The following is a 72,089-nucleotide window of genomic DNA, read 5'->3' on the forward strand; positions in this document are numbered from 1 at the left end:
TAGTTCGGAATGAGGTTCACAAGTCCAACGCAGCGAGTTTGCTGGCTGGATCAGGTGAAGCAGATAGTCGGATAGTCGAACAGATGCCTGCAACGATTAGACCGAACAACCTGGACAACTCTTCTTCACTAAGCCATGTCACCAAGGTGTGCTCAATCTTAAGCAGGCCAACCAGAGAAAGAGAGATGCCAAGATTTCAATTACAAGGCATAACCTTCGCTATCCCGTAGCTCATTAATTGTCTTTTTGTTTTTCAACCTATGGATAGCCTTTTTGGGTTCATTGTGAGAGCTCATCTTGATGTTGATGGCATGCATGATGTTGTTTCGGTGACTAGCTGTTTTGTAGTAAAACTTATTTAATTATAATATAAACATTAAATCAGTTGGGTCTTGCATCTAAAGAAACTGTTTCGACATCCAACCAAGGGAAGGGTCTCTATATTTTACTTAGATACATTAAACACCCGCATATTGATGGCGTTACTATGCCACTTCTGTCGGTACGCTAATATAACCGAAGTGAATGGTCAACAGAGATCGTTCGAACGAGGTATAGGTCACGCTTGAATGAAGCGACAAACAGTCGATTGAACGGGGAATGTTATTTTCAGTCGAAGTTTTGGATGAAAATCGAGGAATTGCATACCACACGATGCGATAGAATCGATGATTCTATCGATGTGAATCAATTTCTAGCGCATAAAATGTACTTAATGCAATTACGCTGGATTCTCCCATTTGTATCGTGGATGGAAAGTGAAAATGAAATTGTGAAAGGCGAAAATGTGTCAAATTTCGTCCACCGAGTCAACAATAACCGGTTGGACGAGCGAAAAGTTCGAAATGTACCGGGTTCAGTATGAATTACTAATCATAAAGCATCATCGGACAACTTTTTGCTTGCTAGCGCTCAACCACAATGCTAAATATTGAAAAATATTCATTAAACATATTCAACTAATGAAATCTATCCAAGAAAGTATAGTTGTATGTAGTAATTTGTTGATCAAAAATTTTTGAAAACGTTTTCGTAAAATTTCTGTCTAATAGATCCTGTGTAACGGATAGAAAAAAAGCACTGCATTTCAGGCAATTATTTAAAGTTACTGGTGTTATACGTACAACTCCATATTAGACAGGTGATGCGTATCATGAGGTTTCAATGTCCACTGATAAAAAACATATCAATTTCTTCCAATTCCTTAGAGTAACTGGTCTTAGAGATACTAATCTATATTACACAGATGCATAGGTATCATGATTTTTTCAAGCACAGGTACCAGGGTTTGGTTTAACATGAAAATCAGATTCGTAACAGATTTATCATTCATGTTCTGTAAAAAGAAAATGTCAATTCACCATTTTTTTTCACCATAGATTTCAAACCTTCTGCCATAGCTAAACACCAATTGCGAGTCATTTTGAATATCCAAGAGTTGAAAGTGCTATTGGCAGTTGAGGTTCAAAAACCCCCTTGTTTGTTACAAAAGCAAGATAAGTTTTACAGAAATCTTCAACGCCTAGGAAGCCATAGCTACAACATCTTGATCTGTTCTTGATATCGAGTACATCTGTTTGCCGTCATATGATCGATTTCGCCTGCATTTATTGGTTCGTCAAACACAATACTTCAAACAATTCCGTTCGTACGATTCCACTTGATCTGTAACCTGGAGTTAAAGTGAAATCGAGTGAGTCGATTTTTTATAAGTCTCCGAGTTTGAATGATATTTAAATTCATTTAAATAATAACAAATTGGTCTTTCTGTGGATTGTAAACAAATAAGTTTTCAAAAAATCATTATTTTTGTTTCTTAGTTTGCATTTTGTTTGTCACGAAATATGGCAAAAATATGACTAGACGAAACTGATCCAACTAATTTAATGTTCAGCATTAGTTACTGTGACTATCCGGAAGACCTTAGTAAATACCAAATCACATAATCTAGGTGATGTCCTACTTGCAATCCATTTCTTCACTTCCATCTCTCATGAGTGCCGAATTTCGACTGATGCAGTTGAACTCGTGCGGGCGATCGTTTAATTTTCAATTTTAATAAGCCTAACCTCATTAAAAGGCAAAATATTTTAGCGTTGCGGTGCTTTCGGGTAGCACATCAAAAACAAAACCACACTATGGTCACACGTTGACGACACATTGGTTGACTACACATTTTTGGTCACACGTTGACTACACATTGGTAACCGATAAAGGAAATGATTATAACGGAACTATCGCCAACACTATAGGGAGAGTAATTTGTGAAGTTTTTGCACTTTGGTTTCGGGAGACCCGCTGCTTTCCTGCAGACGATCGTGACAAAATTGTCAATGCAATTCGTAACTTCACCCTCAGAGCATAGAGGATACGCTCAGAGTATAGGGACTATATGGAATACCATCAGCGATTTTGAAGAAATAAATCATATGCTTTTCACACTGGTTCGACTATTCCCAATCTTCTGCCAGACTTTGATCAAGATCTGTCATAAAAATGTGATCAAGATCTGCCAGAGCCGTTTAACTGAACGTTCGGCGTTCTCCAAAAAAGTACTCTTAGACTTATCTTTTTCTTGTGGTTCATGTTCATGAAAAAAACACTAAACACATATGCCAAAACTAATTAAATTTACAAAGGGCTTGTTCATCGAAAGGTGTAAACGCACTAAGATTTGTTTGTGTGTTTTAGAAATGTGTAGTATTTGGCCAGGGATGTTCATAATTTAATTTACATACAACCATTTTTTTTCGCACTAGTTAGATAGGACTTTTGTACGGAAATATAGTGTGTAATGCGTGAAAAATCTAGCGCAAATTTGGCAATTTTTTATTTTGTTGTAAGATGATTTTTATAGACTGATCTCATGTAGTATATTTCCATTTTGCGCTAATACACGCAAAAGTGTACCTTTTATTGTTGATGAGAAATGTGGCCACTCTAAACATTCTCACACGCAGCCTCAACTTAAATACTCACCAACCATCTTCTCGCATCCGATATCGCATACATAGACACAATATATGATGTAAATGGCAGTGTTAACACTATAAACCGACTAAACTTACTAAGGTTTAGATTTACAGACATAACTTAGCATGAAAACTCACACATTAGCTGTTCTATATTTCTAAAAAGTCTAATCCAAAAATACTTATGTATATATTTCTAAAAAGTCTTTTTAAATACTTAATCTGTCAGGATGAAAACATTCAGTTTTTTTTCACCACCTCATTTCAATATAAGAAATAGTCAAGATGCGTATTCCTACTATTCTATACAAACTTCAGCAAAATCGATTGAGGTATGGAAATATGAACATTGTTTTAAATTCCGGGAGGGTTGTATATGATTATCTGCATTCTCATACTTTCATCTGATACAATCTTAGACACAATATGATGGAACTATAAAAATCATATGTGCCAAATTTCAACCAAATCGCAGACGATACGTATTTTCCGTAATATGTCGTGGATTTTTAACGGATCAATAAAGAATACAGATATATAGCGTAGTTTCGAATATGAAATAAATTAATCAAATTATTTGTTCTGCCAATTTCTGAATGAATATTACGATATATTGGATTGTTTTTTAACGATTTAATAAAGGATACAGAGAAACAATATAGTATAAAAGTAACAGCAAAATTGCTAGAGATTTAAAAACAAATTAAAGTTCTAAAAGACCGTTCTATCGATTTCTGAGTGAATAATTCCAAATTTTCAACAAAAAAAATCATATATAACAACAAATATATTCTCCATGTACACATTTCTACTTACAAGTTGCTCATCTTTACAATACGCGGTCAGCGTTCGTTCATTTTGCAACAGTACACAATATAAAGATCGCCAGTGAACGTTTGACTTAATTTCCATGACACATTCCGACTCTGAAATTAGATAATTGGATAAATAAATAAATTTAAACAAGCTTTTCGATTTCTTTTATTTTTGCAGATTTTCAAGTCACTTTTGTGTAACAGTGCCCTAACTTTATGATCGTCATGTTAAAATAACCTTTTTCTCTTAGCTCTCATTTCATCTCATAAAATTCATCGACATATTTGAAAGATTTAATTTTAATCACGTTTTAAGTTTATTTGTTTTCGTTGACATATACATATATATATATATATATATATATATATATATATATATATATATATATATATATATATATATATATATATATATATATATATATATAAATGTATATATATATATATATATATATATATATATATATATATATATATATATATATATATATATATATATATATATATATATATATATATATATATATATATATATATATATATATATATATATATATATATATATATAAATAATTTTTCATGACATGCACATAATAACATCTATCAGTCCATCAACGTAGTATCTATTCAATGAATAAAATTAACAAACACTTCGCAATGTTGCAAGGGGTTGTTCAACTTCATATTTTAATTTTTGAGAATCATTACCAAACAATAGATATCAAAACTGCATAATACCCATGAGGCTTCAACGCGTATCATATTTATACGCTTGATGGAGATGAACAAGAATAATTTGTTCCCACCGAGCTCACGGGTACCACGAACAACCTAGATTAGTCCCATCCCCAGAACATCATTAGCATTTACAACGCACGATATAATTCAGATAGTTCTTTATATGCTTGAGTCTCTTTTCCACTAGCAACAAAAGCGTTGTGCTTTTACAAACAGTTGAAGTAGTCAAGCGTGAGAGTGAAAAAGAGACGTAAGTTGAGCTTCAAACCAAAAGATCTTGCGATGAATGTGAGACTACATCTCGCCAGTGTTTTCCAGCAAAACAAATTCAATGGCCTCTGGTGGAATTGCACACTACCACGGGCAGAGACCGCCAATCATAGTACAATTAACCTAGAAAATGTTTGGTGACGTGACGTGTTGGAGAAAAAAAAACAGATTCTGTTTATATTTTGAAATTCCCAAAAGACAATGCCAGCAGACAACCTCTGGCGTTAACGCTCAACGTTGGAACTCATAAAAAATATTCCATTATCAATAACTTTGGTACAATTTTTGTGCAAAAAGAAGAAACAAATGTTGCGTTATTTAAAAAAGCTTTCTTAAGTAACAATCTCGACTAGAAAATTAATATATATATAAAGGAAGCGACTGATTTAATCACATTTATTTACATCTATATAACGTACAACAGCACAATAAATACGAAAATAAACTTTCCGGATGTTATAAGCGGATTCCGGTTCACTTAAGGTAGTGGTTCATTTTTTCCAGTCCAATAAACCCACGGTGTAACTGGGTCGTATCTTGATACAATTTAAATTATCTTTTTACCGCTAGCCTGGATTAATATGACGTAGGTTAAACTGCACAGTAGGCGATACCAAAAGCCATCAAGTTTCATTGTTTTAAAATAATGCAAGCTTTTATGCAACGAGTATTTTATCATTTTTTTTATACTAATATAAATTATATTTTATATTTTTAGAATAAATCAACATGAGGATAAATCAGCATTTAGGATAAATCAACATCAAAATTTTAGAATAAATCTACATGATTAACATGAGAAAGTAATGCAATTGATTATATTTGATTTATAATGTTTATTTTAATGATTGTATAAAATATCACAACCGGTAGTAAATTAAAATAAAAAATGCTAAATAAAAAAAACCCTCCCAACCTGGAGCTCTAAGGCCATTGTCGTTTAATAATGTTAAGCTCTATATCAAACAGCTTAACAGCTCATTGATACGTAGCTTTAAACAGTATCTTAGAAATAAGAGCGCTGAATATGGAGAAATTTTTCGATAAAACAACGACAAAGAACGTAAAGATAAATTTAGATCATCTGGATATAAAGCAACGTTGTGTTTCCTTGCCCCATACTGCTTACCGTTAGCAACAGCATCAGATTTTATGTTGTAAAAACTAATTTACGAAAATAATTTAAAAAAAAATAATATCCCGCTGTATCATTTCAGTTAGTAACTTAAACACGAAAACCGAATGGAACATATCATCCAACACATTATTGCTTCGAAACAAGCACGAACGATCAGAATAAACTTACCAAATACGTCTAACCACCCTTCAAGTCTAGTTGGAACTCTGCTAGATAGGTTGCGATAATTAACTTTAGATGGTAAAAGCCGTACTGTTGCCATCTTGCTACGATGTCTGCCAAAATTCACATATTTCAAAGACTTTTCACTATTTACTAAGTACAATGTACTTCAACATTCTGTGTGGAATTCGAATCCTATACTTCGTCAAAATACACATGGTGCACACGATGTATAGCTGGCATTTTCCCGGCACAGTCAGATTCATTAATCAGTTTGAATCTACAGGGCTTTGTATTTTCACGTAATAGCTCTGTAACAATTACACTTCCGGAAAAAACTACACTTCATAAAAGAACCCAAGAGGTAACACCTAACAATCTGTACAAATCATATCGTATGCATTCACTTCCAAACCTCCTATACGATATTTTTAACAATGAACTCAATAAATCCTACACATTATTGGTAGTATTTTATTTTACACTTGTTTTCCTACGACGCGCCCAATCTTAACTTAACGTCTCCGCGAGTGTACTTTTTGTACGTACACGCTTAGCTCCGTTAACTAACACAAGCCCAAACACATCGAAAGATGTTCCTGTACTGTTTGACTTAACCTAGTGCGAAGTACACCCAAGTGATGTCCCCCTCTCCACGTCATCGACGGACTTGATTTTTGTAGCTGTTGGTACGTTCCGTGCGACGGTTTCTTTTCTCTACTCCGTTACTCACACTCGAGCACTCATTCGTCCGTTCCCGTCAGCTGCTTGAGGTGTTTTTTTTTCTTTCGTTTGTTTGTCGTACGTACACTTTCACAACAGAAATGCGCGTTTCAGTAGCGGACAGTCAACGTAAGATTTGGGGATAGGGCGGTAAAACACAAATAGAGAGAAGTCAAACTCGTCGTCTGTTATGTGACTTGCGTGCAATTTTCTAGTATCTCGATACCTTTGTAAATTTCTTCTCATGCGTTTCGTTCGCACCATGCTCTATTTTCATATGCCATCTTTGCTTCCACATGCATTTTTCTTACAATCGAGAACTCGCGAGGGGTTCTTATTACAACCATACTATCTGCAGTGATATTTTATGAGCTCTTGTACAGCGTACAGTGGAAGATAACGAGGATGGGCGGTGAAAGGATGGAAGCAGTTGGGGTAGTAGGTAAAACCTAAAAACGTAAATAGCTTGCGTGCAATATGATTGTACGATACTTAATAACTTGCGCACAATCGCAACTCAAATTTCAAACTCAATCTCATTTGAAAACGTTTGGTACACGTTGTATGATGGATTATTATTGTTTTTCTTTTTATTTTTATTTTTAACATCTTTATGTCCATTGAGTACGTTATGACGCTTACCTTATCCACTGAAGCCACTAATAGATATCTGAATTTGTTATACAATAAACTTTATCTTATTTGAACTTTAAAGCTGTATTGATCTATATACATACATATCGTTATAAATAATAATTGTATGAATTGCCTGAGTAGATGATGATATCTTGTATGTGCTTTTGAATGCAGATTGTATAATATAATATGCTTGCCTAACTTTGCACCGTTCAACGAATTCTTATCATTTTATCCATCTGTTTTCACCGATTGCTTTGATTCGCATCTGCAAACTATCTCAACTGTTATCCACTACTCTTCATGCGAACGGTCCCGACAGACGCAAGCGTGCGGAATAAATACACGACGATTTTAGGTTCAATTTTCACCTGCGTGAAAACTCCCCTCCCCTCATAGAATACAAAGGCGATTTGACTATCTGGCTATGTCCCGACTGACACAGCGTGTGGCATAAATACACGACGATTTCGGGTTTAATATTCACCTGAGTTCCACATTCTCCTTCTCATACAGGACACAGGATGGATTTCACTATCTGGCTACGTGAAATCTCAAGTCAAAGAAATCTTTAACAAGGTCTGATTTGATCCCTGAGCGACAATACTTGTTTGTTCCCCAGAAAAAGAGCAGAGAAGGTGGCAAAATGAGGAGGGCGAGGGTGGAGAAAGTTATATCATTTCTTTTATTGTAGGAAAATATTTGGGAAAACATTTGTGCATAATTCGGACACATCTGAAATCGATTCTAGTTGAAAACGATTTATGACGCGAGTGGCGAGGTGTACCATGCTATTTAAGGAGGATAAAAAATCGTAATTTATTAGGTATAATCGTAATGTTAGAAATTATGATTATACTCAGGAGGTTTTGTTACACACAAACCATCTAGATACTTCCCTGGAATTAAGGAAGACGCTCTTTGCAATAAAATGCATATGTAGAAAATTTCTGTAAAACTACTGTTTCTTCATTTTATTGACCGATTTTTAATATTTTTTAAGGATTTGTTTGAAGTGATCGCACACTTCGGTCTCCTCCCCCCAAAGTTGCTCTATCTCGCTTTTTAAAGAGTATGAAAAAGCTCTTTATGCCAATATTTATCCAAACTTCAATCTATCGCCCAGTGTTTCGCGAATGCATTCAATCATCAATCATTTCAATTGCGATTTCAATTCGATATCATTCATTTCAATTGCGTGAATGACTGATAATTCTACGTGTAAAACAAACAACAGCTCTAACGATAAGCTTATTTTCCAAAGAAACAAACCATAATATTTGGAACGCGTATTTCAATATATTTTTCCCGTATTTTTTATTAGATTATAATAGCTGATACAAACAATCGAACATATTCTTTCGAGCATGGCATTTATTACCTAAATCCTTTCGTTTTTTACTTTTACAAAAAGTGTTTGTAGCTGTACTGCAGTTTCTTTCATCACACAACGAAATAAATGAGATGAAATTATGTTTTTTGTGCTACTTCAAACGATCGTGGTTTATTCGCTTATTTAGAATAAGTCCTGTTGGTAGACAGGAAAACAGTGCAATTGAAATGAAAACGGAATCCTGTCATGTTGAAAACCTGGCTAGTTTTAAGTAGCGTCCTGTTTATCTTCGCATGTAACACTTTTATTTTATTAATTGTTCCCCTCTGCTATTATTATCATCATTGTATTCGTCGTTACACCAATGAGAGATGCATATAACGTTTAATTTATACCATACCATACGCAATTATACTTTACAAAGAATAATTAACACAGATTATACTGTTAATCCTACGTACATCATTAAACATAAGCAAACGACGCTTATCAGATGTACTGCTAATGCAGCTCATTCCATTCGTAGCATTCGTTACATTTTTGCTTATTCAAATTTGGCAAAAAAAAAACATGGAGTGCAAAATAACATACAACCATTATTCACCAATTTCAACCGCCAAAGCGATCTCTACGATTCGTTCATCATACGAATATCTGGATTATCGACATTACATACAGTTTATATGGCAGTTACAAAATACAGTTCTGCGTTATGATATTACTCAAATTTACTGCTATTATTTTGATAGAAAAACAAGCTTCAATTATGAGGACCGTGTGAGATTGTACCCCGAGATGCTATGGCTCAATGTTTTATATCATATTTACGGTAAAGCAGTGTTCACAAGTTACGCAGCACACAGTTTTCAACATATTACATATATTTGCGCTTCAAAAATATCCTCAAATGATATTCGGTGAACATGGCATAATTTAACTCGACCTGATATAGCAATATTTTGTTCGTATTATTGTGAAATTTATTTACTACAGGCATTGTAGCATCAGTGTCGTTACAGCATCTTGCTTTCCTTTTTTGCACCATTACTTATAACCACGAAATTTGTCTAACACCTTTTTATTCTTATACTTCCTTTTGCTCATTTTTTCTATATTTGTATGTCTGCCTTTTGAGATCGCCTTGCAATGATTTTTTCCGCACCTAGCACATGCATCGTTGCTTTATTTATAAACTATTATTACAGTCACATTGATAAAAACGTGGTGCACTAATTCGGCTTGCTACGTTTCGAATACACTTTTCACTTATACACTGGATATAGCAATGTTTCAAGTTATTTTTGCTCGTTGTAGTAGCATAATTTTATACAAACTTTCTTACAAATTTTCCTTATTTCATTCAAATGCATCAACTGAATAACCGTCAACTACAAATATAAACGACGATGAATTTTACAGGAAGAAATACCATTAAACGCATTGTTATAAATAACAGTACTAGTTGGTATGACAAAAAAATAAAATAAAAAATTACGATGGCGACTTGTTTTTCTGTAACATTTATTCATTTAATGACGATTTTCTTGAAATATGTAATTCTGATAGAATTATACCATCCTTGAAAATGTTTGGATCGAAATATAAAAAAATCAATAATTCAAAATCTGATTTAATATTTTAAAATGATACCATTCTATATAAACGCTTTGCATACCATGTGCAATGAAAAAATTGATTTATTATTACAACACAAAATTCAGAACATAAACCTGATTTGAGAACCGAATTATACTCTTCGTAGTCTTATAAACCGCTATATTTCATTTGCATCTTATGCCCACTACAAAAACAAAACCAAAGAGGTTATCATTTTCATACTGTGCATAATACCGACTGAAATATGGTTTTAATGCATTTATGGGGCTTTCCAAAAATTCCCCGAAATCAGTTTATAAAATTTAAAAGAAATGTAGCATGCATTATCATCAAAATTACATGTTTGCTGATAGACCAAATCCATTGTTTCATAATTTCATTGAGTTCACTGTAAACCCATCAGCTGTAGAACATTGTTCTTCACATTATCTACATTCAGTATTTTAAAATTTCTTGTGAAACTAGTTGATTCAATTTTCTTTATCAATGATGATATTACAATTTTTCTAATTATGCCCCGCACATTTATTACAACTACTGTAAGAAAATAAGTTGTTTGCATTCCTATGCCATATTCAATACAATTTATGCTATTATCGCAACCGTATGCACTCTCGGCGTTCTCTCACATAAAGTGCTAAGGACGTGCAGATGGTTATTCCATGTTCTAATATGTTTATTCTAATATGTTCAATGCATTCCTATCATTCAGAGCCCGTTAGAAAAATGGAACGTGTACAACTGCATATAGGACACGTTTAATTTTTTTCAGTTATCCACGAGCAAATTTTGCTGTCATTAGACCTGCTTGGTTGGTTGATCGATCCTGGATGATATTTTAATTGCTTGATAAACATGGCTGTTGTAATCTAACATTTTGAACAACAGCGAGAAACATGATCGCAGCCTATTTGTTTCGTAACTCTCGCTAATACCAGTCGCCCATCAACCAAGTTTTATTCTTCGATTCTTTAGCTCATCTTTCTATTATTTTATATTCATTTGCAATTTGTACACTACTAATGTAACTAAAGATGCCCAGGGAAAATTATACAACGATTTGGATTGGAAATCTTGTGTGTCTCTCGTTTTTACAATCTTTACAATCTGTTTTTACTTTCGACGGTTGCTCATCGTTTTTCGACTATCCTGTTTGCCTTTGGCATGAGCCAACAAAGTTACAAGCTTTTTATGCGAATCGCCCATTATCCAACCATGTTGTTGCAAATGTTCATTGTTGGTACTGCTTGAATCTTCGGTTACTGTTGCTGGCACATTTATGGTTACTGATTTTCCGTCTTCGGTCTGATGTAGTTGCTTTTTACTGCGTGTAATGCTAGATTTTTTTCTTATTGTTGCCTGGTTTACTTTACCTTTTTTTTCTACTGTCAGGAGACCTGAATCTTTCGGCGATTGTGCTCCTAAACTTGGAGGAAATGCTGATGAATCTTGGGGACTAGCTTGTTGTACTTCCTCAAAATTGATAACATCGTTATTGTTACGGACATTAGGTGCATCATGCAATTCTGCATTGTTGGACTGCTTCTTTTTACGCCCACGTTTTTTTCCTATCTGTGCACTAGTGCTTAGATATTTTGAACATGCAGCAGCAGCAACTGACGAATGATCTTCTCGTTCAAATTCCTCATCACTAGTCGAAGACCAGTAATATAGCATTTCACCTGCATTGCGCTTCCGACGAGATGTTGTTAGCAACATACTACCATCATCAGCGTTGAGTAACGTGGATTGAAGCTGCTCTATTTTCAAGTTAGCTTCAATGTCATGTTCTAGAAGTTTTCGTTTTACCTTTTTGCATTTAATGCTCTGTTCATAGTCGCTATCCGGATCATAGGCAACATTTTTCATCTTCTTTGGAGCTGGTTTGCGGTGTTTGCTAAGAGCTGTTGATGACATTTTTCCAGCGTTGTCCTCTTCTTCTCCTTTCAATTTCAATTTATGTTTAGTGAAATTACTAGCTTTTGAAGCTTTAGCTATTAGTTTGTTCCTATTGTCACTATTGTTATTGTTGTTGTTAGTGTTGTTGTCGTTGTTATTATTCATGAGAGTATGAGAACTGATATTTAACTGTGGTTCAATGGAGGAGAGCGAAGAAGCCTTGTCTTTAGGCTTTGTTTTACCATCGTCTTCATTATGGGTTTTCTCCGTATCATAGCGCATGGATGAGCTCAATTTTTGCTTAAATTTGCTTGTTATCGTTTTTGAGGATATAACGACGCTGGACTCCAACACATGTTCCTCCAACGATGTTACCTCTAAAGCATGTGATACATCCTCAGTCATTGTCGATAACAATCGGTTGTTCACGTTGTTACAGTTACTGGATGATTGTCTTATCGATTTGCAATTTAGTGCTGTTGTGGTAATCGCACTTGATACTGCATGTATTGATGTTTTACGCTTATGATTGTTGCTGCCTTTACCCATTGTCTCCAATATAACACTTTCCATTACCTTTCGAATAGTATCGTCCGTAACAACTTCCATTTTTGGTGGTTTCCTCTCGACAGCAGAAAGTGTAGTCTTTTTCAGTCCGACAAACTTTTCCATATTTTCTGCAATGTTGTGATGTTCGTTCATGTTATCGTTCGTACCGTAGGATGATGATTGGTCGATTACGTTATGCTCTTGGATTTTTTCCAATAGATCTTTGTTTGCTGATTCTTTTGATACCTTAGGTGTAGTGGAATTTGTCTTGATAGCATCATTCGCACCCTCAACATTTTCTGTTTCGTTGATCAACTTTATAATTCCATCGGCTTGAAAGTCTTCGTATTCGTCCGAATCCCATGTTTCTGTCATTTTTTTTGGGCAGACATTTGTTCGTCGTCGCAGTCGCCCGACACCGATAAACGATTTCTCTGCATCATTTAGATCAAAAAGATGTTGATGTTGTGTGAATTGATCGCGATACTCTAGCAATTTGCTCTCGATTCCGCTATCTATGGTCACAACAGCACCTTCTTCAGAAGAACCACAGCGTCGTTTATTTGATCCAGCCAATGTTTTCAACAACACTTCAGAATCATTGCTATTCTGTAGTTCATTAGTGGACGCTGCAGCATTTTTGAGCGTATCAAACAGCTTATCAAAGTCTTTCACAGCAGGTTTATTGGTTGTTGTCGATTTCGATGATGTAGTTGTTGTGCCCGATATGGTTGTCTGGACTACATTTGCGACTTCAGGAATAGCTGCTACCACCTTTCGAATTTCAGCGTCATTTGATTGTTTATCTTTTGTACCGCCTTTCTTAAATATACGTCCCATAATCAGACTTTTCTTCTGAACATCCGTATTATTCAGCTTTTTTGGTGTAACCTGTTCGCTACTATTACTACTATTTTTATCTTCCTCTTCTTCCTCCTCTTCGCTCATAGTGTTTGTACCGTAGATAAAGTCATCTCGATCGGAGAAACTTAAACTTGACATCTGACTATCTTCAGGCTCTTCTAAAGTAGACAGGTGTATAGAGGAGGATTTGTGTTTAGTTATTTGCGGTACAATTTCGTCGCCTCGTATTGCATTCTGAGTATTAGACGTGTTTTTCTTCGAACAATAAGTCGTTGGTAGAACACCATCATTTGGCGAATCTTGGAAAGCGTACACATCATCTCCTTCTTCGAGACATGGCAGATTACTTGGTGCAGATGCAATACTGCGTGCTGTGGCGGCAGATGATTGGTGGTGACCATTTTTCTCCATTTTTCTTCGATACGATGTTTTAGTCCATGGTTTTTTTTGTGGCGATTTTATAACTACTTGAGCACCGCTGTCAATGTTTTTTTTCGTTCCAGGCGAGACAGAACTCGCATCATCTCCGAAAATCTTGGGCGCAGTAAGATTATTTTTTAATTCATGTTTACCGCTTTTTCCATTGCATCGCATCACAGTTGTTGAGGAAACGAATGTTTTATCGTCTTTGATCAACTCTGCTCGATGCACTGGAAAACTATCCGCCTCTTCCGGAGATGAATTAGTGAACTCGATTCTTGTCACGGCGGAAATATTACTCTCATTGCACTGTTCCGCAATGCCAAACTCTTTTGGGATATCACCACATAGCGCTACATCAGCAAGAGTATCTAATCGAGATTCTTTGCCACTAGTAACACCTATGCTTGTAGTACTAGCAGACATAACCGTTAGCCCCGTCATTGGAATTGATATCTTGAAATTGTCATAGCCTTTAAGCGCACCTTTTGTTTTGATTTTCGCATTATTAATACTCACATTACTGATACAACTGATACTGGCAGAGGACGACTTAATCGCAGTTTGAGGTGCCATATTTTCTCCAACGTTAGATGGACCGTATCGATTAGCCAGGTAATTGTCACTCTCTTCCGTCAGCTCCTGACATGCTTCAAATTTTGGTGCTTCTATGTGTTTGTCTCTATCCAATTTTTCGTTTTCTGCTACTGAACTTTTCTCAGTATATTCTGCAGACTTCACACAAGAAGATGGCACGGCATTCAACAAATCCTCATCATCTTCAGGTACAACTAATCGCGGGGCAGACAAAATTGCGGCATTTAATGTTTCATTTGATTTCAGTGAAACGCTTAAATGATTCCTATCACTTTCATTTGAATGTGATTCCTTGAGCATTGAACAACACTCATAGAACAATTTCTCTTCTTGGCTGAGTTCTTTTATAGACTGTGCGCTTTGTTCATTACTTTTATCCACACCCGAAAATGCTACTTTAGCTGCAGATGTAACCATCTGTTGCGCGTGAGAAGGGCTCATTTCATTTTCTGGAGTTTTCTCTTTCCTTTGGTCGCTCGATTCTTTGTTTACGGTTTGCTTATCACTTTTTTGCAACATTCCGTCGACCATAGGCAATGATTTCTGCTCTTGTTGCTTTTGTTGCAAAATCAGATATTCTTGCTCCGACAGTTTCGCAATATGCGAGAGTGTCATGCGATGCTTGTTGTACGTATCTTGCTTTTTAAATACTTTTCGGCAAAGTTCGCAATTGAAGGTTTGCAGTGCTTTCATTTCATTATCTTGTGGTTTAGCTTTCTGCCGCTTCGGTTTACTACTGTGGCGCATCGTCCTACGGCGCTTTCGTTTGAAACGATTGCCTTCGATAGTAGTTGTCGATACAGGAATTTCAGTAGTAACACTCATTGAATCGTCGTCTAGAGCATCAGTATTGGTAGTACTTTCATCGTCTGCTATCACCGACATAGCGCGAGACGAATTGTACACTTCCGTTCCCAATGTAGGTTTTGTGAACAAGACTGCCGACGATTGTGTAACGTGGTTTTTTGTCCCATCTTTACGAGCCGCAAAACACGCTAGAGACATGTTATCATCGTCCGAATAGTCGGTAGATGAGTTTGAGGTATTGTCCGCTTCATTTATAATATTTTCCACCAATTTATTGATATCCTTTGGAGACTCATCTTCGTCATTCGAAAAAGAAAATGATTTCCTTGGCAATGAGCACACATCAAATAATTTTGCCTCGGGTAAGGGTTTGTCGACTATTGATGGTGGCACTTGCAAATTAGATGATACTAACGCTTCCAGCTTTTTTTCCGTACCGCATTCTTTTGTTTCAACATTCTCTGTAGGTATTTCCTGCAGTATATTTTCTGTTGTCAAGATAGCTGCAAGATTTGGTTTTCGTGGCTTCCGCCGAGTACTGTCTATTAGCATTATCTCTTCTTGTATATTAAATAATTTTGAAACCGTTTCTGCTATCTGGCTATTTTTTGTTGTTCTTCGTTTGGGAGCATTGGCATCTATATTAGGAGTATGTAATAATAAGGATTCTATCAAAGGTTCTGGTGTATCAGACAGTGGCAGCTGATTTCGCCGTTTTGCATCAAAAAGTCCAGGAGTTTTCGAACGTCGAGAAGATTTTTTATTCGAAGTTGCATCTGCTGTCTTTTCGGGAAGTAACTCTTTTGTTTTCTCATGTTCTTCATCTTTTGTTTTTAACTGTACAGAAACATCTTCTGCTTCTTTTCCGAATGACTTCTCGTTATCATTGCAGGTTTGCTCTGGTGAATGTACTGGCACTTGAAAAGTTGAAGCTCGTCGTTTATAAATGCGTTTTGTTTCGTTTCCAATTATTTGAAGATTTTCATCCTCTTTAGTTGATTGTGCCGTTTTTTTCGATGATTTTGCTGCTAATATTGGCGATGAACTACTTAACGATCGCGTACAAACCGATGCTCTTCTGGCGCTAATTCTTCGCAAAGGAGGAGTTTTTCGCATTTCACCTGCACTGAAGGTCTGCGTATTAGAATGTGAAATGAGAAATGACGAGGGTTCGTTATCTTTAAGTTGTACATCTCCGTCCTTTTTACTGTTTTTTGCAACTGGATCCAACGGTTTTATTGTGCTTTTATTGCATTCCCCAACCCTTTTATGGGTTGTTTCAACTGATTGTAGTTGATGCTCTTTTACCGAAGCAGCAATTTCTTCCTCGAGACGTTTTTGTACAACTCGTCTTCTAGGATCACGAGGCTTCATTGTTGCTTCCACGAAGCTTTCGACAAAGCTCAAATCAATCTTTCCTTGACTACGTGTGCCTCGGCGAGATGTGAAAATAAGATCATCTTGGAAAGATGCCTTCACAGATTGAGCCACCGATTTTGCCTCTTCTTGTTCAACATATTGCGCTAAGTCACGATCAACGAATACAGATTTACGACGAGACATTATTCTTTTTGGATAGTTTGTTGCGGTGGTCGCATTAGATGTAACTAATGAAATCTTGTGAGATCCGTCATCTTTTTGGGTTTCACAATCGCCCGACTTGTGAGTAGATTTCATTTCTTCTTCTGTTGCATTGGTTTGCTTTTCTTCTACATAAGCTTTTATTTGATTTCGTTTCGAACTCTCACGATTGGTGTCGTTATCATTCAGTATACCTGGCATCGACTGTTCATTGGCCTTGATTAGCTCTGGATCTTGGCTTGTCATTACCACATTTCTGCTTTCAACTGAACAATGTTTTTGGGAATTAATAGTTTCCTGACATTTATCCATAGATTTGTGCTGTACTTTTATATTACATTGGTGTTTCATGTTTTTTGTGGAATCTATTGATAGCTCTATATCCGTTGAACGATCATTTGTGTTTTCGATCAAATCAGAAATATGGTTGGTCACCATCGCATCTTTTTCATGAGTTATCGTCGTACTTGTATTTTTTTTATTGAGAGACATTTCATTAAGGTCGTCTAGGGATGACTTTTTCGATATTTTCTTACTATTATTGGATTTTTTCATTGGTGTATTTAGCGAACCCGCTGTTTTTGGCACATCTTGCATGGCCAATTCCGGTATTCGTGGATTAGGCTTTCGTTTTGCTAGCTGAGGAATTTGTTCTAGAGTGAACTTCACATCGGGTTTCTCGCATGTTAAATCATGCAATCGCTTTAAATCATTCAAACGAGATTTGTCAACCTCTTTGAAACTTTCCAAAAGTTGATCTGACAATATAGATGCTAGCTCATTTTTTCTCCGTTTGCGAACTATCTTTGAACAGTTCGTTTTTGGGGTATTGAGAGTTGATGTCATTACCTCTATTGAATCAGAAATATCTTCACCATTTTTTGGAGTGCAACTTTGCAGTTGTAGAGCTATGGTTCGTTCTTCTTTTTGGTGAATTAATGACGGCTCTTGTACAATGTCATGCTTGACCACGTTTTCTTTTTCTAGCTCTACCACAGGTATCGAATCCGAGGTTTGCTCTACAATTGGATCTCGTAATATTCTGAATTCTTCTTCTACTTCTTTTGCTTTAGCGTTCTCTAGTTCCTGAGCCACCACGTTTATTCCTTTCTGTTTTTCGAGTCGATCTTCAGCATGTTGTATTTTTTCCATCTCCACAGGCTGTACATCTCTTATAACTTTATGTGGTGGTTTTGTCGTCTTTGGTTCAATTTGTTTCGCCATCTTTTGCTGCAAAAATTGAACTTCAGAAGAGCATTTTTCAGTAATATGACCTTCTATCTTCTCATGATCAACTGAGGTCGGTTCTCGTGTAGTCAATGATTGATTGAAAATTACCTCTGATGGCCCTTGGGTATCAATGACTTTCAATTGGTCTGATTGTTGCACATTTTTGTGTCCGGGTGATATTTGTGTTTTCACTTCGCTCTGCGTTTCTGATGCTATTGTTATTATTCTAGCATCCTTTTCCATCATTTTTTCCAAGATGGATTGATTCCATATTTGCTCCATTAGAGCTTTTCTTTGATAATCAGCCACCGATGCTCGTCGTTTTACAATACGCCGTATTTCTTTATTCGCAGCATCTGCTGCATGTACTTTAAGATTCGCCAAATTGGAGCTCTGGCAGCTGTCGGCTCGTATTGTTGGTGTGGCGTTCGTTTTAGGTGTTTGGTTAAATGGTGCAACAAACGTGCCAACCTCGGATACCGGAGGTATCGTAGATTGTACCACGTTACATTCACTTGATGGAATGGAAGTTGTTTTTATGTTGCATTGGGTATTATGTCTCAATTCGTGTACTTCCGATAATACTTCGTCCCGCCTCGGTGTCTGATTCTTTTCCAATAAGGCAGTCGAAGTTAGTGTACCTGGTATTGTTAACGGCGGTATAGCAGGTGGCTTCAGGTGAGCCGGTAGCCTAACGGCAGCTAGTCGATGAAGATCGATGGGCCCCAACATTGGCGAACCTCCAACTGGCAGTAAACCTGGGGCAAGAAAAGATAATGACATAGATGCCAGCAGATTAGCACTGGCCAAACCAGCTCCAGCTGATAATTTGGGTGATACTGCAGTAGGTACAACTACTGGATTTTTAGGTTGGCTTTGTACAATAGGTTTTGTTACAGATCCATGATTTGCCTCCGATTTTGGTACTGGCAATGGCACAAACACGCTTTTTCGACGTGCACGTTTTGTTGCTGAGAACTGAGGCATAGGAACATGTGGAATAATCAATGTTGTCAATGAAGGTGATACTTTTTCCGGAGTTCGTATTATTTGCCTTGCTGCACCAAACGATCCTTTAGGCGGCGGAGTAGATGGTATCGAAGATAATATCGATGGCGGAGAAGCTACTGGATGTATGGGATTCATGTGCGATTTTGGTAATGCAGTACAGTACGAGGGAATTGTTCTATCAATTTGTGACGTTGGATTTAGAGTAACATTTCTAGGAAGATTGCGTAAATCTTGCAGATGTTCGGTAGGTGTCCTAGATTCGGTTATGGTAACAGAAATACGATTTTCTACGCATGGCCCAGATCTTGCTGACCCTGGAGGAATGTGCTTAGATATTGCATTAACCGTTGATTGATCGGCACAATGCGAAAGGTTGATTGTGTCTGAATTCGAGCTGTACCCTGAGATGTTTGCATGGGTTTCAGAGTGTTGTTTGAGCGCAGAAGTATAGTTTCGGAACGGTTTTACAAAGTGTTTAGATACGTTTGGTCCGTTCATTGAAGAGGAACAAGGTTCAATAGGTGAATCTGCTGCATAATTTTCATCAACACCACGATTCGGTACAGCTGGAGCTTGACGGTTGCGTGCAACAATTGTAACTGATGGAGCTTCTTTAGAAATCGTTGGCCGGTTTTGCTTGTACTCAACTCTTTCGATTATTAGCCCTGGGGGTAATTTTATTGATGATAGGTTCCCACTTCCTGCTTTTGGTAGTATTGTACTGGAACAATTAGATTCTGTCGTAAATGGAGAAGAGCTCATATACGTTGGTGAGCTTTTTAAAGTACTTTTTACTGATTGGTGTACCATTAGCTTTGCATGTTGAGCATGAGCATGATTCATATGTGAGAAATTGAAAGATTGGTTTGGCTGTACAGTGAATGGATCCTGTTGATTCATAGGGGGTAGGGTCTTCAATTTGAGACCATCAGTAGCTCCAACACCAGATAACAACAGTTCACGGCTTATATGACTGTTTTTAGACAAATTCAATGGTTCATCAGATCTCGGATCCATTTCTGTATGATTCTGAATTATTGGACGAAATTTTGTTGGTGACACCATATCTCCGATTGGCAAATTTGGTACATTGGACTGCAACTGTAACGGAGTCGATTGAGCATTGGACAGTGGCTTTGGCTCTGCCCAATGTTCCTGAGACCAAGTTGATACGGGAATCGAGTTGATTCTTGAATGTGAAGTGGAGGAAGGAGTTTCAAAGTTGACCATTGGTGCAATTGAACTCAACGGAGAAGATGTAGGAGAAGGACATTTGGACATAAGTTGAGGCTGCTCGTTTGAAGGTGGCACAATTTCTGACGAAACTACGCTGTTTGCAGTTGATGATTCTGCTTCTACAGGTAAATTAGTAGAACTCTCTGACATATCATCGTGAGACTTAGCTTTCTGATCCGATTCAATATTGAAGAAGTCCACACCTAATCGCTCTGAGAGCTTTCCAGTAAGCATCGCGATGCAGTCATTCAATTTTTTGGGCTTCCGTTTGCTTCCTATCCCATTCCCACTATAATTTGAAACGATCGTCCCATTACATGGAGTTGTGCTATTTGATGACAATGCTGGCGATAGTGCTTTAAAAGGCGTAGCATTAAATGCATCTTCTTGTGTCACGATAGATAAGGGATCACACTTCTTTGGAGCAGCAGGTGGTTTCCTCATGCATTGATTCTTAGTTGACTGATTTGGTGTCACTTGAACAGAACTGACAGTGCAATCTAATGATCCACTAGATTGATCACTTTTATGATCAGGCAGCATTTGAAAATTATGCGGATTAGGTTCACATTCTGTATTAATTTTCTTCACATTTTCCTTCAAGTCACATGTACTTGAAGTTTGTTTGCAAGACGACTGCTTTTCGCAATCTTCTTCAATTGGCAATATCGACATATCTGAGATCGTCGAGTCATTTGAACGATTGGAACTACATTGTTCACTTATATGCTTCCCACTTTTATCAAACGAATCTTCGTTTTCGTTTTTAGCTGTGTTTTTCGTTGACCCATCATTGTCTTTTGCCTTCATAGGCGGACTTATAGTAGTTGATGGAATCGTCGTAACAACACGACGTTTCACTTTACATTTACTATTCAAGGCATTGTCCCTACGAGTGGCACCATTCACTGTTTCTAACGACAAAGATGACTTACGCTCTGATGTTGAAATTGGTAAATTACACTGTCCACTGCTACGTAATATTCGACGGTGGCTATTACTTGAAGTTAGTCTTATATATTGATGCGTATTTTTCTTCCACTGTAGGATTTTTTTCTTGTTTCCTGTTCCTGTTGATGTAAGAGTTCGTTTTCCCTTTTTGTTTATACCTGATTCTCCCATTGCAGTGCGTGGTACTTTGGAAACTCTCTTGGAAGTTTTAATTTGAAAATTTCTCTTTAACTGTGTATATTTTTTGTTACACAATACTTTTCCTACCTTTTTTGATGATGTTCGCATATTATTAGACACAGAGATAGGACGCGACAAACCTGGTCTTGGTCTTAATGAAGCAGAATTTGAACGTGGTACTGTATCATTTGTAGAAGTTATCAACGAGGTTGCCTTATTCTTGTTATTATCAATGGTGCTCTCATTGCTATCATTTGCGACAGTTGATCGTGCTGGGACAGACTTCACATTATTATACGTAAGTAATGATGCACTTTTTCCAGCCACTTTTGCTTTCTCGATACCTCCCCGAATATTCATTGTACCGTTAACTGAAACAGAAGAAGAAGATCCAAACGATTTTCCACTTTTTATACTTGATCGTTTGTGAATTTGTTTTGATGATGGCAAACTTATTTGACGGGAGTTACGTTTTGCAGGAAGATTGGCCAAAAGTCGTTTTACTATGTCACCTAAAAAGAGAATGAATTAACATTTTACATATTAACAAGTTTAAAATGCTTCTTTATTTTTTCGCTTCAACATACAAAAGCGAACAATTCTTATTAAAAAAAAATATAAAAAGTTTTCATACACTTACTATCACTGTCCTTTGGTTTAGGTGATCTGGAATTCTTTTTATTTCGGCCAATACCATTGCTGCTGGTAGTAGGGCTGCTACTGGTGCTGCTAGAGCTATTGCTGCTGCTGCTACTGCTGCTACTGATTATACTACTACTGCTGCTGATGCTGCTGCTTGAACTACTGTTTTTTTGTTTTGTACAGGACGTAGTAACACTACTCATACAGCTACCATCTGCTCTTGAAGATGACGAGGAAGTAGTTGATGCTGTTTCCAATTTTTCAACCGCATTTTGCTGACGTTGTGATTTCTTGGTCACAGAAAGAAGCGCATTGCCACAGCCTCCACCGTTTCTATTTCCACCCCTTCTTCGTTTGGCCCGCCGATATTTCATGCGTTTTTTTGCTTGCAACCATACGTAGTCGTTGGAACAATGCAATATGTGTGCGTACAACACAACCAAGTTCTGACATTCTTTTTGACATTTGCTGCACATCACTGGACGAAGATTATCATCACCTTCTTCATCTTCGACCACAGAAACCAAACATCGAGTAAGTGCATTAACGGAATCTGGACTATTTTCTATCAGCGGTGTAACAATACTGTTCGAGGAATACCGAGAAGAGAATGATGAAGCACTAGTCGACGTAGAAAAGGAGGTATCTTCATTCGATGAAGAATCTTCATTTTTGATCTCGGTAGCGGTTTTAATAGTGCAGTTGTTCGCATGCACGAATCCAACGGGTTTAAATCTCTCTGCATCAGCCAATTTTAGGTAGTGAGAACGATGCACCGCCAACGCCATGAATGGAATGAAAAACTTTTTGTATAACTTTTTCTCGATGAGCTCGCGGCCTACTATTTCATAAAATGTAGAGTGAACATGAGGATGACGGAAAATTCGATGCTCTTCTACTTGCTTTAACGAGTTAAATTTTGCGCCGCAACCATAGCATATGTAGCATCTTGGACGTGCCCACTCCCCACTCAGAACAACTGCTGCTTTCTTACACTGACGCTTAGATTTGATCAGATGGAGACCAAGCAGAAACTCTGGACCCATGGTTTTGGCTAACGAGGAGTCATAAGTCGAGCATAGTGCCATGGATGATGTACTGCAACTTCCCGGCAAGCTTAGTATCGTGTTTACTTCATTGCATGCCCTAATTTGACTAGGTGCATCTTCCGACGATTGTTCTTCCAATGGTTCTATCTTTATAATACGCTGTTCGTTTTGTTCCATGTCGATCTGCGGCATTAATCTTGCATCTAATATCTGATCCAACTGCTCTACCATTGCACGCTTTTCATGACGTAAAGATGCACCAACTTCTGCCAACCGATCCAGCTCTGGAAAAGAGCCATTTTGTGAAGCGGAATATTGCAACTGATATTGAACCACCGATCGTGAATTCTGGAATAGTTCGTGCTTGGTGCGCATGGTCAACTGGGTCCACATGTCCAATTTCGAGATATCTCGCAAACCAAGTGTAGGTTGTTTAATTTTTTTCACGATTCTACCATTTTCGTTCACATATTTGTACTTCTTCACGAAATCCCACTTCCACTTCCAAGAGTTCTTCGTGATGGGTTTCTTAACTTTTGCTGTTGTAAGCGATGTTGAAGAAGCGGGCAATATGGTTGCTCCGGTTGCCGCAGCCGACGTATCTGTACCGTACTGCTCTACCGTTAACAGCGTAGGAAACATAACTGATACGGCAGGCAAATTGGTTGCTTCATGTATTTTGCTGTCTGTCGTTACAGGACTTTTCACCACAGTTGACCGTACCGCAGGAATAACTGCAACTGGACTCATCGGACTGGGAGCATTAGGCGTAGAAGCTTCCAGCTTTCCATCCAAGTGGCAGCTAAGATTTTTCTTTACATTTCCAGTCACATTATCGTAGAAATCATCGTCGAAAACTCCAGCACTATTAATCTGGTTAATATTAGTACCACCACACCCATTAATATTTAAATTACTGGTATTACTACAACCAACATTGCTGTTGATGCTTTGACAGTTACTATTTGAGCTGCGATTGTTCAACATATCATTGTGAACTGCAGAACTATCAATGATGGATGCAGTTGTAACAGCAGTTACATCGCCATTCATTGGCAGTCCAGAACCCCTGACAGACGCACTGCTCAAATCAATTGAATCGTTAAAAGCATTGGCTGCCATTGGAAGATTATTTAACGTTGAACGTATCGTTTTCAGCTTCGATATTTTGTTGTAACAATTGTTGAGTGGCTGCACATCATCCGTATTGTTCACACTAGGTGTCCTTTTCTTAGCACCAAATTTTCCAGACAGCAATGCCGTAGCAGACGTCGCGGAAGGAGTAGAAGGTGTATCGGAAGATGTAGCTGCTGAGTTTGCAGACGACGAAGCAGCAGCTAATAACCGTCGACTTTGACGTGGTAATCGGTTTTGGGCAATTCCCAAGCGAGACAAGAGCATAGGCTCAGCATTACGTCGTAACAATCTTTCAGATTTTTTGAATGCTTTCGTTTTAGATTGATTTTCTACCTCACCAATGACTTCTGCTTCATGTGCCGATCCACTGCGCAACGAAGATCGTAAGCGAATATTTTGCAGCACAGATTCGGTCTTTGAATTGTTCCTACTAGAGTCACCACTACGCTCCGTTTCTTCACCAAAATCAACTTGCACTGTTAGCGGATTCGTGGCTTCAGGTGTTGGCTCTTTTTTCTGATCAACACCATTGTTACTCCCATGACTGAAGGCTTTTAGGGCGGCTTTTGATTTCGGGCGCCCAGCGCTGGTGACCGAATGCAGCGTTTCCATATGACTTTCCATAGCTGCTTTGTTGGGAAAGCGCAATGTGCAACGTTCGCAGGCGTAGTATCGATCACCATGCTCGGTAAACAGGTGTTTGAACAATTGTGGTAGATCGTCCGGAGGAAGATTTAGTATCTTCCCTTTGTTGCAAAAGGAACAACACGACGTAATCTCTGTGCCGTTTGCTGCGACAGACAGGACGCGAGCACTGCTACGGCGTTCCTTGGCTATTCGGTGTATACGATCGGTGTGCTTGATCATTAATTTTTGACTGCTAAATGTTCGATCGCAGTACAAGCATAACACTTTATATGGAAGGTTGTGATCTGCTCGTCCATCCTGAGTTTTGTTCGATTCCGATGATTGCCGCAAAGACAGACAGCAGTTATTCTTATCATCTTTCTGTGTGATTTCCCGACTATTCGATTCACGAGCAAACGTTGAATTTGATCGTAATGTGGGAGTTGTCTTGTTTGGGCAATGCTTCATGATGTTCAACATTCCCATTATCGATTCCAAGCGATTCAGTGGCAAGCGACAAATAATGCTGTTGTTGCTCGATGGTGGCAGAAAGGTTTGTTTTGCACTATTCCCGATCGAATTTGTGACCATAGGGCTGCTGCTGGTTGGTGAAGACCTCGAAGACGACGATGCGGATGAAATGGAACCATCATTGCGGACTGATGTTAACAGACGGGATGATGTTCTTCGTTGAATTTGTAGATCGTGCTGCGCATATTCATGGGCATTTTGTTTATTACATGCATCTTGCATGTTGCTGAGAGTGGTTGATGTGCATTGCTGGAGATTAGACGTTGCATTATACAGATTTTCAGCTGCATGGATTTCACCGCTTTCGGTCGCATCTGGTTGTACTTGTTCCTGACTATCAGCTACGGACAGGCGTACCATTTTAGTCTGTGAAAAGAAGAGATTTCTTTAAACGGGTCAGTGCCACAAAGCAACAGTTCATGGTCAGTAATCCTACCATTGTGCTTTAATTTAAATTTCCCGAGTCCATTATAATCTGCTTCACCTGGCCAGATATCCATAAAACAAATTTCATTTACAATAATAGAAGATCAAACTTAGCAGAGTCAAAAAAAAAGGCATGAGTTGAGAAGAAATGTCCAGTATTTTGTGAAACAAATAATCTTAAGTGGGACCGACGATAAATTAAAAAAAAAAAGATAATACAATAACATCGACTGACACATTAAAATTTATTTTGTTTTAAAAACTGTTCAGTTTCATGTCAAACAAATACTCCCTGATGGAAACCATATGGTGAGTATTTTAACTGCATAAATCAAATGATATTGTTAGCTATTTTACAACAACTGATAAAATAATTAAAATTTCCCGCACTAGTAAAAAAACAATTGGCCATCATAATCGAAGGGATAGTAAATACTCAACCGAAACGCATTAGATAGGTGCACTTGTCACTGCGTTTTGTGTTTTGTAATTTATTCGAATTTTATATCGAGCGCCATCAAAACAAATGGGCAAACACAATTATCACTTGTTTTCGAAGTAAACTACGCATATTTTTTCTTTTATAACTTTTTTAGTATAGCTATTCTCAGATGCTGTTTTGTTTTACCTTCATCACACAGGCATGGGCCGAATCACACACACGTTCAAGCACTCACTTACAAACACAAATACTGCTTCTTTATTTTATATTTTTTTCTGGTGTAATATTAAAGGATTTCCTATTTCGAGCTTCATATCCTTTCAAATACAAACTCTTCAGACGTTTGCTTTACTTAAGGTTTTGATTTCTTTTAGAAACACTTTTCCTACTCATCAGTCCCGAAGAATTATATTTTCCATCTGCTATTGCACTTAGATAATGTTCATATTTTGACGGAGACAACAAAATAGGATCATTGTAACACACCGCCAGAATTGTCTAGCATCCTATTTCTTTGCTCTGCACATAGTCCCGTATTTCCTTATTTTGATCATAGAATCGTATCTGATGCTATTGAATAGACAAAAACACGATTTTCATTTCAACTCTTGGCTCTGCCTTGTTTAACTAATCCACGAGCAAAACGGTGGCCATCTTGCTTTTGATTGCATTTTTTTCTCTACTGTTCGTGCCAGGCGAAAATTAAGGCGAAGCAAAACATTTGACAATTGACACATTCGAACATGGAAAATATTAATAATAATCCAAATGCAAGTAAATTCAGACTCCGCGGATTGGGAATTGCGATAAGGAGAACGAGAACGATAAAACGATATTTTCTTTTCATCACAGTAGTGATACCAAATACGGCCAGGCTGTCCTTAAATAAATAACTTACTAACTAATCGCAGTATTGATAAAGTTGTTTCGAGTATTTAAATCGATCTGTTGCATTGCAATAAGTTAAGTACAAATAATTGAATTGAATGTGGTTTTAATTTTTCCATACTAGTTGTATTTGAATTTATTCATTTACAGTATATATAGATATAGAAATGCACAAGTATATGGCTATTTATATTTAGATAGATTTTTAATACCCGAAACCCACAAAGAATTAAAACGTCAGACTTGTTGTGCATGGTGTTAGTCGTGTATTGTTACCTTAGTCGCGTTTCGTCTAATTTTCTTGCGTCTTATGATAAGCTAGCCCTCTGATTATTCGTGTTTTCAGACGTATCAATGACGTTTCGCCTTAAACTCTACTTCAAAATGGCTGCCGATTGAAAAAAATTGATGGCGTCTATGTTCGCGAGTGCAATTGTTACCATGGTTAATCTTGAAAATTTCCATTAAAAGTATGCTAAACGATTAAAACCTAGATGAGTGTATGTTGTACATATGTGCAGTGGGAAATGTGATGTGTTGAGCAAGCCGAAATTGTCTATTTTATCGAAATTAGGAAGTAAAACCTGAATTCACTTGGTTGGTGTGAAGTGCTTATGAGTTGTTCGAAGAGGGGTGGGGAGTCTATGATAAAATGTGTTCAGAAACGTAGCTTCATGACTATCGTCTACTACGGGAAAAAATCTAACCGATAGTGCGCCGGAAGATAGACATGCACCGAATTTTCTGTATCAGAAACGTGTAAATCGTGAAGTGCCGGAAAATTTTATGCAGGGTGAATGAATGAGCATACAACAATAAATAAGAAGATTGAAGTTTTTCGTGGTGAACGCTCGCAAGCGTTTATTCGTAACAGAGCTCCTCTTTGGACATGGTAAACCATTTGCCTATGCCATTGGTAGAAATTATGATGAATCAAAGAAAAGAAGAGGTTATTAAGCAGGCTCTAATAGCTTGCGCTAGCGAGCAGTAAAAGAACGTACGTGCACAACAGATATGATTGTCTGAAATTCTACTGTCTATTGTGGTGAGGGCGGCTAACGTGTGTTTATTATTTAATTTTTAATTAACAAATTTTCCACTATGCGCGAGCTATAGATTTTAATTAATTTTTTTAGTACCGGCTTTATAACATCCATCAGCATCCTGCCAAACAATGCGATGAAGAATATATTTGTATCCATTTAGATTGTAAATGCTTAGCCGTTTTCCTGACCCATACCTGTTTTCCTTTCGTAGGAAAAACATTTTGTCCCTCTTATTCGTATCGCTTCTAATGCCGATGCGTATATGTTGCGTGCTTTTTCATTCCATGATCGCTTTCTCTTCTCGCTGGCTTCTTTTTTTATTTTAACTATATTTGCTCCCCAGTTCTATTGGTGAGCTGCTTATGAACTTTTATTATTTACGGTTCTTACATACTTGAGTACATCTCTGTTGATGTCGCATATCTATAGCAAAACAAACGGTGCCCATCCTATACTTCAAAGCGCATGTAGCGGGCTTTGCGTGATTGATCATAGACAAAAAATAATTCTTTTCATATTCTCATTAGCTTATTCTTTATGCAAATGATCCGATCGTTGTTGACATATTGAAGGCGTTGTATGGCTTCTTGTTGAATAACGGATTGATATTTCAACAAGTTATTAATTAATAATATCGGAACATAATTGTGTGCTCAAGAACGACTTTCAAAAATTTCATTTTTATGTGTTCTCATAGGAAGAATTCTAAACTCAAATGCTTGAGAATTACTGGAATATTTCTATATCTTGGAAGAATTTCGCGACGTTTTGATACGTTTTTTGAAATAGTTCGATGTTTGTTATGGTTTTTGCTTTGAAGGAACATGGCGAGTTATGTTTGACAAAAATTTGTTATTTACAGAAAGGCGTGATATTATTTGTTGCCTCTTGTTTGATAATCAAGTGTAAAATAAATATACTGCAAATGAGATACACTTGAACAGATTTCGTTACAAATCTACACATTGACTCTTACCAAGAAGCAATTATTTATTTTGATAAGATCATTATTGCTGCATCTTAAACCGATTATCTCACCGTATTAAAACAAAATGAAAATACACGCGGTAGGCGTATGATAAATAACAATAATAGCTTAAAAACAACTGTCAATAACAGCTAGCCGAAAATGCTTTTATATTATTAGATACGATCGCTTTTTTTAACATTTTTCTTTGCATTATATCTTTACAGATTCTAATTGATTCTTTGAATTTTACAATAAAATTAATTAACGTTTGCTCTGCGTGTAAATTGAGCCAGAATAAGAAAGTGGTGTTATTTAAAAATGATGCCGCGGCGCTTCAGACGTTGATGAAACAAATCAAAACGTGGCTTACGTGTTAGTAGTGCGTGTAGCATTTGACGTAGTGAAATCGTTCGAAAATAAACAAAAAACCCGTTTTAGACTGTTTTTAGTAAACACAGATTAGAATTATTTCGCAGATAAACACCTGCAGCTCTATGTACAATCTTTCGTGATATAAATAGTGTTTGATCGTTTGATTTAAAACATCGCTTCAAATGCATCAAACACAAAATCAAAGTTTCATGATTCAAATGTATTTTCAGAATTAAAATAACGTTTTTGGATGGTAGTGATAATCAGGCAGAGTGAAGTTAAAAAATAGAGAGCGAGAGAGCGAGGGAGTGAAAGAGAGAGAGAGAAAGGGTGAGAAAGACAGAATAAAAGGATAAAATATTGTACAACCTTTTGTGTGAGAGAATCTATGCAAAACGTATAGAAAAGGAGATCAACAAGGAAGCGTATTGTGTTGGAAGATATAAAACATACCGTGCGCCTGCGGGTGCGCACACCAAGACACTGACTTTCGCCGCTAATAATTCCGTGTTTGGAATATGATAGGTAAGAAAAAATAACATTGATTAATAAATTTTATTCAACGTTTAACGTTTTTAATAGAACTTGAAAATGGCAAAATTAATAGTTTCTTATTGCTTATTGCTATTTTCTGTATATAAGAAATTTATTGCTTAAATTAATTAATTAAAGAATAATTATGATGCTTTAGATAATCCTTGATTTTTTGTAATAACATAGAAAAATGACATAAGTCTTTAAATCATGAGTTATTATGTTATTGTGATAACTTATCGAGATTTTTTAAGAATTTGGGTAAATATTTTTGATGTGAAAATTAAAAAAAAAATATATATATATATATATATATATATATATATATATATATATATATATATATATATATATATATATATATATATATATATATACATACACATATTGTGTGTGTATTTTGTTTTTTATTTATATTTATTTTTATTAATTGTATTGATATCTCACGGAATTCTCCAGGTTTAAGTCGTCGTGGAGTTAATGCAGGACCGCCATTGAGTTTACCATCTACGCTGGAGGACTCTACTAATAACTGGAAAGGAACGCCTTCGGGTCCTGCCGACCCTTCGCAGCAAGGACCTGGAGGGTCAGGCGGTCCAGTAGGACCAGGAAGTGGTGGTAATGGTGGTCCTGGTGGCCCTGGTGGTCCAGGAGGCCAAGGTCCTGGAGTAAACAGCTTTGGAGGTCCTGGTGGAGCAAACAATTTTGGTGGTCCAGTGTTTCCTGCCGCCGGACAAGGTTCGCCAGCTGGTGGATCTGCATCCAATAGTTATCAGAATCTCCCACCGGGTACCGGTTCAAACACACCACAATATACAGCGTCTCCTGCGCCATCGGGATCATCGACTCCTGGACCTGGTCCTCCGCAAAATGTTGGCTCTGGATTTCCGCCACCAAATTCCGGTGGTCCCACAGGGCCAGGAGGGCCATACAACGGTCCCGGTGGAGGTGGTCCTGTAGCTGTGGGTCCTTTTAGCTCTCCATCTGCTAATGGTCCTCAATTCGGACGGCCAGGCAGCTCGGGATCTGCATTTGGAAGTGGTCCGCATTTTACATCTCCTAGCGGACCAGGTAATTTTGGTGGCCCACAATTCGGCATGCCGCCTGGTTCCCCATTCGGCCATGGTCCTAATGGATCAAATATGGGAGGACCGATGGGTCAGGGGCATATAATGGGCGGACCACAAGCCGTGGACCGCATGGATCAAAGGTATTGCAGGTTCAGTATCTCAAATACGATTCGTTATCAGTATAGTTAGCATACATTTTTATCATTATTGCAGTCAATTGAATGTTCCCAGAAGGCATGCATACTTTGGACAACCGGATTACAGAATCTATGAGCTAAACAAACGCTTACAACAAAGAACTGAGGTAATTGAGGATATGTTGCTTTAACTTATGGAGGATAAAACGTTGCTTGTTGGTTTTTAGGAAAGTGATAACTGTTGGTGGGATTCGTTTGCAAATGAGTTTTTCGAAGATGATGCTACACTAACTTTAACCTTTTGTTTGGAGGATGGACCAAAAAGATATAGTATGCAAGCAATAATTTAGAAAGTCTTATTTAGATGTAACAGCATATGAATTCGTTTTTTTTACAGCTATAGGACGTACATTAATTCCACGGTATTTTAGGAGTATCTTCGAAGGCGGAGTAACGGAGTTGTACTTTAATTTGCGACACTCCAAAGAATCTTTTCACAACACGTCGATCACACTTGACTGTGATCAGTGTACTATGGAAACTATTCACGGGAAACCAATGTACACAAAGGTTAGTTCAAGCATACTAAAATCTCTTTAATTGATTGATTAAATTGATTGATATGAATTCATATGTTCCATTTAAATTTGTGTTTAGCTTTTGTGCATTTATGATTATCAAGTTGGAATATTAAAATTTGTGATAATTAGTTATTGCAACTATTCAATGTAATTTATAGCGATAAAATATCAATAGATGCGATATTATTAAAATAATTGCATTATCGCTAAACTGTAATAAAAAACGTATTGATATATTATTTAGATATCCAATAGAAATTGAAACATATTGTGGTGAATTGTATTTTTGCGTTAAGATTACTGCTTTCTAAATTATTTTAACAAATGACACATTTGATTACTTATTTCTGCCGTAGGTACTCACTGAGGGTAGACTTATTTTGGAATTCACATTTGATGATTTGATGCGGATAAAATCGTGGCACATGGCGGTTCGAACACACAGAGAGTTAATACCACGATCAGTAATTGCACTCCACAGTCCTCAACCAGATCCCGCAATGCTAGAACAATTGTCGAAAAATATCACCAGACAAGGAATCACGAATTCAACATTAAACTATCTGCGCGTGAGTGGTGATGTTTTTATTAAAAACCCCTAAATTGTATCATCCCTCAAACACTAATCCCCAATTATATTGAGACTAACCGGTTTTACAAATCGACCAAACGATACTGTTCAACTGCATATTCTTTACATGGATCTATTTCTTCCTTTCAAATCTTCAGTGAATCTAGTTCAATAGAGTATATTTTATTTGATTATTTCATGGTTTACATTCTTCGTTTTTTGTTCTGTCTATTTTTCTCGAATCGGTTGGATACTCTTCACATCATGGCTTTCCCTCGTCCGTCAATTGTTATAAACTATAGCTGTGTGTTATACTGGAGCCGATGCAGGAATTGATGTCCAGGCATAAAGCTTACGCGCTGAGCCCGCGGGATTGTCTAAAAACGACATTGTTCCAAAAGTGGCAACGGATGGTTGCACCGCCGGGTAAGAAAGGAGGTACTTTTTTGTGCATAGTCTGTCTCCTGGTCATATAGTTGGTCTCCATGGTAATAGCTAAGAAGGCGCCGAATTTAAAAAAAAGTATAGTTCGATGTGCGGAATCAATATAGTTATATGGTTTCTTGCTTGCGTTTCTGTTGCGTATTGCTCGCTTTTCGCAAAAAAAAAATTGAAACACAAGATAATGTTACCCTTTCCATGAATGCTAATTATATACTATGTTTGTTTATCATTTTGTTGTTGCTGTATCTATGAGATTTAATTTGTGAATTTGTCGATTTTAGATGCACAAAGACCAGCAAATAAAAGGAGGAAACGTAAGGGTTCCAGTTCTGGAGCGGGAGCAGGTAACGCTGGTCCACAGGTTCCCAGCAAAAAGCGTTCTCCAGGTCCCAATTTTTCACTGGCGTCTCAGGTAGTGAGTTGATTGTTTCAATTTTTTTTAATTCTGATAAACACACTACATAACTATAGAAATTTTACATAAAACATGTACTAAAAATGCTACAGACAATTAGCTTAGCCATAGCACAGATAGTTCGAAAAGTAAAACGATAATTCTAATTCCTGTGACTTTCATTCTTTATCGTTTTCATGCGACTCTGTTTGCAAACGTGATCTCATCGCTCCGGTTTGTGCAAAGGACGTTATGGTGGTCGGAGAACCCTCGCTGATGGGCGGAGAATTTGGCGACGAAGATGAACGGTTGATCACCCGCCTCGAAAACACACAATACGATGCAGCTAACAACCTCGAGCATGATGGTCACAACGCATTTGGTGGCGGTGGAGGTGGCCATAACGATGGTGTTCCAATGAGCGGTGGCCCAACCTCCTGGCAAGTTGATCGAGGCGGTGGCGGTCCTCCAAACAACTCCGGAGCCGGCGGTCAAGATGGTGGCAAAAAGAGTCCTTCTGTGTCTCAGTGACAAATGTAAAATCCAATGCACTTACTTCCATACATATTCGGATAATCCGAGTTAAAGTAAATACGGTGCATTGGTCTATTGCTTCGGTAAATCATCATTATTACAATAGTAAGTCACAAACGCGTCATACATTCGCGGATGCCTGAGAAATGGTAAGCAGCTTAAATAACTAGGCTCAGTGAGAATGGGACAGACATTTGCTACACAAGAGTGAATCTTGAATGGAAGGAAGGAATAGAGAGCGAGAAAGAAAGAGAGAGAAATATAGATAGAGAGAGAGAGGTCTTAGTCGGTGGATATGAGAAATTAGGGCTGGTCGAAGTTTTCCATTTGGTTCGTCTCCATCCGTTAATTTTAGAGACTGTGCTGTACATCATTACAATTCCTCACTAAATCTGTACACTGATGAAAAGCAAAATGTTTCTGAAGGATATCACGTATTACAATTTACTGGAACACACAGCTATGCTTATGGTGCAATAGAGAATTAGCTCTTATTCTCAGAGCAGAAAGAAAACATAAGGTTTGCCGTGTTCAGGGATTCTAATTCTGGTGTGCGAGGTGATTTTTGACCGTGTTACCAAACATATACTTGTAGATATTCTTTTCCGCACTTACAAAATTCATAACACTACTTAGCGGATCGTTAGAGTGCAATTGTACGCTTGACTGTGTGCGAGAGAGTATGCATGAATCACGATTTATGTGCGATAATGTTTGCCTGAGGGGTGTGTGCATGCTTTGGAGTGAATGTTTTGCTGTAAGTATGTACCGAATGCCTGGTATGGATGGAAATGTGAAGCGATCTATGTGGAGCAAAGTGACAGTAAAAGATAAAAAGAAAGAGAAATCAGGAATTGCCGTCTTAATTGTTTTAAAAATATCATATTATTAACCACATATGAAATGCGACGATAACACGGATAAATGATAAGATGTCTGGATTGAGACGGATAAATGGATTGTGCTGATCGGATGTAACGATTGCTAGCATGTATATGCGGCTATTTACACGTTGATGGAATATTTGAACTCTACCACCATATAGGGCTTGAATGATACGGTGAATAAGGAAATGAGAATGTATATGGTTGAGGTATGTAGAGAGCTAAATTTCATAAAGTATATACATAATGTGAATAATAAAAATGGAGGATTGTGTATAGCAGTAAACGAAGAGCATTAATAAATCGATTTAGAATGCGTAAAACGAAACGTGTTGTTTTGCGATGCATACATATTTTTTAATCGTGCAGCCCCTGCCGTTATGATTTTCCACAAGGTGTTTTAGTATAGAACCTTAAGAATGACTGTTAAGTGTTTGCCTTCATGTTTTATCATTATTGAGAATTATTGTAGAATCTTTTTTCAGCAATGTAACTTGACGATCATTACAATAATATCATAATCTAATTACAAATGGTTTACTCTCATCATTCTGTTTTGATGTAGCATCCTCCAAAAAAAACTATGAACACAATTCAGTCATTGATTATACTTTATCTTACTGTTGGTATTTGATTAGTGATAAAAATTGTATATGTCCTAAACAATTGCGAACGCAATCCTTTCGCAACAGTACATGAATGAAAACGAATTCAAGGGTAGACATTACGCTTCTTTTACGATAAATGCAAGAATTGAAGATTTAACCTAAGTAACTTCAAGAAAAGATTTTTTTATTGGTTGTATGTATTGTTTGCACTGTGTACATTTAAAATCTCACTGAATTTCGAATTTTACTCCTAGTACAAATATTAACTTCCGAAATAGATATTTATTCCCTCCATCTATGTTGATTGGAAAACGACGTGCGGCATATCTTTTGGAATAAAAAATAGTTCAACAATTACTTTATTTTGCATACAATCCCTTTCAAGCATAATGCGTATTAACTCTTTTCGTATGTCTAACTCTTCCGTAAAAAAACAACATATAATAAGAAGGTATTCATCATTCTAAGTTCAAAATCTTCTCAGTGAAGCGTTTAACGTACACATTTTTTTATTAAATAGGTTTCGCTGCTAAAAATTGTACAAACATGTAGTTGAATTGCCCGATGCATTATATATTTGAAATGAAAAGGATGGTTATTGTAAGCAAGTTGCTTCATTGGGTTGTATTTCATCACAGTATATGTTTCAAGCATAATATAGCAAATCGAAAACTGTTAGCAAATTATGATTAATATTTTACGGTCAAACACTAGTTGAGTTATACTTGAGTACAACCTATTGACTCAATGACATAATAAGGAATAAAAAAATCGTAACGATTGCGTTTCATCATCAAATCAAATAAATGGAGTATTTTTTTATGTAATAGTTTTTATGCTACGGTATTATGTAGACATATTTTTTTTTAGAAAACATTTACTGTAAAAAAGACCTATATATTGCCTACTAATGGTTTCGAAGTACATGTAGAATGCTTCGATCTCTTAGCAAACTTGAAAATAATTTCGGTGATCAACAAATAGAGAAATATTCACCAAGTGAATCGCCCAGGGACTGCTGTAAGGACGTGTTTTGTACTTAATTTACGAAAATGGTAGGCAAATCTTCGGCTATAAGAAATTAAAACCATGTAATATAATAGTAGAATCAGGTAAGGTCTTTAGATTGCAATCTAGATGGGAAAACAGATTTATATTAAAAATGATATTGAATTAAAATGTAACGACTATAAAAACTAAAACAAATGTCTGTTATCGTATAGGCTAGGGTCGACTAGAGAAATATCCTTCACAAAAGAACGTAGTTTAGGTAAAAATGGTTCATTTATATAACATAGAACCAAATTTTACTTCATGCGATATCAGCATCAATTCTCTGTGCAACAGAACGCAAGCAAATGTCTGAGCCTGTCGAACAATCATTCAACAAAATTTGTACGTTATCATTAAGATATCAGTGAGATTATAAGAATGACTATTGATTGCTCACCAGTATTGTCGCTTGTGTGCGTGTGTTTATTTTAAGAATAATAGTATAGCTATAAAAAATAGCAGAAAATCGGAAAGCCGTTGAAAAAAAAGGAAATAATCTAACATGTAAAAACAACATCAGTATTTGTTACACAATCATTTAAAACGACATGGGTGACTATTGTGGACAAGCGTATGATCGTCTGCAATCATAATTGTGTTTGTACTTTTTATGTAAATTCAAGAAAAAAACGAAAAAATCATAATTTTACGAAAAAAAAAGTTGCACATGTATTGTTTTTGTGCTAGTCGGTTTTGTTGGTACTACTCAGCTGACATTAGATATGTGCGAGGTCTTTCAGTGATTTATCACCTCATCTTCACCATCGATAAGGGTATGATTTAGATGATCCTCGAAGAAGCGTAGATGCTGTCCTCGTAGAAGTCGAAGTGGTTCAAGGAGCGCTATTTCGATGCAGATCAAATGCATTATTAATTTTCAAACTAAAAATATTGTGCGTCACGTGGACGGAATCTGGTTTGGCATTTACTTCCTTACTTATCTGGCGTAAAATTCCGACCTTTCTAATCCAGTTTCTCGAGCTTCGCATTGTGGAGGCTCTTCTATTATCCTTCCACACATACGGAGCCCTTGCAAAATCCTTGCTGTCTAACGCAGCTGCTAGAGTTGCGTCTAGTAGTTGCGTCTAGTAGTTGCACGAGAAAAATATGTATAGCAAAGTGCTAACGTAGCCTTTGATAGCAAATGAGCCGAGAACACACAACAGCACGTTTTTGTTAACATCACCGACGAATATATGAATATATATGGTAAAGTTTTGTATGACTTCAAAAGTGCGCTTACCTATATGCATATCATCGGTGCAGAGCCGTAAACCAATTGATGCTGAGCATCGGTTGACCCTCACAAGAACCAGGTTGAAAAGAATTCAGGCAAACCCATCGCCCTGTCGCAGACGTAGCACTGATGGTAGCAAAGGGCTTTGAGAGTTTTCAATGCACCAACACCTGGCGTGCGACATTGGTCATAGTCATTTTTACAAGCCTGGTAAGCTTGACCGGGATTCCAAAAAGCTCATTGCGTCATAAAGTTTTACCCCGGTTATGCTATCATATGCGGCTTTGAAGAGATGGAAAAGGTGAAGCTGTTTCTTCGCCATCTTCTCCAGAACCTTGTGGCATGGTGAAAAAACTGTTCACTTATGAGTAGTAGGAAATTCCTTCGAGGTTACTTTAAAGCAGAATGATTCGTTGTGACAGCAATAGAACAAAAATTGTGTGAACCATAATTTACAGCGTAAAATCGTTAAATAAGAAGTCGAAAGATAGTTATCCACTGGGTTGTTCTTAAACCTCAGCAGCTATGATACTATGACACCTTGCAAGCACCGATGAGGATATGGACGATTTCTACTGTTAGTTTGAGAGGAAGTAGAGCCGCAGCCCTAAATACGACGTAACTCTAAATTTCGGTTACATTGAAACTCCCGTCGTTCGGAAGGAGGAGTATAAATCAGCAAAAGGTAACTCCAGCTTTCGCCAGTTGACGAACGACAGCGGAGTCCGCATGTTGTCTTCGTCTCCACCTATTAAAGCCTATATCTCGCTTTCGCTACCTGCTGATCACTACAAGCCACCTATTAATCAGATAAACAACGTTTTTATCAACGATCTTCACACTGTTCGAACATCATCGACGTCAAAATTTGCAAAAGGAGTCAAACTCAACACGGAAGCCGATTGAGGCAAGCTGGTGTGGCAGGAAATTCGGTGGCAACACTCGTGCAGACGTTGGCGGATGCAAAACACTGCCGCCACGATGATCCTCGTTGATCACTGAGGTACGGTGGAGCATCCCACAAGCAGAACAGCCAAATAAGACTTGTCGGCTAACGTGGTGCGTGACAATAGGAAGGAGTAATTCGATGATAAATGCCGACGGGCACTAGCCGAGAAAAATGCAATGTATGTTGCACGTCCTGTATCCAACATCGAGGGGTACATCAGCCTTGGCCTAGGTGAAGAAGTGCCCCCGCCATTCATGAAAGGGGGTTCTAGTACTAAAATGCGTCACGAGAAGTGCGGGTTTCGACAAGCGATTTATGTCCAATCTTTTCAATTCCATGGCTTCAAACATAGCATCTCCTTAATAGTAAGGGCAGTTGCTGATAGCCAACATCCTAAGCGTGCTGTACAAACACAAGAAATCTCTACAGAGCCTGCGACCTATGGCAGGACTTGTATGATTATCCGATTACGTGAAAACTTTCAGTACATTTTGAACGGACAGTGCGCGTTGGAAGAGTAATAGTACAACTATGTCCAAAGTAAACGGCCTCTGCATGCAGGGGAAAAGTGCAAGGAAACAGTGACAAAAAGGGATGGTGTGTCCCATTAACAACAACATTAGGCCGCGATATCTGCAATGTGCCTGCAGGGGGATCTTTTACGATCCGTGTGCAAAGGACGATATTTAGCGGTGACTTTTGTAGTCTGAATTAGGAGTGCAAGTTGATGGCTAGTGGATGACAGCTGGAGCAGGTGAAGCAGAATTTGTAGAAGATCGGCTTCACCACGGGATAGAGATCGAGAAATTGGAATCACTCAGCATCACTCTTTATCGCTAAATTACCACGTTATGTATGATGCACATCAGCATATGCAACTTGTTTTTGACTTCGACGACCGATACGTGTGATATTCCCTTTCAATATTACAACAAACACACACGCACACACACACAAAAAGATTAGTTTGTTTCATTCGTTTATTCGCTCACAATGCTCGCTTCTAACGTATAGTTCGTATTAAAACTTCTGTCACAGCTTCGTGCTATAGAGATGTTCATGATTGCTGTCACGTGAGGGCTTTTAAATAATGTTTGACTGTGATGACTTAGACGTTTTTGTTCCACTTGCTTCTGGTGCATGAAGGAGGAAAAAATGCAATGAGTAACAAAGTGGTCCATTTCCTTTGAGTTGGATTGGGTTGGTTTGGAGACCGTTCGTTTGGCCGCGTACCGTTGGAGGACGACTGTCAGATTTACCAAGCGTAGTTGATACCGAGTCCGTTGCTGTACGTCATGTGAGCAACAGCAGGAGCAGCAGAGTAGGCGACACCCAGCAGAGCCGGAGAAGCAGCGACAGCCTTCAGGGCTGGTGCACCGTACACGGCCGGATGGGCAAGAGCTGGCGCAGCATAACCGTGATGAGCATAGGCAGGGGCAATCGCATGTGGGTAGGCGGCAGCCACGTGACCAACGGCCAATCCAGGATTGCTCACGCGCACATCGGACTTGCTGACGGATGAGTACGGCGTATCAATGGTTTTCGAGTAGGTGGAGATCTGTCCAAGGTTGCCATAGCTACGCAGGATGTTCGACTGCTGGCTGGTGATGGCTGGGGCGTGGATACCACCGTAGGTTGGACCGGCGGGGTTTAGGGTGTAGGCAGCCTGGGCGACGGCGATGGTAGCAAGAAGTGCGACGAACTACACGTATATGCAAAAAATAAAATAAAATAAAAGAAGAATAAATGCCATCAGCCAATAAAAACGATCGGTTATATTGTGTGCACGTTTCTTACTCGGAACATTTTGAAAATGATTTAAAGGGCGCCTGAGAGGTACGCAAAAACGATGTGAAAAGTTGGAGTGCAGTGAGCTAACTGATAACTATCGAGCAAAATGTATTTCTCTTTTATAGTTCCCAGCGAGCCCTGGTATATGCCGCCGATTGCACATGACTGCGTTGCATTTTTTTTTATGTATGAACACAACCTGGTCACCGATCCTTGCTCAGGTCACATGTGCGTACGTAGTGCTTAGTGAAAGGGCAAAGGAGGTGCAATTTGGTGATATGAGCAGTCTGTGTTTTGCACACCTTGCCCCCTTGTACGAGCACTCTTTACACAAAGGTTTTAATGCTATCTAACTAATCGTTGACATTTTTGGTTTGCATGATATAAACTATTTTGCCTTGATGTGTAGCAACTTTAAAACTTTGCAATGCATATTACAAGCTGGTTACCAACTTACAATGTACTGAAGCGTGCGCATAAATTTAAGATTTCTTAGTTTAGCGAGTGATGTGTGACTTCATGAGATGTCAATTCAAGAAATTTTGAAAAAAAATTCAAACAAAAACCAAGATTCCGTAACAGCGACAATTCCACCCCTTTTTCTTTGATCTATCGAAGAGAAAGGTAATCTGGATTGTGTACCATTTAACAGCATTGCATAGATCGGGCTGTATGTATACCATGACAACAGCATCGTCAACGCATTTTCGATCATGTTCTCTTATATTGGCAAACATCGTCTATGCTTCTTTTTTTTAACCCAAATCGAGCACCTTGAATACAGCCAAGTGAAAGGTAATATTTGATCGACACTGACAGAATGTTACACTGCAAGTTCTTGTGAAGTAAAAACGGCTACTATTATAATACTTATTCGTCATCTTCGACGGGTCAAATTTTTAGGATGTTTTATGTTTAGATTTTGTTATTGTTCTTGATTCTGGCTATTTAATTTTTTTTGTGAATATTAGTGTATTTGGAAGTACAAGAAGTTTAGCATTTAGTGTACTTTAGAAGTCCAAATGTACTTTTATTCCCATGGTAGATCACGTATATTAGACGCGCCTTGGTTTGTTATTGATTTTTTGCTTACGCAATATGCAATTCTGCATGGGCGTTGCACTTCATCTAAAAGAAATTGAATGCGCTAACCGGTTTTGAAACAAATGTGCCTATAGTATTGGAGCAAGCCTATTTTTTAACCTTGATAACTTTCTGCTACAAAACTCAATGGTAAGCGGTAAGGTGTTTCTAGGTAAGTGATCAAACACACATTTGAAGAGAACAGGCGTGGTGCATAAATCGTCTGCAGTATCTAAGCCGCAAATACATCGACCTACGACTCTCGCGGGCAGAACCGATCAATGCAGCGATTGTGGTGCTATGGGAGTGCAAAAAAAAAACGGTTTTAGAATACATGGAACATAGACCAATGCCCTTGATTGAAAAATGATACGAGGAATTTAGGCAAGTCTGACACGTCTAATTTAATATTTCACACTTTCTACAGGTCGATGTTTAAATGGACGAAACAAAACAATTCACCTGTTTAATTTTTCTTAAATATAATATATATATATATATATATATATATATATATATATATATATATATATATATATATATATATATATATATATATATATATATATATATATATATATATATATATATATATATATATATATAATATTCTATATATAATTTTATATATATATATATATAATTTTATATATATATATATATATATATATATATATATATATATATATATATATATATATATATATATATATATATATATATATATATATATATATATATATATACATATATATATATATATATACATCGATGTGTGTTATCCATTATTAAACTGATGTTAGATGTACTGCCCAAAAAAACTGTAAATTCTAGTTAAATGATGCATGTGATGTGCGTTTAATTTAAACTCATCTTATAACACAGATGATCAACGGTTCCCTGACAGAGAAAAAAAGCTTATCAAACCGGTTGCTCTCCACTCTGGATATGAGATTATATCTTTGCTAGCGTATTTTTGAGACTATCCCCAGTGCATATAGCCCGCGTTCGGTGTCAATTGATGGACACGGGCCCGTTTTCGGTGTGTTCTAGAAATATGTACTTTTTTCTCCAAAATGTATGTTCCTTTCCATTCCATATCGTTTGTCACTGCTCTGTGTTACTTTACTCAATACTATTTTCTCGCCTACCCATTCAGCTACTTTTATTAGTATACATGCATTTACATACACAAATCTCTACATATACCAATTTAATCTCCTCTTTTTCGTTACTCACTAAATAGCAACACAAAATCTGTCGTATTAAATTGGTATTAACTTTAGAAAAATATTTGTTTTTATTAACTCACCACTGTCTTTTTTTCGTCTATTGGTTTGCTATGATTGCCTTTCGTATTTTAGCAAATTTTTGTGATACAGTGCTATAAGAGGTGGGTATGTAGTAAGAGAGAGAGAGAGAGAAAGAGAGAGAGAGAAGAAAAAGGATAACGCTAATGTTCATAGATTAAAGAATAAGAGAACCAGAATTGATGATTGGTTGATGTCGGGCGCTGTAGACGAGCGGTTCCGGTATCTTCCGCAGTAGACCAAGAATGCGCAGCCGTTGCAGCGCCCGTTAAGAAGAAGATGATTGCGTGGTTGAATAAAAGTTCTAGGTTGCAGAATGATCTTAATCAGCAGCGATGTTAATGTCATAGACACTACATGAATCGGGACTTAGACATCAAAATAACAATTTCATTTCTAGATGCAGGCTATTAGGCCATTGAAATCGATCTGTTGAATAATGTGCGAATCAATATTATAATAATGAAAATGGAAATAATGTAATGAAAAACACACTTCCTGTAAGAGGATATGCCTGAAGTGAGAAAAGAAAAAGAGAACTCTTTTGTATGTTTTAAACGCTACTTTTGGAGCAGCACTTAACCTGTGCTTTTTACTACAAAGAAAGGTCTGATAACGACTGAAAATTTACTCTTAACACGTTGTCTACCATGTCTATCATTTTTGATAGTCAGTACATGTAGGAGCAAGAGCGGCCAAAAGTCCAATTTTTTAGTTGTCGATTCTAGATGCGGTATTCCCTATTGCATGTCAGATAGTTAACCAAGAATATTTCGAAATTAGAGGCCTATAGCATTTATGTCTTCCAAGATACAAAGCTTCGAAGTCAAACATCTTGTCAAAAATTTCTGCGATTTAGTACCCACACTTTAACTGACTATTTTAGAAGTATTTTTAAGTATAAAACGGGCATATTATACCTCAAAAGTAACAGTCTACTTTTGTAAAAAATAATACAAATAATACAAATAATACATCCTTCTTGTTTGCTTTGCAGATCAAATATGGCATTTTTTTATGCTTTTAAGGCGCTGCCGTTACAGATACTTGGTTTCACTAAGTACATACAAGATAAATCGAGGTACAAAGAGTACACTACAGACTTCTAGCAATCCAATTTGCATAGGAAGTATGAAGAATGAAGTTAATATATTTACAACGTGAACGTTACAAAAAAGAAATGATTTTTTATACTAGCAAACATAAAATTGTAAATATGTTATTGTATCCCCAAATATTGATTTTGCGGAGTAAAAACATAATAATTCTAAATTTTCGCTAGCAAGAATAAAGCATTTTTATCTGTTGGTTGATTATTTTTCTAACTCATATATTAACGTTTTTATCAATGTTGGTTTAGTTGTTAAATCACAGTATGATGTTTTGGAGAAAGAAGACCTAAATCTGGACGATCAAAACATCAAATCATGTTTAATTTAGCTAAATGTTTTTCAACCTGTTTTGTAGTCAATTCTTACCTAGTTATGGAAAAAAACCTTTTTATGACCGGAGTTTGTTCCGGGTTGCCCCACTTTGCAGTCATGTTTCCTGGGAGCTTGATTTCATGATTCAGTTATAAAGATTCACTTTCTGCAAATCGTAATTTGTGGTTGGTTTTCATATACTTTTGATTTAATTGGTTCTTTTTTATGTCAAAAAGTTAAGAGTGTATAAAATTAGTTGTAATTAACACTAATGCGTGTACTGAAAATGTATGTTTTGGTCAATTATGTCTATTTGACCAACAATTCAGAAAACTCTATTCATACGTTCTGTGAGTGTGACTTCACATTTTCCAGTAGGTAATTTTCCAGAGTATACTTTCATATTTCAAGTATAACCTTCACGTCAAAACAGTTTGAATAACTTTACTTCATAGCGATTGACCTTACTTGGAATATATTGCTTAAAAACCAAATGACCTCTCTATTATCTCAGTTTTGGAATTAAAAAAAGTCCTATTATTGGGATCTACTTTAGCGTTATCATTGTAATGAAAAATATTGACTTGTTTTAGGTATCACAAAAACTTGCCCTATAGAGACTTTCCGGCAATATACACCCTAGGCAGTCCATGGCTATCAAACTGCATGGCAAAACGGCATGGAATGCTAGGAAGCACGATCACAATAAACGAGACAGTTAACATGTTAAGAAGCATCCAGTTAAGAGAGCTTTAAGTGTGCTTAACGGCAAAACTTAACTAATTTGGCTCATTCGTATACAATTGACATTGTCATGCCAAATGTTAATCTTAATACAGCTGGAAATAAAATTTCCATTCGGCAGCTTTGACTATTTTTCTGTAATTTATGGTTCTTGATTAATAAACATACCTGTATATAGAGCATTTAGAAAACATCATGAATTATACCATGAAGTGTTTTTAAAGTGTTATATTAGTTAATGTTACCTAATATGGTAAGCTAATAATTAGTTAATATGTTTCAAAATTCAATTCGAAAATGAACGCGTCATTTATTCGTTCATTGAACTGAACCGATCGTGATCAACAGTTCTAGTTCGAATGATACATTTCCGATGGCTGATACAAAACTCCTACCTATGTTTAACAACTATCTAATAAACTAAGCACATGAGATAATGTTTGAGTAAGTGGCTGACGAGTCTAGCTCGCAATAACTATCCAAATTCATTTTAATCTTGTTATTTTAACCATGATTAAAAAACGGATATCAGTAATCAAAATAGCATATAATTGAAAAAAAGAGACTTTTATTTTGTAGATTTGATTGTTTTGTTAGCTTAAAAAGTAGAAGTGATATTTTATTGTAAGAGAAGAACGTTTTTGTATTCAGACCTGTTCGCAAGCCAAAATAAGTTTGACATCACTGCTGTGCTGATTGCCAGAATGTACGTAAAGACCATGGCATTTTGTAGATCTACTCGACCGGCTAATTCAATGCGTTGTTTATTTTATTTTTTAACATATATAATTACATGTATTACATGTTTCATTCATATTTCAATTTTTTCAATAATGCAATGTTGCGAGTAAATTGATAATTGTCATGTTTTTTTGTTTAATCTGTACACTCTTTTTCAACCTGATCTTGCAAAATGAGACACAACTGTTCTATAACTCAGATGTTCATACAGCATTTAGATTGAATGCAATATTTCACCATTTATTGCACGCAAACAACAAATAGACCGCTACCGTACTTTCAAATCATTGAGCGTCTCAACTTTATATCTTAAACATTTGCCAGCAGGTGTCAACACATGTGACAGCATATTTAGAAACTATGTTTTTTGTGTAAGAGATTCTATTGAGGTTACAGGTTAACAGTTTTAATTTTCTGTGCAATAATTCGTTCAATCATCCGTCTAATGCGCGTAACGCCGTAATATTGACTTATAATATATCAATAGTTGCCAGGAACTACAAACAAACTTAATATGGCGACTCCTAGCAAGGGAAATTGTGGGTTTGTTTTTCAACTAGCGCTGGTGCTATTGCTGTTTTTTTGTCGACGTGATAGCTGCGAAAAAGGTAAGACGAATCAGCCTGTTTTGCTTATTAAGCATAGAACGTAGGTTGATTTCATTCTGTAATACGGGATATTACAGAAGTATCTACCTTCCAGCGATAGAGGTGGAAGTATCTACCTCTTAGTTTTCATCCGGATTATTGTGTTAAATAAGTCGATTCGATGGTATTGATTACAATTGCTGTATAAATTACATTTGCTGCAGAAATTTTACTTGTTTTTTTTTACATAACCATAAATCATAACAAACGCTCAATAGAAAAAAGTTTGATATTTATCGATATCTCATTAATAACCAACAAATGTTTCTGTTTTGCGAACTTCGTATCAAACTACCAGTCCACAACTTGGATGCTGTTCATTGATGAGTCGTTTGACATCGTGTAGCGACATACCGTTTTGTTAGTGTGTGCGCGAAATCTTGCATAGTGTGCGTGTTTGTATTTACTAGATAATTCAGCCCGGTTACAGGGCTACGCAACTGCATTGTTTTCTCCCGAGACGATAATGATATTTTTGACAAAATACAACCTTCCCATCTTTCCATTTCATAGCCCAAATGGTATAAAAATATGAAGGGATGACGAAACTATCGATAGTTTTGTATCAGAGATTGTTTTGTTTTTGCTTCTATAGGCCCTAACGGTGGATATGCAAAGGAATGTACGATTATAGTCAACTAAAAATCCGATGTGTGAATCCTGTCGTCGTGCTAAAAGCTCGCATCCTGCTGTGCTGCGATGTATGCGACAACTTAGTAAAACGTATCTTGTTTTGTGTTTGTAAAATAGACAAGACCCTAAACATTCTTTTGGGCGTCTTAAAAGAACTTGACGGGCTGGATCGTGTGGGATTATTTTAATTTCGTTATCAGACCATAGGAATCTAGCTAGTTTTGTTCTCTGCTCGACATTGAGGCTATCGTACAGTCCAACGAGCTTATGATTGTAACTGTTCTTCTATTGTCCTTTCACACGTACGGGGCCAAATATGAATCTGTTGCATATGCTTCTTTAATGCGGCAAAAGAGTATTTTGTAAGCTTTGGACAAAATGCATGTCTCAGATGAGTATTCAGGAACTATTATTGTCGCGTATAGCTCCAGTTTTTGACGTCGCATTAAGTAGCTGGATTGCAGAAATTGTCTGAATACTACCCTAACGTGTATTTCATCAATACTATTGTCGATAACTTTTGACCCAAGATACGTCAAATTTCGGATGATTTCGATTGGATGCGCATCTATCTGAGTATGAGCACATCTATCTGCGTAATTTTGCATGTTTCTATGTTAGCAGTACAGCCAGGGGGTGCCCCATTATTTTTGTTTTTGTCTCATTTATCTCTAACCAGATGTTCTCTGCGCCCTGCTTAGTCCATTTGTATGTAGCAGCTACGATAACTGCAAAACAATGATGAATATAACATTTACATATGTCAGGATCTGGATTGATTTAAAGCAAATACTTGAGTTGCTTATTGATTTTTCCTTCAGCTTATTGAGTGTTGCATGACCCTACCTAGTGCAAGGTTAAAGAGATAACAAACTACCTCAGAAAACGAGTATAACATCAACTACTCGCAACCATCCAAGCAAGCAATGAATTCTTTAACTCACTTACAACTACCGGAGTCTGTGAAAGCTGAATTGTCCTAACTGTACAGTTCATAAGGCTCGTTATTGTTCTTTCATACATATATGATCAAAAATGCTAAAAGGAATCTTTGGCTACATACATCTAAATAACATTAAGATAGCAGGTTGTTCTAAATAACATTATTTTATTTGTTTCAGTGTCTCGAAAATATATGCCGTCTGATATGACACCTCTAGAAAGCAGTTTTCCTGTTCCAATTTCAGTCCCACCGCCTATCAAAGCTATAAATGAGACGCATGTAGCTGGTCTTGATAGTGGAGGATCAGCTTTGTCAAGATCTGTTGTACCATTGGATGAATCCAAGAAGAGCCTTTCAAAATTAAAATTATTGAATGAAAATTTGAATGGGAAAAAAGTCCAAAATGGTGGTATCAATCTTAGCGAAGATTCATCACATTTGCTTGGTTATAATGGCACTGGTCAAAGAAAAGAAATAACGACAACTGATGACGAGATAATGAATAAGGTCACTGTTAGCAGTTTGAATAAGACGCTGGGAACAAACGAGCAAACGACTGTGAAGACATTCATCGCTTCAAAATCGTTGCCTGCAAGTGTTGTTGATACTGTAACGGCTTCCACAAAACTCCAGCAGAGTTCATCTCGAGATGCAATCAGTGATACCATCAATATAGATGCATTCGAACGTACAGAGGCTGAACTTAATAAGACTCTCCAAGATCATAACGTGACCAAAGCACATGAAGATAATCATTTGTACTACAAAAGTACGTGGTCTACAGAAAAAAGCGTAAGCGACGACTTTTGGAAAAAAATTACGTCTAACCTTACAGTCAATGGGCTTCTGTCTAATTCTCATCGTCGCGCAACGGTATGTTTATCATATGTAATTCATAAATATTGTATGTAAATAGAATATGTAGTAATATGCATATTTTTTTTACTTGAACCAGTACTCTCCTAAAAATAATATCAAAACAGTAGTAATTTGTTTCTTTGTCTTTTATATTCTAAACCATGTTGCTCTCATTTAATTTTCACTTCCAAAAATTTAATAAAAATAGCAGTAAATGTTGTTATATTTGTTTTTCTTTTCTTTTTATTTTTTTTCTAGACCATGTTGCTCTCATTCGATTTTCCTTTTTACGGATTTCCTATTCGAAATATTACTATTGCCAGTGGCGGATTTCTATACACCGGAGATTACGTACACTCGTGGCTGGCATCGACACAATACATTGCACCGTTGATGGCCAATTTTGATACTGCGCTTTCTAACAGCTCATTGGTTAAATATCGTGATGACGGTAAACAGAAGAAATGTTGTACGAATTATTTTTAATGACTAACTTCAAATAAATTTATGTTACTTTCAGGCGAAACTTTCATTGTTGTATGGGAGAACGTCATACTTCAAGATCGTCAAAATAATGGAACTTTTACATTCAGTGTAACATTGAATAAGTCTGGTGATATTGTATTTGCTTACAAAAATATTCCCATCAACATAATGGAGATATTTGAAAATTCATTGATGAAAAATCACCCAGTTAAGATAGGATTATCAGATGCTTATATCATTGATAAAACAATAATGCGTAAGTGCTAAAATCCTGATTTGCTATTTATACAATTTGATTCGTGATAAAGATATTTTGTTACGATATATATTTTATTAACATCTATTCCATTTTTTTTCTATAACATAGGCACTAAACAGAAAACTATTTACGAATACCACCGTGTTAACTTCGGACAAACTGAAGTGAAAAATGATACTATTATTACGCTAACAGCGTTGCCGACATGTTTTTCGTTCAAAGATTGTGAATCGTGTATCACTCATGAAGGCGCGGATTTTGAGGTAAAAGCGAACTGTAGTCTACCCTATAGCAGAAATAGGGTATCATTTTTCCTTCAGAAATAACAATACATTAAATTACAGTGCTTATGGTGCCCAACAATAAATCGTTGCTCGACTGGTACAGATCGTAAACGTCAAGATTGGATACACAAAGGTATATATTATTTCACATAGACACAAAAACAAAAAAAGAAGTGATTTTTTTTATTTCTTTTCCATATAGGCTGTGAAACAACAATCATTTCTGAAACATCTTCATGCCCCGCTATTGGTCAAAAAGGCAACAACTACGGTGACTCAGTTGAAACAACAACCAAGATGACGGTGGACAATGTTAATAATACTAATAACACTGTTAATCAAACCAATAGCAAACCCGTGCAAAATATTGTTCCAAACAAGTTCGAATTTAATGGTACAAGCACTCAGAGCGGTATTAAAAAAGATGAGATTATAAGCAAGGCAAAAAGTTACCATACAGCCGATATTCACGAATCCAGTCACGGCTTACTAGTATCTTTATTGATTGTAATCATGATTTTATTTTCATCCGGTTGCTGGGTATTATACGCATATCGGAATCCTCACACAAAGAGCGGACAGCTGCTGATTAGGGTAAGTACAGTGTGGTTTAGATTAGCGAGTAATATATAAATCATTTGAGAAATGTAGACGTATATTAACACTCGACAAATTATATTTCTTCCAAACGCCTACAATATGCCTTTCGTTCCATATTTGAAGATCGCAAAGTTTCAAAAGGTTTGTACTTACGTTTTTGAATTGCAGTTGAATCACCTCTTAAAATTTGATCAAATTGAACAATATTAGGGGTCGAAATTAAAATTTACTTATAATAAAGCCGGTGCAAACTAGGAGTATTTCTCGATGCTCTTTTATACAAAAAAAACAAGAATAGCTACACAATTTAAAATAACCATAATGGAAGTCGTAGTTTTTAGAAAAAGAAAAAAAATTAAGAATAAATTTTTCAAAGCATGTAATTTCCTAAACACACATACATATTAAATGGCTTTTTTTTTCATTATAGTACCGTCCTAATAGATGGTTATGGCGACGCGGTGAGGCACGCTATACGGCAGCAACGATACATATGTGAAGTAACGTTAATCCCGATGTCACTAAAAATGAATCCGTCCAGTTAATCGCTATTTTGCTGTGCTCTTTGTTTTATTCTCATCTGTTTATTTTATATTGCAACAAAACAGTGCGCAATCTCGAATTGAATTTGAAATGTATTCTATACAAATGATGAAGTAAGCGAAAATTAGTCATTTTATTGTAAAACGGAAGAAAAACCGTCCAATTTTTTTAATTCATAGACCAGAAAGAGGACGCGGGTTGGTGCACATATGATTTTAAGGCTGTATTGTATGAATTGCTTACGCTTTGTAGTAAAATTCTCAAAATGATTCATCAATACCAGGCACAATATCATAAACATTGTTTTTGACAAATGAAAAAAATTCATTGATAATTCAATCAGCACTTAGATAAACAGAACATAATCAAGGAACGTTGAGAAAGGCGTTATAGTTTTGGAAAATAATTGAAATAATATGTTTTACATGTTAAAATCATGCGAACACTATATGTTTTTCATCATTAATATCATCTACAAAATGAAGTTCTACAAGATGTCGTTGCAAACAAATATAAAGCTTCCTTTCGTTTTATTAATTATTTAGCTATTTCTCTATTTCCAATGCTTTGTGCTTGGGAGCTCGATAACACATCAAGGCACAAAATTGAATCAAACAGATGGAGCCAAACCAGACATGGTTATCAAATTTTAAGCACCGGTAGGCTAGAATACGATTTTTTATCGTCATTGACTTGCGGTTCTATCTACGCGTTGCGGTCTATTTGCTCGTTTGAATGTCAAAGAATTTTACTACTTTTTAGAAATTTACTTTCAATCAGAAGCTACTTAACTGAAGAAATACTAAAATGTACGTCCACGCAAGAAAACGATTTTATTTATATACCGATAAAATATAAAAGACAAATTAAAAATTAAAAGACAACATTAAAAAATAAAAGACAAAAAATGAGACATTATCAAAATGTTACTTTACTAAAATAATTTACTATATTGCACATCCCATGTTACTGCTATTTTATAGTATTGCGAACAAAATCTACGCTTCCAGGTATATATAAATAGCTAAACATTGACTATAAATCCGTCCTTTTACATAAAAAAGAGGTGCAATAAACAATAGACCAAGTCGATTAAACAAAGTTGAATCGAAGTACGACATGAAAAGAGTTTATGTTCAATTCAGTTCACTAATGAAGCATTGAGCATTGTAATAAAACATTGTTGACGATATCATCAATTAAATAAAAAAAATATACGATGATATTTCATAAAACTGGTAGGATTATTAGGATTATCAACTGCAAGTTATTAGGATAATGGATAGAAGATTGCGTGTTTGCACAATATGTTAGCTAGGGAATATAGCTCGTCGAATATATTTTACAAATTATGCATATCAAAACCATGAAAAGAAATAGCAAACCAAGAAATATATATTGATATATGAATCTATCAGATGAATAAGTGCCTTGAAAAAGGATGAAAGTAAAACAATACTCATAACGATAAATAGACTTGTTAGGAGAATAACTTAAGAGCGAAAAAGTTTTATTCAAAACTAACTGATTTTTGAATCTTTATTTCTACACACCATGTCAATTCCCCTGCATTTTCGTATAGAAATGGCGATTTGTGCCTACTCCTTTATGTTAAATCTGTTTAGCTATCCTCAAGGCTATTAGAAAATTTCTACTCATTTCATACAAATTCAAATTGTTGCACAGCAGTCAATTAATAACACCAACTATTGAATATATAAACATTGTTTTTGGAAACATACCACCTGGTTATACTAATAGCTTTGGCCACTACTTTTCCACTTCCCAACGTGATACGAATCTCAATTCTTCGTCGAAAACAAACCCTTATATTTCATTCCATTATTTTAGATCCCCGTAATTGTTATCTCTTTCTTGTCCGTCTGTTTTTCCTTTGACCAAGAGTTACTCTTTTGCAATCCTTTCAAATGATTTGAACTCCACATGCTCAACGCAACTCAGAAAATAAACTCAAAATTTTAGCCAGAACTTGTTATTATTTATATTTTGTAGACAATATTTAGACACGCGTCATAACAACATACGAGGTGAGAAGATTACGAGAAGCTCAACTTCCTGATGAATTTTTAGTGGTTCAATAAAGGGTGAAGGAAAATTAACCACTTGTTGCAAAGAGTAAGGAAATGTTAGTAAAATTGGAGCATCCTTTGTAAATTCGAGTAATTTATTTATCTTCCGGAAATGGGCACCTTTTTTGCCATCGGAAGTGTTGAAATCACTCGTTTAGAAGAATAAAAAGAAGCATTGGTATTTATGTGTATTTTCGACCCATTTTTGTATTGTATGTATTATTTGTATATTCCAGGAATCATATGAGATCCTCCCCAACGAGAGGAGTTGTAGCGTTGTTGCTCTTTTTATGGAATGGAATAAAGCTATATTTTTGGCGAATAGGACAACATTTGAATTTTTAAACAAATACTTTTAAATACTCCGGTTGCATGGGACCTCTCCATTGCGCTTCATTGGGAGACCGTCAAACTTCGGCACAATGTATTGAAAATAAGAATAATAAGGCATTTAGAACAATTTTTTGATATTATAGAAAGGAAGGTTGTCCACTCTGTTCCCCGTTCGGCGATTTGTTACTTTGTATTCTGTAACGAATCGTGTGAAATAATGAATTTCATTAAAATTGAACCGCATTCCCATGTTTAGTGAATAATTATACTTTGATATTCTACGGGGATCGTAAAAGAAATCCATTTCAATTCTATAATCGGAGAATTCTTGTAGCACTCCGACTTTCGATGACAAGCGTAGTAAATTTGGTCCAGAAACATAAAAGCTTCGATAAACTCAACGTGATCGAGCGTCAAAAGCTGAATCTTCAAATTCGTGGAAAAGTATCTTTCCTGTACAAAGAAACGTACAAAAATCTGCTCTTTTCTATACCGAAAGAAGTACAACGGTGCATAGAGTGTGCTCAAAAGATCTGGGTAAAGTTTTCATCCGTTGATTTTGTTTACGAGGAAAGCTCCAAGGAACAGGGTAGATCCCAAGCATAATGATGTACATCAGAGCGCATTGAAATACCACCACAATCCTTTACGGCGCGTCATTTATATAATAAATTGTCGACAGGCTATGTTTTTCCTGTTAACTGACTCCGCGATTCGCAGTACATTTTTCTGTTTGGTTTATTCTGCTCGTCGCCAGGATTCGACTTCGGAACAACGCCTTGCATTTAATTATTCGTATCAATGAGTAGTACACTCGCTGCTGATATTTTATTTTCAATTGTTGTTGAAATAGATTTGAACGTTTAATGAGAGATAAACTAGCTGCGGAACAAATTACTTTAATATTGCTGATTTTATTGATTGTTCTTCCAATGATTTTGCTTGCAATAATATGGAAATATTACATCGTATACTACAATAAGAATGTTTTATGTCTTAGCTCATTTACCCAGCGGCTATACAATACTGTATTGTATTGAATGAATTAATTTGAACATTTTAATTTTTTTATATTCTTAAATATCATTACTTCGTGTGAAATTAAGCTGATAGTACTGTGTAAAGAGATCCCACACGGTGGTATACCATGATAAACGTGACACGAAAAATGCATGCTTTGTCATGCGGCAGTAAAAATGTTGAGAAATAAAAAAAATGTATGGTAGTTGCACTAAAAAAACAGTCATGAAGAGACAGTAACCATTTATATTTTTCTTTTAACTATGAACATATTTGAGACACTCACTAACAATACAGCCCTCTGAACCAATTCGACGATATTTTATTAAAATATATTGGCCAAATTCAACATAACTAATGTGCAATCTGTTGAAAATACAAATCCAAAATGTTGCAGAGCCTGCTTCAATAGGTCTTGATGGCTTGATTTTTCAAAGAGAGCTACTAAGTCTTTGTGTACGGGAGAGCTCAGTCCAAAATTTATCCCGAGATCGTCATGTGTATTATTTGATTGAGTTTTGCAAAATTGATACTTTTAAACTTTTCATTGTATTGCTTTGACGACAATGTCAATTATTCATCAAATCAATACTGCATATTTTTCAGAATTTCTTTTCGAAAAGTTGAAATAGTACTTATTTACACAACATGTTGTATTTTGCAAGACAGTTGAACATGGATTGATGCAATATTTTTTTTTACGATGCTATCAATATTTAAAAAGGGTCACAGGACACAGCTACAAATTTCGGAATGGTACGACGTTTGGTTGAAATCAAATATACGTGGCATTATCTTCTCAGTACTATATTTCAGCGGTATTCAAAGGCCATAAGGACCGAAAAAAAGACAAATATTATTCCATAATAAGTCGTCGCTTGCATTATCACAGGAAAAACAAATAACGTTCGGTGCCAAAATTCTTCTGTTTTCAGTTACGCAATTAAGACAATTGCAGAATCTAGCATTACTTTGTACCTAAATACTAATATTTATATATTTTTCGGACTGTTTTTCTTTTATTTTTTGGATTCAAGTTCTTGGGACTAGCTGTACAAATTACAAAGATAAATGGACTTTCCTATTAAATGCGATAATAGTACAGCTACCTAACAAATGGCCCATCAGGAGGGTAAGCGATAAAGGATTAAAACCTAAGATCGTCTGAATTTTGAAATTAGTAGAACGAAAAAAAAATCTACTGTCGATAATTGCAAACTAGTACTTCCACATATACATCCACCGGTTCCGTAGATTCTGGCCAACCAAAGGAACCATCTAAAATCCGTACATTTTGTATGACGGTGTTCCATTCTCTTCCGGTTGCATGTCACAGGTGTAAACTGGCCCATAAAAAAATAGGTATTTTGTACCTGCTTTGCGATAAGCAGTTCAAAGCAATAGGGATCAAATTTTATTATTTATGGCATATAAATGAAAAAAATATTTCTGTAGTAAAACTCAAGCTAAGCTAAGGAATATAAAATCATACATTTATAAATATAAAAAAAATCAAGAGCTAATTTAAAAGTATTTTAAAAAATTATTTTCAAATTGAAAAAGGTTTTACGTTACTGCGAACCAAGTACCAATTTACAAGGCGCTAGGTTTGATTAAAGATAACTCCCGTTCCTCATGTTACTTTCGTTTCGTTCTGTTCCTCATGTTAGGTATATCATCAAATGTGTAATTAATTATTCAGTTTTCGTGATGCATATAGTATTATGATTTTGATCATTATGTTTTTTTTTTAATTTTACAAATGTAAAATTTTGAAGATTTGGATGGCTCGGGATCTGCATATTGATAAAACTTATATTAGTTTAGTAATTACTATTACCTTACAAACACTTTTTTCTCGATTGGACCAACGTTTTTCTATCACCATATTTTTATAGTTAATCCTTTGAACTGTACTTTGGTTGAATTTCTAAGCCGCTTGTTATTTATTTGCTGTAACTTAACTCCAATTATTTTTCCGAGTATTCCTATGTAAATTTATTTGTTTATCGTTAATTCATGAAGGAAAACAACGTTTGCCGCTCAAATGGAAGGACAAGTTTGAGAATAAATTTATTTTTTTGTCTCGCACGTTGTTGCATTAAAATCGCAATAGTCGTGAAAGAAAAATAACGCAAATTTCTGGCCTGGCGGGAAATTTCTCAAAAATAGATAGTGGCTTAGAATCTGAAGCCTCTAAGAAGGTTCTTTAGTTTATCCTATTCAATTTCAATTGGATCACATCCTTGTGACACAGAGTGCCGTAATGATCTTCCGCATAACCAATAAACCATGCTTGGCTACTCGGGCTAATTCCATTCCCTTCATTCAATGGTGTTGCACAGCTGAAGTATGCGAAGCTAATTCTTGAACATTAGTTTATTAAACGGTCATACATCTACCGAGAACAAAGGACCAGGAATGAATGACGCCCTGTGATGACAGAATGATCACAAAATCATTTTTCAATACAATTAAATTCAATACAATTCAATTGGTGTTCAATGTTAAAAACGAAAATTGGGTTAGTACCATAGTAAGAAGAACAAGAAGTTTGCAAGTTTGCGTATCTGGACATCAACAAAATCAACCACATGGACATCCGTAGATGGAGCTACAATGGGGCATGGTCAACTATGTGACAAGAGACACCTGTACTCTGAAACAACTTCACACCTAAGATAACCTGCTGCCGAAGTAAGAATAGTAATTTGGTATTCTACTAGCTAGAGGTCCTCTCGCGATGGGATCATTACTTTGATGAATTGCTATACGAGCAACTGAAGCAATTACAGGCTCCACCAGTTGATGATATTGTGCAATTACCACCTACCATGGTGTAGTCTCTCAAAAAATAGAGCCGTGAAAACTATTCGATACCATTCTAAATAGGACAAAAAAGGATCAAAAAAGGAATCACAGATCTTCACTACGCGGCCGAACTAATGTTACACCGCAACGATTTTTTTGAGAATCACGACCGAACCAAACACAATCCTTGTTTAAAACGATGATGACTAGCATTTCAAACATAAGGTGATGGTGAATGGAAAGCTCATTTTTCTCTTCCTTTGCTACTACAAATGACTGTTTGTCATGCGAGACTGCGAGAGAGATTCTGATGACATAGATATCATAAGTTAAACATACGATAGTATCGGGTTTGAATTTCGGCTGAACCTACTTGAAAAATTCAATCCATTCAAGCTGAAGAAGATATCATCAGTTCAGGGCTCTTCGAACAAACTGGCTATTCGCGCCAACGTGCTGGAAACATACTATACGGTCAAAGCTGAAGACGGATTTAAGATTCAACAACTTGTTCAAAACGGAGTGTCATATGTCAGTATTATAATTTTAATTATTGCTGCTCGTGACATTAAAGCCAAATCATAACCCCGAGCGAAAAGCACTAGATAGAATTCTAATCCTAACATATTCGTATAAAAACATGCGTATGATAAAAAAACAATGATTTATTGGATTTTTATTTATTTTTCCTTCTTGCTTGTTTTGCAGAATTCACTACACGTAATTCTTTTACATAACGACAGATGATTCATACGATATTCATTCACGTTTTGGTAATAATTTTATCATTTTAAGAGTACTATGTGATGGAATTGCTCGACAGAAGAGAACTATCTGTTAAAGTCATTTGTAAAATAGCTATTAAATCCTTTAAAATTGAATTCTTTTCCTGATCATCAATTTTGCGTGAACAGAGGTAGTTCACTACACAAGAAAATTGTTGCCCTTCTTATAATTTTTAAAACCAATGCTCCAAAATTTGGTATTTATATGTAAGTATATGTATATATATATATATATATATATATATATATATATATATATATATATATATATATATATATATATATATATATATATATACATATATATATATAGATATATATATATATATATATATATATATATATATATATATATATATATATATATATATATATATATATATATATATATATATATATTTGTATAAGTTTATTGCGATAAAGGAGGCTCTGTTGTCGCTGATTGCTATGTGGTGAACTACGTGGTCGTATGTTATACAAGACTACTTTGCTTTTACCTAATAAAACAGAGTGTGTTATTGTTGTATTATATTATAAATAGTTCATTAACAATTGCAATGAAATAGGACAAGTGTTGACTTTATCTAATTTTAAAGTGGTTTGATCGAAATCTAGAAACACGTATGGCTGCCTGATTTATCGTTTTTAAAATATGCTTCCCATTCATACAGTATATTGTTAATGTCTTCGCTTCAGACACCACTCACGCTGATTATAACACTTCATATTCATTTCATTTGACGACATATGCAAGGAAAATAATCTGTAACAAAACTATCAGTTTGACTAGCTATAATAAAGCATTAGCTATGGTTCCAAACTATGAATCACTGATACTTAATAAGACAAAAGCCTTATAAGAAGTGCTTTAAAATTGGGAAAAAACGTTACAGTTGTTGATCGAATTTATACTTATACTTGATTTACGATTATGTAGGGTACTACAGCTTTTTCTCTAATTTATAGTGTATGTACATAAATATCTTTATAAAAAATAACATAAATATCTATATAAACGCGACTTTTACATATTCGCAAATCTAAAGGATCGAATCTATTGATAAATATCACATCATACTTAGAACTTGTCAACTTTGTCTCATTCCTATCATCTAAGCATCTTTCGTATATAAGTTACTCAAAAGCAAAAAAAAAGCACATTTATTCTTGGTTTTGCAAATTCATTTATCAGTTTAAAGATTTTGCATACTGGACAATATTGCTAAGAATACAGAACGGAGAATGGAAACTAAGCAAATGATTTTTTTTTCAACATTTCGTGCTCATTTTTTGCCTGTCGCAACCAATGCTTAAGGTCGCGAGTTTTTTCTAAAAGAGTTACCGTGTAGTGATGATGTGGAGTTTGATTTATCATTGGTTGTTGTCCTGTCGAGTGGGTGGCAGATGAAGGTTGATTAAATGTCGGAGAAGGTGGCTTCGGTGGAAGAACTAGGTCACATAAATATTTACCGGATAATGGGCTAGTAGCGTTATTCAGAAAATCCATTTCATCGATTCCCATACCTAGTGTACCAGCGTTTGGATCTTGTTATTGTTAGAACGACATAACGTTAGTGGTTAAGTATTTTTATTATTCTAATTATACAAGTATATATATATATATATATATATATATATATATATATATATATATATATATATAAATATATATATATAAATATATATATATATATATATATATATATATATATATATATGTATATATATATATATATATATATATATATATATATATATATATATATATATATGTATATATATATATATATATATATATATATATATATATATATATATATATATATATATATATATATATATATACATACATACATATGTGTGTAATTTTGAAATACTTACTTAGCAAACTCCAAATTTCCTTTATCTCTGAATGTAAATGTTTCAAATAAATAAATGTATCACTTGGCTCAGTATTATTCGATAGCATCTTTGAACGTAAGCCACTAAAATGATGTTCAGTGGTAGGAACGTCAGTACTACTAAAACCGGAACTGGAATAAGAAGACAGATCGCTGAGAGTTTCCTTAGGTTTTACTTCAATATCAATGTTCTCTGATGCTCGCATCGGACGATCTTTTTCAGCTAGTTTTTGTAAGGAGTTTTCTAGATGTCGCAATCTAATAACTTTTTCACCAAGCAACGCTCGTGTGCGATGCAAAGATACTTCCAGCTCGGTTAACTCCTTTTCTTCCTAAACAGTTAAAAAAACGTTTATCAATAAAACCCATTGATGAGCAAATATGCAAAATATTGTTGCAAATACCATCCACCAGCATGAACATGGGTTGGTATCAATAAATAATTTTCTATGTAGATAGCTTGATAGCTCTACTTTTGGCTTTAAATGTAGAAATCAAAATACAAACTTACGTGGAATATTTGATCCATCGTTTGCTTGTTTTTCAGCGCGTGTTTGATCGCATTGTCTCGTTGTTTAGATTTGAATAAATTCTTTTGCGTTCGTAGAGATTCCTTGGCCCGCATGACGGAATCTCTTTCAAGAAGTATGCGATGTTTGATAAACTCCAATTCACTGCTATCGGTTCCTACAGCAACAGCAGCACCTTTTCGGATGCTAGCACCTATACCATGCCCCGGTTCACCATTATCCACGTGAGCGTTCACAAACGGGTATCGTAAATGGTACGGAGCATCCAAATTACAGTCAGGAATTTGATCTTCAAGTTCCTCCAGCTTTTTTAGTTGTATTCTGAGATTTTCTACCGGTGTGCACGATCTAGCGCTTGTTTCTTGTTCATGCTTAGTCGAATTAAGCTTAGACGTGGAAGATGATTTCGTCTTGGTGAAGATTTTTCGTTTCGGACGATTAACAGCCACTGCAATTGCCGCTTGAGGACTGCTGCAGGAATTTTCAACAACAACTCTTTCATAGCTAACCTTGTTGAATTCGGAATCGGAGCTAAAATTATCTTCGTGCTGGACTTTTGAGAAAATATTTCTTACTTGGAACAGTGGTTTTGAATGCATTATTTCGCTCTGGCTTGATTCATCTACGTGAGAAGTTAAATTATTATTGTTATTATTATTATTGTTGTTGTTGCTGCTGTGGTATAGCATTGATGACGGTTGCCTTGGTTCTGAGGACCCCGAGGTGTTGAAATTATGCGTCTTCATTTTCGCTTCCAGTGAAAGATTGGCACCTTTAGCCAAAAAACGTTTTGAACTAACAGTTGTCACAGAGTTGCTATTGCAGGATTTCTCCGTCGTAAGGAATGTGCTAAAGGACGATGGAACCGAAATTCCTTTCGCAGCTTCGTAAGAATATGGGGACATCACCTTGGAATTCGTCCGGTCGTCCGTTTCGTAGCTGTTACTTAACAAACTGTGTTGCTGCTGCTGCTGCTGTTGCTCACGGCGTTTCTTTCGACGCTCGAGAGAAATACGAACGTCCGTTTTGAGACGAGTATACTTCTCTTTTAAGCATTTGTACTTATCTTCGAGTAAACGTTTCTCACATCGTACCTTTTCGTACAGTCGATCTTCACCTGCCTCACGCATACGTTGTCGCTCCATCTCCAACTCATGTGTTAATTTGATTTTTATTTCAGTTAAATTGGTGCTGTGTTCTTTCTTTAGCAATTCTTCTTCCATTTTCAGATCCCGCTCTAGCTCTTCGACGATTTCATCGTGATTTTTCTGCAAAGTTGCCATCGTAGCGCGATGTGTTTCTGTCGTCTCTTTCACACGACGATCGAATTCTTCCTGCAATGTTTCGCGATACACTGTATACTCTTTGGTATTTTCCTCCTCGCAATCAGTCTTCATCTCGTGTAATTTAACCTTATAAAACTCTTTAATTTCGTCGATGTTATGCTGATGCTGTTCTTTCAGCCGCTGTTTTTCTCTAGCTAGTAGCTCCTCGTACTGGCGGCGTTCCTTTGCTAATTCGTTTTCTATGTTTGTCTTTTCGAGTTCAGCAAGCGAACTTAGTTCTTCTTCTAATTTTGCTTTGTAACGCTCGCGTTCGTGATCAATCGTTAGTCTTAAATCGCGCAAAGAGTCTGCTTTCCGTTGACCCAACGGTTCATTACTTATCGGGTCTGGTAGCACGCTTCTAATAGTATTCTGAACATTTGCGACGGTGAGAACTGCTCCTACAGATATTTCAGAATCCTGTTCCGACGTGTCCGATGAAGATATTTGTTTGAGCCTTTCTTCATCTCCCTCATCGTCTTCTTCCGCTAAGAATTCTTCTATCTGATCGTCGCCTTCTTCATGACCACCGATGTTAATGTTGACGGCTTCTTCATCATCACTTTTACCAGCTGCTAGTTCATTGCCATACGCTGCAGAAACCTCTGTTTGCTCTACTTCAAGGTCAATATCAAAACGAACACTTTTTTTTTCATCGGCTCCAGAATCGTCGTTTGGAGTGTTCTTCGAACGCACGTATGTTAAACTAGAATCTCGTAGTATACCTTTCATCTCCGATTCTGGTTTTCGACCCTGATCCGATATTCCGTATTCGGATTTTTTGTTCGATTTCAAAAATTGTGATCCAGTTCCGGTTATCGTAAAACCGCTACCTATAGATTTAGCGTCTAGAGCAGAAGCGTCTAATGACTCTCCAGTGTCACTTTTATTAAAACGCATACTGGAGCCAATGTTAAATGATAATTTGGACGAAAGCACCATCGTTGTGTCAGAGGCGACCTTTTGCTTGTCTACAATCAATCCAAAAGAAGCTTCTTGAATTTCGTTTTTTAAATTTAAATCGTTCTTATCTTCCTTGGCGTGGTTTGCATGCCCCAACTGATCGGTGTATGATTGTAATGTTTGGCTTACACAAGATGCATTTACTCGACCGATATGATTTCGCTCCTTGTTGGCGTTGTCTACTTCTTCCAAGCCAATGGGACTGCTGGTAGATGGTGGAATACAAGCAGCATTGTTTCCCGAAGAGGATGATGGCGTTAGACGAAACTGTTCATTACCGTCGAATTGATTACTATTACTATGATGAAATTTTAGACTACGAAATCCAGAATCTCCAAGTGATGTTGAATCAGACCTATCCAGCGAAAATGCTTTTCTAGCATCAATTACTTTTGCTCGGTACAATACGTCGATTGGATGTTCCCATTGTGATTTCTTCGAAATTCTGTCGTAATAGTAGTAGGCTTTTACTTGTTTGCTATAACTATACAAGAGAAAAATAAAACAGAAATAGTGCAATGTTTTTTCTTGTTGTTGACGATAGAAATATGACCTAATGCGACGTAAAAAAATCATCTTAAAAAGATATAACCTTTTTTTCGACTTCAAAGCTCAGTTTTTTTAACCGAGTCAGGGATAAGGCTATTGGGAGGAAATGCCTTTCAGCTTACAAAAAATTATCCAAACCTAAAAAATTATCCAAATCAGTTTTTTTTATCGCCACTTTATTTACACTTAGAGCAATAACTGATAGACTAGAGCTGGCATTTCAGACTATAATAAGCGTTAAAGTTAAAGTTGACTTCTTGAAAAGAACGTTTAATTTTGAAAAGGTTTCTTCAACTTTAATTGGGACCAAATAGAGAACACAAGTCACAATATCCTTTGCCCCACATATAGTTGTACATGTCGTGCTGACATTGCTAAATTTATACAATATTTGGCTTTTTATTATTTACTTTATTCATTTCCTTAACGTTTAATTTATAGAACACATAAAACAAAACAAGTAAAATAGAGAATTTAAAGTAGAAAATTAACTAGAACATGTAATGTTGAATATTGCATAATCACAATTGCCTTTAAGCAAATAAAACGATGTTACCAAAAAAAGTGGAAGCTTTTGTTGAATAAATCATATGTTGTAGTCAACGATACAGCGATTTATTCATAGTTGATTCAAATTTGATACAATTTTCTTTTTGTTTCGTATTTAAGTTACATACAGTTTTTGGAATGTTTTAGCCATCTAGCAGATTAAATTGGCTATGATAAAAATTATCGTGTCGAAATGCTTATACAATTAGTATTTCTTACACTAGACAGTGACAGACTAAAGAATAAATAAGACTTTTGTCATCAGCTGATTATTATGTTTGATGTCTCACTATTCTATTTTGTGAAAAAAGTTATCAAACACTAACCCCCGGCAGGGAAACTACACGATTCGCAAACTAATACCTGTACATTTAGTGAATCAGGCGTGTTTCTGCATTCTTCGTATCACACTAGCACACATATTTAAACTTTTTTTATGACTCATGATTTTTCATTTCATTTAGGATTTGTTTTTTTTTTATTTCTTCTCATCCTGCGTCCCAATACTATTGAAATGTGTTGCAAAGTAAGCAAATGGTTCAATCAAAAACATTTATGATACTTACCATGGTTTCCAATTTTCTGGGAGTGGATGTAATAATCCTTGCCGAGCAAGATATAAGATGTTTGTTTCTTTATCGGGATCGATCCCAATTTTGACGGCATATTCTAGAATCTCTGTCATATATTTTACATCCAGCCAATATTGTTAGTTTTTTGATATGAAAATAAAATTGAAAAGGTGCATACGTCCCAGTATATTCATACAATAATAAAGTTAGCAATATGTACAAAATAATATGGTATAAAAAATTATGTATTGAAATCTTTTATCTGCTACATCCAAATAACGTCGGGAATAAAATGTGCATACCTTCTTTTGTAGGTTCGTAAGTCGAAAAGATGATTTCATCATCTTGCTGGCCAAAACCAGAAGTAAATGACAGAGAAGTCATGGCAAATCACAATAATGTACCACAAATCACTCGCCAAAAATACCAATGCTATTCACTATCCCTACCACATATTATTGAATCCTTGAAGTAAAGAAATTTTTTATCGATGTGATAATTATTCAATCAAATGATAAGATGAAGGCAACCATTACATCACTGTCACAAAGTTATAAGGATTGTACTGGCAAAATAATCAATCTCTACGATATAATAAAATCCATTTGTTCATTTTCTTACAAAGGACTAGACGGGACTAATCGCTAGTAAATCGTATGCTGCAAAAATGAGTTTGAGGTCTAGTGCAAACAAGAAACATATAAGTACGCCCTATCTTCGGACCGATGTTAAGGATGTTTAGTACATGTGCTAAAACGCATGCGGCTTGGATATCCTCTTCAAAACAACAAGGATCTCGTATTGTAACTAGCAGAAAGGCCTTGTAGCGGCGATAGCAAAACATAGAGAAAAATTGATCAGATATCACAAAAATATGATTATATCATAAAAACATCTTCATCTTTAACTAATTTCTTTATCTTCAGACGTCCCTCCATTACCATGTTGCTTAACATAAATTATACACATTAACTCAGATTTTTGTTTGCTTATTCTGTACCGCAACGTTTCGCGATGACCAGTGGTGAACGTTCGCAAGAAACATAACTTAATAATATTTTACCTATAATGCTATATTCAGCATTTTATTTCTCTTCAATGAATTGAGCACAATATTGTTTCCAATCTGATGGTTTATTGTTTTGCAGCATGCCTAAAACTGTTATTACCATCCGATTTGTTTTGGCCATATCATCACTACAGCAACAACTAAATACGAAGTGTTATGCGTTTGGATGGAAAAGGTGAGAAATTTTACATCGATTGTTTTACAAAAATACATGTGGTCATGGTTTCAGTAATTACCATTTCGTTACGTCTTTGCTAGTTTATCCACGATATTAACTTAAACAAATAACGAACATAGCTCTACCGGATTTTTATCAAAGCAATTGTTTTCATTGAAAACGCAACTGTCAAGTCAGATCAAATCGAAACGGTGTTGCAATTGCGACTTTCATAGAGGCCATCATTGGAGTTGTTATGTCAATTTTCATTTAAATTTAACCGTTATTTGTTATTTCTTAGCAACTTTTTTTTAACGAAGTATAAAAAACTACTCGATCATCTTAATTATTTCATTCCAACGAGTTGTACTAGTTATGATTTCAGGATTGCAATTGTGATAGATTTCGAAAAATTAGATTTACTTTTTTTCCTTTCACTAATTTATACTCATGTCCAGGGCATAAAGCTCAAATTACATAGTTTTTAATTGATCCCTCAAATCTGATGGTTTTTAAGATACAAAATACTAAACTAAACAAACATACATACTAAACGAACTAAACCAAATGAACCTACGAACAAATATATGGCAATTTATGAACGTATGGCATATGCAATGTAGATACTGTAATTTAAGAAATCCAGATATGAAAAATAAAACCGATTGACTGATTATATCAGTAAAAGAGCGACGAAGTTCGGGTTCGTCATTTTATACGTAAAATCTATCATTCTTAAATGGTCATCGTTGTCATTTTATAAAACTAGGATTTTTTGTCTGTTACAAGCCACTTCAAATCGTTAAATTTGACCTAGCAGAACAACCAGACAAGCCAGCCAATTGTCGTTTTGTAACTCTATAGTATATTTCCTATTCCCCAATGGACATTTTTTGTTATTCTATAGTATTTTTGTCCCCAATGGTAGAAGCAACAGCCAGGTTTACAAGAGGATACTGTCAATTGTATACGCTCATAGCATTTCTCAATTTTAATGAGTTTTTATGGTTGGGCGTAAATATAACTGCATTCTTGGAGCACATTCCCGTCTATACGCCATCCGACGTTCCGTAGTTTGTTCGATTTTTAATAAATCGTTACTAACTGACGGTTACAAAACCCTTTATCACATTTACTTTACTTTTCGTCTGCTCAAGGCTCGTATTGAATTCGCCCACTACAATCTTATCTGCACACACCTGGGAAAATAAACTCAAACTAGAGTAACTCCCAAAATGAAAGACACTCATTCGAACAAGAATAGTGAGTTCTGTCTGTTTGCTGGGTATGTTCAGGTTTATTTTTGTCTAACAATACCTCGTCATGACAACAAAATTGTGAAAGTCAAAGCAACCTGCAAACAAACAATGCAGTCAAAATATTCAAAACAGGAAACATTGTGATCGTTGTGCGAAACATTTTGTTTTACACTGAAGCACAAGATCTACAACAATCAACGCGTAAAAATACCATGGCGTTTACAAATTGGTTAGGTTTAATCAAAAATGCAAAAAAATCCTCCGTTCTGCATGGAAACGTACGGAAGATCTATTACCAATTTGCGGATGGCCGAGAGATGGCTGAAGAATATAGTACAGAAACTGGAGTAGTTTTGAGACGTGCCTGGAAGAAAAAATCAGCTATAATTCAAAAGGATGATTGGATAACTGAGCTTGGCGAGCCTATTTCCATGGGATTGAACGAAAACGATTGTATACTGAAAGAATCTTCCTCTGAGCCATTATTATCGAAAAGACTTACACGAAACTCGATTGAATGGCGCATACGAAATTTACCGTATCCATTATCAACGTACACTGTTACTTGTGAGCCAGACAAAACCATACTAGTTCGAACATCCAACAAAAAATACTATAAAAAAATACACGTCGAGGAGTTTTTGCGTTGCAATTTTGTGCCGAGGCAAGAAGATTTAACAGTAAGGCACAACAATGCTACACTAGTAATTACGGTACGTATTATATTATTGAAATCTCAGAAAACAATAATCGACATACCTGATCGCTGTTAAATTTCAGTACAAGAAACCAACGATTTTGCTGGAAATGGAGCGATCCGTACTATTAATATTACAAGACATAGAAACAATGGAATATGATAATTTTAAATGTGAGGATTTGATTAACGAACTTTCGATGCAATAAAATAATGGTTATGAAAAACTCATAATGACTAATTATTGAATAATTTGTAAAATAGTACCGCTAACCACACAACTAACTTGACGAACAGTTTTGCAGATAAATTTATTGATTAATTTTTTACTATTTCTAATAATACCTAATCATTATCTGATGATCTTTAACTCTAATAGTATGTAAAATATGGTCGTTAAAATGAGTAAAAAAGCAAATGGAAGGTGACATAAACTGTATAACCCATTCAAAGAAATTCCATTTCTCGCTCAATTCCTACGAATTTTAGCTGTTCCGTTGGGCCATAGCGATAATCAAAGAACAGTTCCTCCCCTGGTTGAATAGCACGTTTTGCAAATATGCCAATACGATGATCGCCGTTTACCATCATTACTTTTGCATAGCAATTAGGATTTATTGAATGATTTGCAAACCGTATTTTATTTCCTTTCCGTGTAGCATCAACCACAAAATCTAGAAGAAAAAAAACCTTACAGTATCGTTTAAAATGATATTCATCATAGTGTCGTTACCGTTATTAAGGTTGAACAAAAAACTGCACATGTATTTGTCGTAAACTTTGCCGCGACGGTCTGCTTCTTCCTGCGATATGATTTCCCCACAGTACTCTGAAATAAACTCGTTTTTTTGTGCACTTTCTTTGAGAAAAATGCCCCATCCGGCCACATCAGATGGAGCCATTAACAGATGTTTATCTGAAAAAAAAAACAGCAAATGAAAATATCTTAGCTTGTATCTACTAACCATCGTTTTCAATACTTACGTAATGCACGCTGAACGCTCACGTTTTTGCAAGTTATTTTACCAATCTCGTAGTGTTCAGCACCACATGTTTGACAAAGATCAGGATCACATTCCCGGACAGCCAAATAGCAAGGACATTGTTTAGTGTTGCATTGAGCCTTGCACCGACAACCGGGAAATCGGTTCTGACATTCACTGCTACAGTTGCAGAACTTTTCGCAAAAGTTTTGTGCTCCGTAACAAGGGCAGTTTGCGTCGCATTGTCCAGGATGGTCACATGGTGAATAATTGTACACATGATTTGAGCTTGATTCTTTACGCAACTGTGTCTTACGACAGTGTACGGACCAAAGTCGGTGCTTTTTCTTCTTTTTTCGAGGAGGAGTATTGTCCTTGTTCAGTTCAATTGGCATAAAATCAGCCGCTTCTTGTTGTGCGAATTCATACACTTGTTGGCATGTTTTTACCACCATTGTTTCAGCTATAGCACAATAATTGTTGAGGAATGTTTTTTGCAGCGTGCGAAAAAAGGATTTGTCAGAACCGTTCCATTGTATATCTTTATCGTCAAATATTTCGAGTAAAATTCCAACATTCTTAGAAGATTTTCCGAACGGCACATCTTTGCTGTAGTGGCTACTATGGTTACTGTCTTCAGAGCTTGCTTCATTACCGGAATCCAATATTACGGGTGATTTGCTGGTACTGTCTGTACATAACTTATCCTTAATACCATCCTACAACGACATGTATACCATTATCATACCTTCATTTTAATAGCAGCCGGTGAATTTAAATGGCATTATTACCATTTCACAAAAAAAAATGCACTTACCAAGAGCAAATAGCATTTGTCACTGCACGGTTTATTTGGAGGTTTCAATTCAGGCCACCGTCGTCTTTGCAAATTGGGACCCGTCTGTTGGCCTGCATTTAAATTGATTATTTCAATTAATAAATGGTATATGTCTTTTATGTACACTTTTTCTGTCGAATAATAGATTGCTTTTTCAAATATTTCAAACTATTTCTGCCAATCACAAATCGTAGCCGAGCGAGTAATTAAATACCATAAATTGGAGGATAATTTTTAATAACACAAGCTGCTCACAAACGTGTTCAATGATAAACAAAATTATAAGCTTGGGTAACACTAAACGAACGATAATGTCCTTTGAAGTATTAACTGGTTAAAGTAAAAATACATTGAACACCATGCAACTTACGATTATTTAGCTGGCCAACCGATGATGGGTGCCCTGATATACCACAGATAGTGAGCAGAATGGGAGGCATGTTTTAATTGTTGATTAACAACCTTTCTATTGCATTGTGTAAGTGATAATACAGATAAAATGAGTTTTTTGAAACTACGTTGCGAAAGATCAAATAAACTGTAAATTTTTTCACTCCTTCTAGTCAATTAGAGCCAATAGGTTGTAAATTTTACATTATTTACTAATAATAAATTTAGCTAATAGATGATATTTGATCAAATCTTATTGTGAATCAAAAAATAAAATTGAAATAAAAATTGTGGCAATATTGTCAAATGTAACAAGAAGTCTACTTACGATGTAAAAAGCAATCATATTTAAAACAGCGTCGACAGAATAAAGTATGATAGGAGTGAAGCGTCTGTTCCCGCGATACTGATTCCGCTCTCGGTCCATCGATATTTGGAGTACATTCTGGTAGCCTTTCCGGATCAACGCGTTCTGTCAGCTCAATATATTTTTCGCGAAGTTCCTCCACCGTACCATTTTCCGGGAAATGAGAACTGATAGCCTGGAAAATTATTGGCGGTGGAAAAAGCTTCTTACTCGCTGTGTGTGGCTTGGTTACGCTGCAGTCCAATGTCAATTTGGCTTGGTTTGATTGTCCGCTGTCTACATTTCCAGTATTTTTTTCCTGATCGGTCTCTTTTGGTCCTGGCCGACCTACTTTGGTAGGAAGTTCCTCAATTTTTTTAAATTCTGATTTTTCTCCAGTTGCTTCTCGTGAATGTAGCATCGGCTTGTCCTCACCACTGGTATCCTTCACGATGTATTGCATTAATGTATGCACCAGTTCGACAAACATAGTATCATCTATGCTATCCTCCTTATCGCCATGCACTTTGCCATCATAGTTTTTAATCAGTTCTTCGATGAACGAACCATCTTGATCTAGCACCTCATCGCCCATATATGGTATGTTATGAAGAACGGTTTCATCATCCACCAAAAAATTTTGTTGCGTGGGCGCCCATGTATACATTGTCGGTATGGTTGTTACAGCATTCACGATTCGGATTGGAACGTTCTGATGGTTTCCGTCTTGATCGATCACTTCCGCCTTTTTCATGCAATGCACATGCGGTAATTGTTCCACTTCACATTGCACCCAAGTCGCATTCGTAGAAAGCCAGCCATCATTTTCGGCAACCAATAAGTTCAAAAGCTTCTGCCTACGAAAAAATCAGTTCATTAGTTTCATTATTTATCATTGGTACAGGTAGCGAAAGTGGAGCACTTCAATTACCGATTACGATTCCAAGCGGATCGAACATCGTCAACTTTTTTATGACGCTTGCTTTGGCGAATCTTCATATATTCCATTTTAACTCGCTTTTTCCATTCCAGTGAGACTTTATTCTTCGACATGTTTTCTGTAAGACGCACTTTTCATCCACAAACCTAAGTAAGCGTTGGGGATGTCTCAAGTTGCAATAAATAATTTGTTTAAGGTTTGCCACCAAACCTCTTCAAGTGAACAGATGTGCACAAAGTAATTCTCAAGGTACTTATAAATGAGTGTCTACAATGTTAAGCAAAGGTAAGCATAGAATTTTCTTCTTCTTTTTTCTCGAGGGTTTACCACTATATAATGCTATACTCTCCAGCTGCTCGGCTTTCGTGTATAAATCCTTCTAGGTCAGGAAAACCATACGAATACAAAACAATTGCACTTGTTAATAAAATTTGCACAAATAAACGGCATGACAATTATGCACGAAATGTCAACTTGAAATCGGGCGCGTTATTTATTACACGCTTCATGGAAAAGTTACGCTGATCGTTAAGCAGTGTTGTTTGTTGACATGTGCGTATTTTCAATGACGCCAAAAATCAGCTATCAATGCTATTAGAACAACCGGGTTGTGAACTTCCGAGCACTTTGACAACATAGTGCATTTGACGCTGATAGCCCCGGCTATTCGACTCTGAAAAATTCGTTGTCAATTTTTACTGTTCAGATGTTGTTTCAAACGATTGTAAAATTTAAAAAAAAATAATATTAAAATATGAAGTATTAAAAAATAAAAAAAATG

The 72,089-nt window shown here is 36.0% G+C and overlaps 7 protein-coding genes across 7 annotated transcripts; 3 read left to right on the forward strand and 4 right to left on the reverse strand.

Moving 5' to 3' along the window:
* Window positions 1-11,348: 11,348 nt before the first annotated feature.
* On the reverse strand, window positions 11,349-25,937 carry LOC128724329 (uncharacterized). The gene is made up of 5 exons (XM_053818058.1): window positions 25,595-25,937; window positions 23,730-25,468; window positions 22,583-23,657; window positions 20,452-21,098; window positions 11,349-16,014 (listed from the first exon to the last, which is right to left on the reverse strand). The coding sequence occupies exons 1-5, from the start codon at window positions 25,935-25,937 to the stop codon at window positions 11,518-11,520; spliced, it is 8,301 nt and encodes a 2,766-aa protein (XP_053674033.1). The 3' UTR covers window positions 11,349-11,517.
* Window positions 25,938-27,864: 1,927 nt separating this feature from the next.
* On the forward strand, window positions 27,865-35,296 carry LOC128727619 (LIM domain-binding protein 2). The gene is made up of 10 exons (XM_053821547.1): window positions 27,865-27,941; window positions 30,090-30,384; window positions 30,853-31,603; window positions 31,677-31,767; window positions 31,828-31,930; window positions 31,998-32,170; window positions 32,538-32,750; window positions 33,055-33,178; window positions 33,478-33,608; window positions 33,837-35,296. The coding sequence occupies exons 2-10, from the start codon at window positions 30,378-30,380 to the stop codon at window positions 34,119-34,121; spliced, it is 1,878 nt and encodes a 625-aa protein (XP_053677522.1). The 5' UTR covers window positions 27,865-27,941; window positions 30,090-30,377; the 3' UTR covers window positions 34,122-35,296.
* Window positions 35,297-39,831: 4,535 nt separating this feature from the next.
* Window positions 39,832-40,730, reverse strand: LOC128723483 (cuticle protein 76-like). Its single transcript, XM_053817228.1, has 2 exons — window positions 40,653-40,730; window positions 39,832-40,557 (listed from the first exon to the last, which is right to left on the reverse strand). Exons 1-2 carry the CDS (start codon window positions 40,659-40,661, stop codon window positions 40,111-40,113), a joined length of 456 nt encoding a protein of 151 aa, XP_053673203.1. The 5' UTR covers window positions 40,662-40,730; the 3' UTR covers window positions 39,832-40,110.
* Window positions 40,731-41,876: 1,146 nt separating this feature from the next.
* LOC128724330 (plexin domain-containing protein 2) lies at window positions 41,877-51,272 on the forward strand. Its single transcript, XM_053818059.1, has 9 exons — window positions 41,877-41,901; window positions 48,350-49,044; window positions 49,288-49,480; window positions 49,550-49,771; window positions 49,883-50,037; window positions 50,119-50,191; window positions 50,261-50,652; window positions 50,782-50,799; window positions 51,089-51,272. The coding sequence occupies exons 1-9, from the start codon at window positions 41,877-41,879 to the stop codon at window positions 51,155-51,157; spliced, it is 1,842 nt and encodes a 613-aa protein (XP_053674034.1). The 3' UTR covers window positions 51,158-51,272.
* A 7,396-nt stretch (window positions 51,273-58,668) lies between these two features.
* LOC128727336 (centrosomal protein of 164 kDa) lies at window positions 58,669-65,019 on the reverse strand. Its single transcript, XM_053821236.1, has 6 exons — window positions 64,932-65,019; window positions 64,624-64,735; window positions 63,089-63,443; window positions 60,653-63,055; window positions 60,122-60,473; window positions 58,669-59,785 (listed from the first exon to the last, which is right to left on the reverse strand). The coding sequence occupies exons 1-6, from the start codon at window positions 65,011-65,013 to the stop codon at window positions 59,490-59,492; spliced, it is 3,600 nt and encodes a 1,199-aa protein (XP_053677211.1). The 5' UTR covers window positions 65,014-65,019; the 3' UTR covers window positions 58,669-59,489.
* A 2,280-nt stretch (window positions 65,020-67,299) lies between these two features.
* Window positions 67,300-68,020, forward strand: LOC128727338 (protein DPCD). Its single transcript, XM_053821238.1, has 2 exons — window positions 67,300-67,827; window positions 67,895-68,020. Exons 1-2 carry the CDS (start codon window positions 67,327-67,329, stop codon window positions 68,018-68,020), a joined length of 627 nt encoding a protein of 208 aa, XP_053677213.1. The 5' UTR covers window positions 67,300-67,326.
* An 84-nt stretch (window positions 68,021-68,104) lies between these two features.
* Window positions 68,105-71,611, reverse strand: LOC128727337 (histone-lysine N-methyltransferase E(z)). Its single transcript, XM_053821237.1, is given in 6 exon segments — window positions 68,105-68,485; window positions 68,545-68,727; window positions 68,796-69,513; window positions 69,612-69,703; window positions 70,351-71,225; window positions 71,291-71,611. Coding segments are annotated over 6 exon segments (2,226 nt in total). The 5' UTR covers window positions 71,422-71,611; the 3' UTR covers window positions 68,105-68,258.
* Between the last annotated feature and the right edge of the window lie 478 nt (window positions 71,612-72,089).

Source organism: Anopheles nili, chromosome 3, assembly GCF_943737925.1.
Source record: "Anopheles nili chromosome 3, idAnoNiliSN_F5_01, whole genome shotgun sequence".
Classification (NCBI taxonomy): Eukaryota; Metazoa; Arthropoda; class Insecta; order Diptera; family Culicidae; genus Anopheles; species Anopheles nili.

Bases quoted from the DNA above. Each gene is read 5' to 3' on its own strand.
- LOC128727619 (XM_053821547.1), top strand. The intron at 31,768-31,827 runs GTAATTGAGGAT...GTTGGTTTTTAG, and splicing joins GCTTACAACAAAGAACTGAG to GAAAGTGATAACTGTTGGTG. The intron at 32,171-32,537 runs GTTAGTTCAAGC...TTTCTGCCGTAG, and splicing joins GGAAACCAATGTACACAAAG to GTACTCACTGAGGGTAGACT.
- LOC128724329 (XM_053818058.1), bottom strand. From the start codon at position 25,937: ATGCAAGATGCATGTAATAAACAAAATGCCCATGAATATGCGCAGCAC. The intron at 23,658-23,729 runs GCTTCACAAAAT...CGTCATGAAAAG, and splicing joins AATATCAGTTGCAATATTCC to CGTGCAATGGTAGAGCAGTT. The intron at 21,099-22,582 runs GTAGCTGTATGA...GTGGATCATTAG, and splicing joins GTCATCTTCAAGAGCAGATG to ATTGCACTGTCAGTTCTGTT.
- LOC128727338 (XM_053821238.1), top strand. From the start codon at position 67,327: ATGGCGTTTACAAATTGGTTAGGTTTAATCAAAAATGCAAAAAAATCC. The intron at 67,828-67,894 runs GTACGTATTATA...GTTAAATTTCAG, and splicing joins ATGCTACACTAGTAATTACG to TACAAGAAACCAACGATTTT.
- LOC128727336 (XM_053821236.1), bottom strand. From the start codon at position 65,013: ATGACTTCTCTGTCATTTACTTCTGGTTTTGGCCAGCAAGATGATGAA. The intron at 60,474-60,652 runs GTAAGTTTGTAT...TTAACTGTTTAG, and splicing joins CGATGGATCAAATATTCCAC to GAAGAAAAGGAGTTAACCGA. The intron at 59,786-60,121 runs GTAAGTATTTCA...AACAATAACAAG, and splicing joins GGAAATTTGGAGTTTGCTAA to ATCCAAACGCTGGTACACTA.
- LOC128724330 (XM_053818059.1), top strand. From the start codon at position 41,877: ATGGTAAGCGGTAAGGTGTTTCTAG. The intron at 41,902-48,349 runs GTAAGTGATCAA...TATTTGTTTCAG, and splicing joins AAGCGGTAAGGTGTTTCTAG to TGTCTCGAAAATATATGCCG. The intron at 50,038-50,118 runs GTAAAAGCGAAC...ATTAAATTACAG, and splicing joins ATGAAGGCGCGGATTTTGAG to TGCTTATGGTGCCCAACAAT.